Source organism: Zalophus californianus, chromosome 3 (assembly GCF_009762305.2).
Source record: "Zalophus californianus isolate mZalCal1 chromosome 3, mZalCal1.pri.v2, whole genome shotgun sequence".
NCBI lineage: Eukaryota > Metazoa > Chordata > Mammalia > Carnivora > Otariidae > Zalophus > Zalophus californianus.
This window is the reverse complement of record NC_045597.1, coordinates 166,686,865-166,758,953: the sequence shown is the minus strand read 5'-3', so window position 1 is coordinate 166,758,953 and position 72,089 is coordinate 166,686,865. Positions and strand designations below refer to the sequence as shown.

General features: G+C 41.5%; 1 long non-coding RNA gene across 4 annotated transcripts; it reads left to right on the top strand.

Moving 5' to 3' along the window:
• The first annotated feature begins 11,881 nt into the window (after positions 1 to 11,881).
• Positions 11,882 to 61,153, top strand: LOC113920908. Of its 4 annotated transcripts, none has more exons than XR_003519426.2 (7): positions 11,882 to 11,991; positions 12,318 to 12,407; positions 15,458 to 15,634; positions 24,450 to 24,517; positions 25,808 to 26,014; positions 36,225 to 36,345; positions 52,535 to 61,153. It is a non-coding gene; the product is annotated as an uncharacterized LOC113920908 (long non-coding RNA). The 4 variants fall into 4 exon arrangements; XR_003519425.2 differs by having other exon boundaries at positions 11,938 to 12,061; XR_003519427.2 differs by having other exon boundaries at positions 11,938 to 12,061; positions 24,450 to 24,594.
• The last annotated feature ends 10,936 nt before the right edge of the window (positions 61,154 to 72,089 follow it).

Genomic DNA, 72,089 nt, shown 5'->3' with positions numbered 1-72,089 from the left:
GGGCAAAATTATTAGAGGATGTTAAGAATGAGAACCCCCACGCTGTTGATGAGGAAGACAGACACAGATGTGCACATGCTCCTTGTCTGTAATAAAAGGGGGAATCAGAGATTAAGTTTCTGGCGGAGCTTGGATCAGTCTGCCTAGTCGCTTCTGATCAGACGAATGCGAGGATGGGGAAAGCACAGAACGGTGAATGAAATGTCACTTTGGCTAAGTCCACTCTGCTTGCTGGCTGGCGCTGTGTTTGAGAATGCTTCCCAGGAGTTTTTAATGTTTAGGTTTCTAACATAACACATATATGAACTACAAACAAAAGAAATTTAAAAATGGTTTTAGTAGAAATCAGTGATTATTCAAGTCCATTAAAATTAAAAGTGTGAGAAGTTTTAGTTTCTTTTTCCCAACCTCTTTTTTATTATTTGTTATATTTTTTATTACACAGCTACACAGGTTCATTATAAAGACAGTCAAAAGTCGTCATAAGCCAAAGGGGGGAAAACCATCCCAAATCCCAGTACTTAGAACGAGGATTAACATTTTGATGCATATTCTCCAAAGGTATGATTATATAGCTTCCTTTTTCATCAAGTCCACTCTGAATAACACTTTAATATTTACTTGCTACCTACTGCTGCATCATGGTAAAGCCATCTTGGTCTTTATAGGATACATTTCTTCTGTAGACTCAGATGTCTCCTGATTTATGGTTATTGTTGCAAAATCCCAGCGAGGTAGAAGGAACAAGGATTATTATCTCTTATTTATGAAGTATTAAGAGGTAAAGAGGGTTTAAGTGGATTACTTAATGCCACTGAGTTTATCAGGGGAAGAGGTTTGAGTAAGATCCCAGCTTTTCTGCTTCCTAATCCAATGTGCTTTCCATTAGCCTGTTTTAATGATTTTACATATAGATTTAGATAAAAACTTTCTTTACCAAAACTTTAGGTGCTTTAGGGATAACTTGTAACTCAAATAATGCCTAAAACCTTTACAGGAAGTTGTAATGATAAAGGGTGACAGTGGAGGAAGAGTGTAACTGAAATGGAAAGAGAGCAATCAGAATGAGGGCTCATAAGCTTTGCCCTCCCCTCCTGCAAGTTGGGGTGCCATTTAAATGTGCTGAGCTGTGTGGCTGCTGGAGGATAAATGTGTGCATTACAATTCTCTGAACTAGAGCAAAGAGGTGTATATAACCGAAAGGAGTGCAAAGCACAGACAAGTATTAAACATCAATAAAATGGGCTGGGTATGCATTCGGGAGTGGTGGGGACTGTGGCAAATCATGGGGCTCAGCCCCGTCTCAGCTCTAGTGGGAAAGTGGGCCCCATGGTGTCAGGCCTACTGATTTACTGAAAAACCCAAACTGGGTTTTTTATGGAAAATATCTTGATTAAAAACAAACACACTGCAGTCTTCACTATTATATTAGCAAGTAACGTGTGCCTTGCAGGCCTCAGTGTATTCTTGGCGTATTTGATATTTGGCCTCAAATAATTTTAGATTTATAGTTCCACCAGGAATAACAATTGATCTGGTGAGTGAAAATTTTCCTTTCAACTTGGAAATATTCCTCAAGCGGGAACCTGATGGTGGCCCGATTTCTTCCTCTTTACAAAATACATCCCAACTTTGTTTCCTTTAGAGACATTTTCTCTCCTAGGGCTGCTGTCTACCCACCGTCCACATCTTGGCTCCCACATAGGGGTGCCCTCACACGGAACGGGGGTTCATGGAACAGGCTTGGAGACAGCCAGCTTCTGGTCAATAGTTCTGGGGGTTGTTGCTCAGGTCTAAGAAAATTACCTTGCAGTGTCTACCCTTGGTATGGTAAATCTGATGGTCTCCTGGGCTGCAATTTCTCTGTAATTACAGGTGGTCTGTCCGTGCAGGAAACTAGAAGGTGATTTTCTATGCACAACCACGAACAGTTGTTTTTACCTAAAAATATATTCATGAACTGATTTGTTTTCTTCAAATATAACAAACCCTTCTCCTTGGAATAGATGGGGAGAGTCATTTCCATCAGATCGTGTTCAGATTAGAGACATTCAAAAAATTTTCTGTTCTGGAGTTCTTCTAAGTTTTCTGTTATGAGAAAAACATTTCTCCCTGAGGGACTGAATTCTGAAGGCCCAGGAGCCCAGGAGAACCATGATTTATTTTCCATTCATTTCCTCCAATACCCTGTAAAACACATGCAAAGATGGTACACACCCAATTCCAGATATAGATATAAAAATGTACAGAGGGCATTGTGTTACATAAATAGTATATTATATGCACATATACGATGCTAAATGAATGCAAAATTCTTCAAAGTACTTTGGGAAAATAAAGAAGAAAATGTCCCGATTTTATTCATAGAATCATGTTATTGAGAAGTTGGCCATGAGAGGGCAGCATTGCCCACACTAATCACATAATGGTGACTAAATTTGAACCTCCTAGATACTGTTTTGAGGGTCTTCCATCATTTGGTTTCAAACACAAGGAATAATAAGAGAAGCAGCATTATTTAGGCTGGAACAGTCACCATTTTTTCAATAAAACATCTTTATCTTCTGGTCTAGGCAGTCATTAGGACAGGCTGTTCTTCTCTTAAAAGGGCATATACCTTTTTTTCTTGTATTTCTTTCTTTTTTCCCTTTTCCAGCGTGTCTCTTTCACATTCTCTTCTGGTTCTGTAGTTTGATGATTTCTCTTCAAAAAATCACCCTGCTCTTTTATGATCCTGGCCACATTCTTTAACCCCAGGGAGCCTCAGCTTCTCTGTGAACGCACCCCCTCCAGCAGTCTGGGGTGGTGGATAAAACGGGGGGTCAGCTGCAGGCAGGTGTTGGTCCTGCCTCTTAGAGACCCACTTCTCCCCACCCTGGAACAGCGTCTACCTCACGGAGCTGTAGTGAGGATGTACTTCATCCTGGATTTTATAAATGCCTGGAACATACACAGTGCTCAGTAAACGTCAGAGGAATAGCAGTGTGTGTGTGTGTTTAATTGAATGAGTTGCTAACATTAAAAAATCTGGAGAGATCGCATACAATTTCTTACCGATCGGGTTTCATTCATGCATGTTACTTACTTGCCTGGCTTCGGTGGACACCGGGGTTCCTGCACCACCCTGCGTCCGTCGGTTTCCCACTGTCCATTCATTATCTCCAGATAATACACCTCGGCCATCGAGAAAAGCTGAAGGGAGGAAAACTTTATTTTTGTCCCTGGCTTCAGAAGATCATTGCACCCGGGCCTAACAACACTGCAGAGTCCTTAATCTGTACAACGCAAAAACCCTCAGCGCTGCAATTTATCTAATTTGTTTCTTTTGTCAGATTTCGTTTTGAGGATGAAGCTTTTGAGAGACTAGGAGAGGGCATTTCCTTTGGGAAATTTGGTTTCCTTCTTTACCCGGTGGCAGGTTTCGGCGGGGGGAGGTCAGGATTGTCCAGCTGGGGGAGGACATCTGGGGTCTGACGGGAGAACCCAAGGTCATTCGGGACCGACTCAGGAGAGGTACGCTGTTGACATCCTTTCTCTTTGCCCCTTTACTTTCCTCGGCCCCTCCCACCCTTACGGGTTAGGGTTTTCTTATTTTTAGTTTTAAACTTGAAAAAAATTGTGTAACTTATAAAATAAGGTATAAAGGTTATTTCCTGACAGCAGGAGACGGGGGAGAAAGCTTTGCCCGCCCCAGGAGCCCAGGGTGGGGAAGGATTTAGTGACCCTCTCAGCCGACTTGGAGAGCTGGGCTAAGTTACCAAGGGAAACCCCGGCGCGTTTATCTAAGCCTTGGGTGTTAAACGTGCAGAGACAAATGCGCTTGTCGGAACCGCTCTCGGGGTGGCAGCAGACCCTCAGAATGGTGTTTCGATTCGACCTCCTGCATTTCTGCTCATTGACAAACACAGCACATCGAGGGGCTGCTGCGAGAATACTTTTCAGCCTATAAATCGGGGCTGGAGGAGATGCTTAATTAAATCAGTGCGGAGGTTACAGGAAGGAAAAGCAAACCTCTCCTCCCAGAGTTGACCTGGTTCAAGTCATGTGGCAGTTGAGAGAGCTCGGAAATGTGTTAGTAGGACTGAGGCAAATACACCAGAATCGGGCACTTGCCTGCCAGCGTAACAAGCAAGAGATTGGATGGAGAGACGGACCACTCAGGCTTTGACCTTCCAACGTAATTCTGTGTGCACGAAACACACGTGTGAAGATGGCTGGAGAGGCTGAGTGGCTCTGTTTCAGTTTATAGTGCAGAGGACAGGCTTTCTTAAACGAACTTAAATTCTACAGCATCCTGTTATCTGCTGGCCAGGGCTTGGGAAGCCTAGAGTCAGTCCTATATCAGGACTTTATGTTTGAAAGGGCAAATCATGAACTCGAACCTACCAGTTCATGAATGGGCCCAGCTGGTTAGAATTTGGGACTGTAGACTGCTGAGCTGGCAACAAAGCAAAGCTTGGCTATGCAGAAGGGGAAAGGAGCAGGCTGCATTTAGGCTGGGGTACCCAGTCTGTCACCAACTCAGCTCCCCACGTGCAGGAAGGCTCCACACAACCCCGCTGGTTCCTCCTTTCCCCCGGAGCTCTCTCTGAGGCTCATGGGTGATCGTGCAGCACCTCTCAATAACCTTCTCTCTCCAGGCCTCCCCTAGTGTAAGGATAGGATCACGTGCCTGAAAAAAAAACAGCAGGACACAAATGTGGAATCTCAGCACTTGGTTTTAGCCAGAAGACAAGAAGGCCAATGAAGTAACTTGGATTCGGTCAAGCCAATCAGCGCAGGATGCTAGAACCCTGGTCAGGATGGCATGGCCTGGTCTAAAGTACACAGGTTCCGGTGATGAATGTCATGTAGGGAAGGAAAAATGGTTTCCTCCACTCTTTTAGGGCCCTTGGCTGGGTCTGAAAATTAAACTGATGAAGACAGATAAATAGGAGAAAAGCATACATATTTATTTAATACCAATTTTATGTGACATGGGAGCCTTCCTCAGGAAATGAAGGCCTGAAGCAATGTTCAAACTGAGTCTTTCTGTGCTAGGGTGGGAGCCACGGAAAGATATGATATGATAGGGCAAAGAGTAGGAGCTCAAAGCAGTAAACTGGGGGAAATGTAGCAAGGTCTGTTGGTTTGGATTCCTTTCAGCATCCCTTCATCTTGGGAGATAAAGATGCTCCTTTGTTTCACTTACAGGGAGGGCATGTCTCATGCGAGGCGCTTATGTATGACCTGCTTGGGCGGGGGCGGGTGGGGGGAGAGGACGTCAGAGAGTCCTTCCTACACCTGCGGTATCTCAAATGCCTGGAGCTTAAATATATTCAGTAGACCAAGGTGCATATTTTAGGATAGCATATCCAGAACTCCGTCAGTCATGATGTGAAAATAAAGGAGTCAGTGTCTTGGAATCATTACCCACCCCCTCACATCTATAGTCATATATTGATTATGCGTGTTTTTCATTCATAATTTTCCATGACTCATTATTTCCCATGATACATCCATATCAACCCCGTTAGCCCCTTTGGATCTATTTGTTAGCTGGATCAATTCTTGTTAGGACTTTAGGTTAAGTTAATAGTCAGAGTAGGAGGCAAGGAGAGCTTCGGGGCAGGCATTTTATTCACATCTGTGTCTGAGTAGATAGACAGGAACCACCCCCCTCACCTTTCCTACGTCGTCCCTTACCCTCTGGCACCGTCTTTGTTTCCCACCCGCTCCTCCCGTTTTCCTCTCCCTTACAAACTATAACGGGGATCTGAATGACACAGTTAGGGTTGAAGAAAGAGGGCAAGCGTTTGTCTCACGCTAAGCAGCTGCTCCTTCTCTCCATGTCCTCAGTAATGAACAGCAAAGAAATGAACAGATGAGGGATCAGAAGTAGAGAAGTAACGATGGCAAAGTCAAAAGGTGTGTGGGAGGCCTGCAGAGCAGCGTTACTGAAGGCAAGGAGTTAAGATCCAGTGCTGGGATGATGCAATGTTTGACTTGAGCAGTCACCCACCTGTCTGACCTCAGCTGTAAACTCAGGGGCCAGACTGGATGTGCTCTAGGGCTGGCTCCGGGGTGCCAGGGGCCCACGAACCAGGGAGCTGTAGCTTGCAACTTAGAACTCCTGTAGCATGCTTTTAAAGTTCATTTATTAAAAAAGAAACCTGCCTCTGATCTGTATATTTCTACCCCATTATCAATGCAGTTATATATGAATGACTTATTAGAACCAATCTAAAAAAAAAAAAAAAAAAAAGGAACCAAAAGGCAGAATAATGAAATAGGCAATGATACTACCAGACTCATTCTGATAAGTGAATAATTTGTTTATTCCCTCCGTACTTGGGGTTGCCACTAAATCTGGACTGGAGAAACCAGTAAATATTTTTAATGTGACAAGAAAATCAAAGCATTCTGTGCATGGCACACTTTGTTACTACAAGTTTTATTTCTTTTTTTTATGATTAGCCATAACCTTTTGGGCCCGATCTCATCCAAGAGCCGTGTGCAATCCCAAGAGTGAGAGGCCAGCTGAAGCCACCGCCCCGTGCTGGGCCATCTGCCAGGAATTCACGCAACAATGGCCGGGCCCTTCCAATATGTTGCATGGAGCCGGCTTGTGACACAATTCAAGAATATTTATTTTTCTTGTGGTGTTACCATATATATCTTCGGCTAATCATGGGGAGGGGTTCAAAACCCCTTTAGACCCATACCCCTTCTCCACCCAGCTAATACCATTTGCATTGTGCATTTTGATCCACCTTCTAGCAAGTTTATTCACTTCTCTCCAGTGCATTAAGTGAAGGAAACAACACACACAAAACCATCTGCCCATTCTTGTGAAAATCTAATAAAAATACTAGCAAAGAAAGAAGGGGTTTATTTAATTTGGGTTAGTCATGGGCAACATGAATTTCCTTGTCTCAGACAGCTCATAGCTTGGAGAGGTTCTATAAAACTCAGAGATGGCAAAGTAGAACTGGTGAGTTTTCCTTAGCAATTCCTATCTGGCACACAGAGAGTTAAACTTAAGGAAAAAAAATTGAAATGCAATCCTGGCTCGTGTTACCCATTAGCTGGGTATATTGACCAAACTTATAGTCAGATAATGCAAACAATAACAAAGTTATTGATTGAGGAGATGTCAGGCAAATAGGTACTTATCATGATGCTGCTGATAAGCTTGGGGTCTCCCTCACGTGGCAGTGACAGAGGCCTATTGATTTTGCAGTTGGTCATGCGTGGTTTCCAGCCCACATGGAATCTGCCGGCTGATTCCATATGCAGGAGCTAGATTCCCTAGCATAGCGGGGGTGGGGGGTGGGGTGCGCTGAAATCACCCAAGAGAATGCCACCAAACTCGGGCTGTGGGGAAAGGAAGGGTTGACTCCACTGTGAAAAGGAGCCTGGGAGCAAAAATCTTGCATGCCACTAAGGGTCACAGAACAGTGTGGGGCTGAGTGCTCCGTAGGGCGGGCTTCCTTCCCTGTGGTGGGAGAGTACACAGGAGAGCGGGTCCTTAAGCCGCCGACATTAGTGCTGAGCTCTGAGCTGACCAGTAGGGGTGCGGAAGACAGATGAGACCCACAGACCCTCCCCACTGAAAACCAAATGTATCACCTCCACAGCACATCTGCTCCCCAACCTGGGCCTTCCAGTTGGCAGGGAAATCTGGCCAGACGTATTATTATTGCTTCTCCCAGCATGTGATCAGCCTGAGGCATTCATGGTTGATTGTCTAAATTTTAGATGTGAACCAGCAAAACGCCATCTCTCTTAGCACTTTTAGTATTAGCCGATTATATGGCTGTGGAGGAGATGTAATAATACTCATTAGTTTTTTGGATGGCCTCGCAAGGAAAGGATGCCTGATGTCTGCCAAACAGAACTGGTGATTGTTTTGACACTTGAGGGTGTGAGGGAGAGAGGGAAGCTGGTGTGGGGGTGTAGTGTAGAGGATGAGATGAGTAGGGAGTTATTTATTTCTTACTTTCCCATAGATAATTCTGTAGATGATTTGCTGGTCTCATATGGAAGGGAACAAAGCACTTTGTGTTCATCATTATCACTTCTTCATACAGAATGACACCAAAGGGTGTGGGATGTTTACACAAAGGTTATGCTCTAGGAAGGAAGACGAATTCCATTCATTCATTCATTCATTGCATCATTCATTCAGTGGATATCTCCTGAGGGTCTACCACGTGCAGGCTCAGTGCACAGAGCTGGGTAGAGTTGTTGGACAAGGCAGCCAGTTCCTGCCCCTTGCTGGTTTTCCATCCGATGAAGGGCGGGGTGGGGCAGAGAGAGGTTGGGTGGTGCACGATTACGTTTAATTACTTGTTGCCCTATTTTGGGAGATTTAGGTTGTTTCCAATTTCCTTGCTCCTCTAAATAAGCTGTGGGCCCCTTTTGGAGGCCTAGGATTCCTCTGTGGGAAAACCGCTGCTGGTTTTAAAGGCATCGCTTTCTGAATTGGGATGTCCAGCTTTACAGATGTTGTTTTTGAGCCTCCTTTCTTGGAATTATTTTTCAAAGCTTACTTCTGTTATCCTCAGTCCTTTGAGGGTGAATCTAATTTGACTTTTAGGAGTAGTCAGGCATCATCTGGCCTTATATCTGGTGAACGTGGTGAGGATGAATCATCACCATGTTCTTTTGTTGTTAAAAATATGTGACTATAAAGTAAAGCAACTGATTTTGGGGTTGGGGGTAGGGCTTTTAAAAGCACTCTGAAAGCAACTCAGAGGAGGACTTCTAAAGTGTTTTGAGCCCTGGCAGCATGTTTGCTAGAGTTCCCTCTAGCAGACAGCCCGAGGGCTTGGACATCGGGGCGTCCTGGGTCTCTCCTGGACTCCTGTAATGCTTCCCTGTGAAGCCGGGTACTTGGCCCCCTGTCAGCCTCAAGAGGATCATTTGCAAAATGAACCTGATTTTATCCATCACACAGAGTTATGATGAGGGTTAAATAACATAAAATAACTAACAGTAAATCATCTGGTACAGTGCCTGGCATATGGCTGTTGTTATTATCAATAATACATGAAGCAGAAGGAATGTATTGTATCCCAGAAGGAATACATTGAAGGGAACGACTTTTTTTTTTTTTTCCTTAAAACTGTAACTTCCAACCTGTTTATAAAGGTATCAGCTCCATGTGTAGGGGAGTTGGATATTATCTGCTTGCTGCCCCAGATCTGCTCTCTACTTTTCTCCAACCTGCTCTGGCCCTGTGTGGACTCCATTGGGCAGACCTGGCTGGGTTCCCCGGCTTCTGGATGGATTCAGACAAAGGGTGGCATTGACAGGTAATTGGAAGGCAGAAGAGAGGGGTTGTGGTATTCATTTGCCCAGCCCTATCCCAGAAGGTGTCCGTCCTCTCCTGGAGCCAGCCCCCCTGGGCAGCTCCCCCCCCCCCCCCACCTAACGCTGGTAGCAGCCCTGGTGTTGATAGCCTCACCATCCCTGTAAGGTTCTTTTAACCCTACCCATACCCGCAAATAAACTCTTCATGAGCATCTCCTTAGGGACCCTCGCTGGAGTCCTGACTGATCCAGTTACCGAATACTTAATTAGGTTCTAGTTTTGATCTGTTGCCCTAGGGTTGAGATTAAAATGGTTTGCTTGTGTTGCCTGTGTCTGGAAAGAGAATGGGATCTTATGAATTTTGAGCTATGCAAAAAGCAGATTTTCACAGAAACACTGAGAGTAGCCTTCAGAAATGCATATGCCTGACACTCAGTTTGCTCTCTAGGCAAATCGTGGGATTCTGCTCCTCCCCCTCTCCTCCAGGGACGTTACACATGTCTTCATGTTAAGGGCTTGCATTGTCAGAGGAGACCTCTGAGTAAGTCATGCTCTCTGTGAGTCCCAAATGGAATCCACGTCAGCCAGTGTTGTGAAATGGGTCTATAAGTGGCTTTTCGTCCCTCAATTTGAGATGATCTAATTCAATTTCTGTGATTTCTAGCTTGAGAGAAGACACTTTCTGTCCCCCTCCCGAACTTTCATTCTGTTTCTCTGTTCCTCCCAAACTTCCTGGGATCTGAAGGGAATTCATTTCTGAAAGTGGACTTGAGCCTATTACCACAGCCTAATGCTAATGATCATCACATTGTTTTACTATCAGTGTTAACACCGGAGATACGAAGTATCACCAAAACCCATCTGCATCTTTGATATGGAGATGAGATTTCTTTTGTAGGAAAAACAAACAAGTTTCTGAGAAGTTGACTGTGCAGGTCCTGAGGACAGTATCATGGCTGGTCTAATAGGCAACCTGACCTGCTACTGTGAGGATGAGAGCAGGGCTCTGGTAGCTTCTGTAGTGGCCACTGCCCAGCCTACATCCTTCCACAGGTCTGGCACATTATCCCCAGCTTCCCTTTCTCCAAAAATTGCCCTGGGCCAACAGGAACCTCTTTATTGGAGGCTACTGTCTCTCCACCCATCCTGTAGTAAATGATTGACATGAGGGCTCAGAAGGCAAAACTCCTCCTCTAAAGGGCAGCACCTCGGCAGGTCCACCTGCCTTCCTCCCCTCTTGATGCCCTCCTTCCCCTGCCGGCTCCCTTCACCTTCTGACAGCTTTTTACTTTTGCGTATGTCCTCTGTAAATCATGCACCCCTCAATTCCCATCTCAAGCTGTGCTTCAGGAAGCCCAGCCTTTCTCCTGACTTTTTTGCTGAAGGATGGGAAGTGTGAGAGGTGGAGAGAGAAAGATGTTCTTCCTCTTCCATGCATGCAGTGGATTTGGCAGTGGCTGCTTCTCAGATGCTCTTGGAAGAAAGAGACGCCATTTTGATGACTGCATCTGAGATGTCTGTGGACTGAACAGTTGTTTGAGTTCTGACTTTCACCAGCGTGAGAAGACTTTAAATATTCTGACCCTAAACTGTCTCCGGATAGCTTATGTCACCCAAATTCTTGAGTCATAAAAACTGTTTGCCATTTGTTCTGCGGAGAGCGTTTGGCCAGATCTTTCATCCTTGAGCCTTTGGTTGTAGTCCTTGGTCTATAGTATTTGTGATGACTTGCAAACCTAGTAGTTAGTCTTGGACTATCTGGGAACTTCTTGTTATTCCTTTTGGGGAATGCCCTCTCCCTTCTTTTTTGCCGAATCAAGCCCCTCACCATACAGAAACCTAAAACAATATCTGAGGGACCCTGCCCCTCTCTGGCCACTCCAGTCACTCTTACGTCTCGCTGACATTCATGCATCCATTCCACAGAGCTAGACTCAAATTTAAGGCTCCCGTAGCCCTTCTTTATTTAAAAAATTAAAAAAAAATTATGTGGTATAACATACATAAAGGGCATACACAGCTTAAGTGTGCAGGTTGATGAATTCTTACATATGTATTTTCCCCAGAAACCACCACTTGGATCAAGATCTAGAACGTTTCCAGCACCCCATGCTCCTTCTCAGTCCATTAGCATCCACCCGCCAGTAGGAGGTAACCGCAATTCTGACCTCTAATTATAGACTAGTTGCATGCATTCTTGAACTTCATATAAAAGGGAACCGTGCAGTATGTAATCTGGCCTCCTTCCCTCTTCTTTACCCCTCTAAGAGCCATCCATATTGTTTGTTCTTTTGTTTATAGCATTTCTTGTTATATGTTTTATTATTCTGTATGTTTTCATCATTTTCCTTTTTACCTTGCATACTTCTTAAAGTACAGGCTGTATCTTTATATATTCCATATATGAGCATATTGTGGACATTTAAAAATATTACGCGGGTGGATGCTGACTAATTCCTGTTTATATGGTACTTAGTGAAAGCAAGCTTTTGTCTTCTCTTCCTGGTAGCATTGTGTGTATAGTTGAAATAGCCGTGTCTGGGGCTGCAGCATGTTTTACTGTGAAGTAACAACAGTAATAAATATTTATAGGACCTTTATCTAAAGGATCCAGGGTGACTTGCCGTTTCTAGTTCATCTTTTCATTTCTCCTGGAGCTTGGCAGGAAAGCCAGCGAGGTCCTTTGGCTGAAGGGTGAGCTAAGATGCGCTGAGGTTCAGCCTCTAAGCCCAAGTCCTAGAGAACATTAGTGGAGAAACTGAAGGTATAACCTAGTTTTAGCTTACTCTCTATCTTGGATCCAATCCTAGGTTTCTCTCATCCTTAGGAAGTACTTTAGGACCATTCCCAGGGAAAGAGATGCATTAGTACAACCACAAGTACCCGTGGAGGTTTTAAGTTTTGGAATCCTATTATTATAGGAGTTCTTGTTATGCTACTGTTTCATTCTGTATGTGTGAGGGTTGATGGCTTGTCTTAAATTTTATTTTGTCTTCTACCTTTTGTGATACTTTTAATAGGAGTTACTTTTAAATAAATCAGCTGTAGGAAGTTACAAATGTAGAGACCCGACAAGGGGAAGTGTTAACCGATGCTGTTCCACGGTAAAGGTACGTGATGTTTTCTGTTTTTGGGGAATTCAATACACTGGGGACCACAGTTCAGGAGAGGCCACAGTGCTGACCACCTTCTTACCATATCTGTTGTTTTTTTCTTTTTTTGCCATAATCTCTCTTCCTTTGTTTCCTGTGGGATCACATTTCCTATTTATAATAGAAATGAGTGGGAAATCGGATTCATTCGATAAGAAAAAAAGTGATGCCCAGCTTGGCTAGAAATTAAAGTCTTTTATAGCAAACAAATACTTGCTATTTGATCCACAAACACATGCAATCATAAGTAACACACAGTAGGCACATGCAACAGGGACTATAGGGATTTGAGCATTTTTGTAGAATTTTGGGAGAACTTGTAAAAACTTGTTTAAAATCAAATCTATCTTCTCCTTTCTTGTCTTAAATTTCGATTTTGCTTTTATTCCTGTTTTTTGATCTGTGGTTTGTTGTGTAGGGAAGAAAAATATTTTTTCCTTCTACCTTTCTAGGTTTTCAGCTGGGGCCCCTGTAACAGCAGAGAGAGGAACAAGGAAAAAACATGCACATTCATTTAATAGTTTAGTGTGAGTTTTATGTGACATGGGAGCCTTCATAAGGAAATGAAAGAGTTGGCCCTGAGTGTTTTTATATGAGGTTTGATAAAGATTTGAAAGCTTTGGGGAAATGTGATAGGACAAAGGGGTGTGAGCTAAAGGTAGCACCCTGAGGGAAACTTAGCAAGGCCCTTTTGTTCGGATTGCTCCTCTTTGGAGACAAGGCTGCTCCTTTCCTCTGGAGCCAGGGAGGGCCCCCTCTCAACTCGGGGTCTTACAACCTGCTGCAGGGAGAAGGGGAAGGTCAGAGAGTCCCTTCCTACACTTGCTGTTTCTCAGACTCCTTTAGCTTAAGATATTCAATATACAGAGGGGCCATATTTTGGGGTAGTATGCCTTGAATCCCATCACTTGGTATATTAAAATCTCTTGATATCATCAGTATTTCATTCCTTCTTTATGAAGGAACTGAAATGGGAATTTATCAATTTATCCCAATTTCTAGATTTTGTCTGTTTTTTCCTAGCCTAAGTTTTTTTTTCTTTTTTTTAATCCTAGCCTAAGTTATAATCGGGACTGGGATAATTGTAATTTTATTCTTAACTTCTAGGGTGATTTCACAAGAAGCTTTAAGAACATTGATGTATATTAATGGCAGTTGAGCCCCCAATTTTGAGATCTGTTTAAGTGTTTTTGATTCTTTAAGTTCAAATCATGAAAGTACTGAACTAATGAATAAATAACTGTTCCTGAAAAACAAAAACCCCTACATAATAGCAAATATTAACAAAGGATCTGGTCATGGCACATATTGGAAATTCAGATAATTATGTTCTTTGTTTTGAAAAAAAAAAAAAAAGTTCAAAATGCCACGTAGATGCTCAGTCCAGGAAGGAAAAGGCTTTACAATCTACTTTGTTCATGAGATGTTGTAACAATAAACAGAACTGCTATTCTGGAAGCATCTGTTAAACCAATTACATGGCAAATTTTCAAGTTCTACAATGAGTAGGGTAGGTTTGTAATTGGTGCAAACTTTGATAACCAAGAGAAGACAGGATCTAGAGGAGAGAGCAGGTGATAAACAGAGGATGTGTAAGCAGGGTTCTGATGGTGTCTATGTTTTATTGCAACCTGGAAATTAGACACTTTTACATGCAATATTTTTTTTTCACCTAACAGTTCCCAAATAAACAGTTAAAGTGGTTTTAGGTGATTAAAGCAATATAGAAGATTAGTTTTGTTATGTATAATCACCTTTGCTTCTCCTTTATTGATGAGAAGAGCTTTTCTCAGCGGGTTGTGTTATCTATTTTAGATGTTGCCTGATCTTGTTTTTTAAATGTAAATCAGCTTTTTAATCTTTTTTTATGTAAATTTGATAGCCCGTACCAGCAATTATTCTGCTTTGTTGCAGCTCCCTCTTTAGAACTGTCTCTGTTTTATGTTTAATTGTCCTAATTGTCCAAATTTGAATAAACCTGGAGAACAGCAATGGAGATCATTACTTGTTTTTAAATTTACAAAAAGGTTTAAGCACTCCTTCCTGAACTTCCCTTTAATTCTTTACACTGTTAATTATGATCTGGGAGATTGGAAAACCTTGTTATTGTCCCCAGAGCTGCTACTCCAAATTATAGGTTTGTTTATTCTTGTTTTACTACTTTATATCAGACTTCTTCTTCTGAACATGATAAAAAGCTCATCAGAGAAAATTTACATTCACTTTTTAATCAGTGCAGGATTTTAGCAAAGGGGTATCTATATGAATTCTGTACTTTTAGAGGTTGGAGCCCGTAACTAGAGTCCAGGGAGGGGAATTCATCCGTTTCATTTATCCATCTGTCATCCGTCCATCCATCCATGCATCCTCCCATCCACTCAACTATCTACCCAACTAGCCATCAGCTTATGGAGGGCCTGGACTGGATGACACATCAATACAATGAGATTATGTTTTGATTTAATAATTTTTTAGAAAATGAGTAGATTAGATTCTAGGTCAAAACTGACTGAATTTTAAAGTTGATTTATTGCATAAAATAATTGGAGAAAACAAAACGAAAGAAGAAAACCAAGGGGAGTCTTATCTCTGTTTATTGAGGTTCTTTCTTTGCAGCTTGGGGTTTTATGCTTTGGTTCAGATCAAAGCCTTGGTGAGGAGACAGGGCACTTGATTTAGCAGCTGAGTCTGAGACTCAGGTGTGTCTGATCCACTATGGCTGGCCCACCGATGTCCAGTATGTTTCTGTCCCATACACCTGTGTCCTGTACAACATCTCTAACTGGGACTCTTCCTTTCTACCACCATTCTAAAGAGAAGCCACCTTCTCAGGTTCCCTCAGCAGCTAGCGATACTGGGATAGAGCAAGGAGGTATGTTAATTTCTGGTCAGTCTGACACGCCAGTTTCCAGTTGGTGGGCTCAGATGTCAGTGACAGAGTCTTCTTATCATATAGGCAGTCACATATAGCTACACAGATAACTAACTTGACTGGTTTTTGTGGCCAGATCTCTTCCAGATTGCCTAAAGAGACAGTGTTGGCATGACTCGGACAAGTCTCTGACACCCTCTAAGGCTAATTTCCTGTCCTGGGAGGCCAGGGGTAGGAATAATTCTCCGGGGTGCAATCTAAGAAGAAAAGACAAGCATCAGTGTTTTAAAGGAGCTCCATTATCATACACAAGGTCAGATCAAATGAAAACGAAATGTTCTCTTGTAGCATTCCCGAGTTTCGGCAAGTGAATTCTAATCATGCTTTGTATTCACAGACAGGAGATGTCTATTCAGAAGGAATGAATAATAGATAACTACTTTCTTTGCTTTACACCTAGTTATAATTCTACAACTAACATAATATTAAATGAGTTCTCTTCCTCCCAGTGATGTTTCATATTCGAGTTACACGCTGTAACCTCAAAACTCAACAGCGTGAAAAATCCAACAGCTGGGGATAATGCATCTTTAATTTTCCCACCAATTTACCACCCCCTGCCCTCTTGCTCAGATTATCTGCCCAGTTCTTAGGCAAATGCTATGTTCTAAGTCCCTCTATTCTCATAAAGATGATGGACCCCAGCCAGTCTTAGCTCCAGCTTTTCAGATCCAGTTTTTATTTGCTGGGTTTTAAAACCAAGGTTTATTTGCACCGTGGCATGTCAAATACCTCATTCCCTGAATCGTACCTCAAATAAATTTAACAAAATTGTTTTTGAAATTGCATGTAGTGTTCATTTTTAGTGTTAGATAGCTCATGAATCCTAATTTATGTTTAGCAAAAAATAGTAATAAAAACTTAGGCGGGCACATTCTGCATGAAGTACTGAGTGTTATATGCAAACAATGAATCATGGAACACTACATCAAAAACTAATGATGTAGTGTATGGTGATTAACATAACATAATAATAAAAAAATAAAAATAAAAATAAAAGAAACTTAGGCGGGTGTATAAGAATTGTAGACGATGTTGTTATATACAGTGTATCAATAGTAAGAATAAAGAGAACCCGGGGGTGCCTGGGTGGCTCAGTCATTAAGCGTCTGCCTTCGGCTTAGGTCACGATCCCAGGGTCCTGGGAACGAGCCCCGTGTCGGGCTCCCTGCTCTGCGGGAAGCCTGCTTCTCCCTCTCCCACTCCCCCTGCTTGTGTTTCCTCTCTCGCTGTATCTCTCTCTGTCAAATAAATAAATAAAATCTTAAAAAAAAAAAAGAATAAAGAGAACCCGAATCAAAGAATGACATAACTTTGGGAAGAAATTATAGACGTAATTTCATTTGCTATTCATTGAAAAAGTGAGGGGACGACATTTCTGAGAGATGAAGTGACTTGTTCAAGGTCACACAGCTGGTTAGCTCTAGAATTGGCCCTAAACCTCACAGTTTTTGGCTCCTGGTCCAGCACACTTTCCATCACAACATGCAGCCTCTTAGTTTGTTGGTTTTGGGTCAGAAATATAATTAACACAGGGCAGGAAGCCTAGATTATGAAAAAGTTGGAGGGGAATCTAATGAAAATCAAGGTTTATGAAAGTCCTAGGCAGTCGACCTGTTTATGATATATTCATGGTGTCTGGCTGCATTTGGAGTTTGGCGAATGGCTCTTCTTTCCTCTTTCACCTGCTGGTTCTCTTCCTCATTTGGTGATTTAAGAGTCTGCAGAGAGTTCACAAATTCTTGCCGAGTGATAAAAGTAATACAGTAATAAATAACAATAAACACACAAGTACAGAAAAAGTAAAAAAAAATACTTAAGAGAATAACATAGTAATACAAGAAGTACTGTTGCAAGAATTCGGATGGGAGGTGATGAAGCAGTGGCTGGGGCACACTCGTCCTGTAAGTTGAGTTGTGATCAATAAGGAAAAGTAGTATTTGGCGTAGAAGGGGAGCAGAGTATGCTGCCCCGCAATGGACCACTTTAACATGTGGATTGCTTTGAGGTGAAGGCAGCCAAGAGTCAGCCGACTCAGGAAAACCTTTTACCCATCCCTTAACTGCCTTAAAGAATTTAGAGAGGAGGCCTGGCCCAGAAAGAGAGCTATGACCAGAGATAACTTTTTTTTTATCTGAAAGACTTGCTTGCATGGCAGGACAAACATCTGATTAGCAAACATCAGCTCTTGTTATCTCTCTGTGAATTGCCTCCCCCCCACCCCACCCAACACACCCTTGGAAGGCCCATGCCCCTATCCCATTGCCTAGCTTAGGATGGCATCTAAGCCTCAATTCTCTGACTACCATTGAGTCTCATATCTTTGGGGGTTCTCATATGTATGAAATTAAATTTATTTTTCTCCTGTTAATTTGTCTTATGTCAGTTTAGTTATTAGACCAGCCAAAGAGAAGAAGGGAAAATCTTTCTGCCACTATAGTGTCAAATGATAATGTAAAAACATGGCTGCTTGAAAACCAAGACGATATGGATAAAAAGGGGGCAGGGTTTAGGACTCTGATGCAGACCCATTGGCCACACAAATAGCATGAGAGGTAACAGAGACCTGAGGGATTGTAAATTAACACCAAGTCCACATAGAGTCCTATTTAAATATATAAAAAATATACAAGTATATGCATATGCATATACACGTATAAGCATGTATGTATGTACGTGGGTTTGGTTTCCATTCTGCTGTGTGGAATTCTTTAGTTATATTTGTAAAGCCATTGATAAAGAACATCTCCAGAAATTTGAGATGCCAGGTGAATCTCTTTAACAATTACAGTCAAGATACTAAGAGAAGCAGGCTAGGAAAGTAGCACCTCTTACAGAATGGCTCATTCCTCCCTGGTTGAGACATCCATTACTCCTCTCTTCATCCCTGCCTACTCTTTTTTTCCCCCCAGATATTTACTTATTTGAAAGAGAGAGAGAGAGAGAGAGAGAGAGAGAGAGAGAATGGGGGAGGGGCAGAGGGAGAGGGAGAGAGAGAATCTCAAGCAGACTCTGCATTGAGCACGGAGCCCCACACGGGACTCGATCTCATGACCCTAAGATCATGACCTCAGCTGAAATCAAGAGTCGGACGCTTAACCAACTGAGCCACTCAGGCGCCCCCATCCCTACTTGCTCTTGAAGAAGCTTCTATGCTTATGTCAGTCAGCATTTGTGTAAAAATTATCTTCCAATATCTTTCTTCAATGGTGATTTGGTAAAGAGATAATGGGGCTCCTGTATGGCTCTGGTGACACATCTCTCACAGGAGCGCCTCAGTGAGGCCATTGTAGCAGAGTGAGAATGCTGAAAGTTTTAAGTCCTCTTAGACACGACCATTCTTTTAGTTGTTGATGGATATTACCAATTCCAGTTGATATCAGAGTGTCGTCATTTTATTTTATGTATTTCTAATTTACATTTACATATCATTTTGTACTTATATTCATTTATTTGAATTTCTATTGACTTAATTATTTGCATTCTCTATCCTGAGAAGTTCCTTCATGATATCTAGGGTTACCTGAGAGGTGAATTATAATCAGAATGCTGATTGGTGAGCATAGAGTAAAAACTGGCTTGGGAAGATATTTCATGTAAACTCTGAAAAGTCAGATGAACTATCCCTACCTCACAACTGAATACACCACTCTGATGACTAGATAATGGAATCCCCAAATTCAGTACCCTCTTACATCAAAGGTATGAGTTCCTTTGGAGTGGAGAAAGTGATACAGAACAAAATTGATAAGCTATATGTGATAGGCAGAATGGCCCCCAAAGATATCCAGGCCCCGCTCCCTGGAGCCTGTGAATACGTTTCTTTGCATGGCAAGAGGGACTTTGCATCTGCAGTTAAGATTATGGATGTGGATAATCCAGGTGGGTCCTTCGAAGCAGAGAACTCTGCTTGGAGTCAAAGACATGCAGTGGAATAGGATGTAACGGGAGAAGGAATCCAAGGGAGAGACTCCAAGTGTGAGGAGGGCTGGAAGTGCTGTTACCTGCTCTGAGCACAGGGACCCACCTGCAGGGACCGAAGAGAGATCTTGAAGAGCTAGGGGCAGTCCCTGGGTGACAGCCAGCAAGCAAACAAGGACCTCAATCCTACAACCGCAGGAAATGAAATTCTGACAACTGAAAAAGCTTGGAAGTAGATTCTTCCCCAGAGCCTCCAGAAAGGAATGCAACTCTTGATTTGGTCTTATGAGACCTGGAACAGAGAAAAACCCTTGAGCCCTGCTCTGCCCAGACTTCTGACCCACAGAAGTTACAAAATCATAAATGAGTGTTGTTTTAAGCCTGTAAATGTATGGCAATTTGTTACTGTAGCAATAGAAAACGAAAAGACCATGTTAGTATGTTCCAGTTCAATCTAAGAAAATAATCTGAGAAAAATAACATGGTTGTGTGGGAACACACAACCCAAAACAGAATTAATTCAAAGGACAAGGACAGTGAAAGACCCCGTAAGCTCCTTCAAACACCGACTGTTACCTGTAAGATAATGAAAAGCAAACATCTGGTTCTTTGCGTAATTTTGATCAAAGGAATATAGTATGTTTGGCACACATTTGGAGGAAAATCGGCCGCATCAGGATTTTCATCAGGGAAGAACTGGTGTCAAACTGGGGCCCAGGACGTGGAGCCACTCCCTATGTTATGGTGACAAGGAAATGGATGTACAAATTTAATTTGGGCGAGTAAGCCAGCGAGCAGTCATGGAGTGCCCAGCAGAAGGTAGAGGGCACCTCAGTTGACATACTGGGTTGAAACTGGGATGAAGTCAAAGGAAAAAGGAAAGAAGGACTTTTTATGTTCATCCATCACTTTCAGTTGGCTTACTTCTGCTAGCCCCTTCCGTTGGCTCCAGGCTTGGACATACGATCCGGCGCTGGCCCATCCGTGTATTTTTTCCTCTCTTGCCATAGAGATTGTTTCCAGATGTGACAAAAAGGTAGTCCAAAGAGCACCAGGCCCTTCTCTGGGACTATTGTGAGGGCAGTGCTCTCCACAGGTGTTGCTCACTGGGTGGAAGAATGCTCAGACTGCCTGCGGGAAGGGCATATCTGGGAATGACGTCAGCACAGACAAAGTAGAACTGAGAAGAGGGAGCAAGACAGACACCTGTCACCATCTAGATCCCGTGAAGCCTCTGCATTTTGCCCTAGACTTTTTCAGTTGCTTGGTTTAAAGTAATTTGAGGTAGATCTTTGTCCCTCAATGTAGAAAGAGTCTTCACAAAACTGTTCGCATCAGTGGTGGTGACTTGGAAATCTCGTTACTTCTTTAGTGACCCATTTCCAGTTGCCTTTAGAACGTCTACACTGGAGACTGACATGAAGACTTGAATGTGTTTAAAACTGAGCTTATCGTGACCTTTACTCCTCTACCTACTGTTCGTTAGGACCTCCCCCCATGCACCTGACCTTGCCTCTTTTTCTGTTAGGTTTGGGGACACTGTTTGAAGAGTAAGCACTTCTTTACTCCCTCTTCTTTGTGTGTCTTTCTTTCCCACACTCCATGTGAATTTGGTGCTCTTCCCCCCAGAGTTGGTGCACCATGCTCTAGAAACTATAATTGGTCCAGGGATGGGCACATGACCCAGTCTGGTTTCTGTCACTTGCAACCTAAATAGTCCTGACAAATAAAGGTTCTGACATGTCCTGTGCCTCCCTCTGACTAGCCTGTTCATTATCAGGTGTTTTAGTTTGGGAAGATATTTTCTATCTCCCTTTCTTTTCTTTTCATTTGAATTCGCAAAACTTTCCCTAATTATGTAAGAAATAAATGTTCAGCAGAGATGTGGAAAATATAAATGGGTGTGTGATAGAAAATACAATTCACTTCTTCTAAGAGTTTATGTGATTAGATTGGGCCCACCTGGATAATCCCTGTCCTTGACCTTAATTACATCTGCGAAGCCCCTCTTGCCGTGTTAGGAAACATATTCCCAGGTTCTAGGGAGGAGGGCTTGGACAACTTTGGGGGCCATTCTGCCTATCACGTATAGCTTATCAGTTTTGTTCCATACCACTTTCTCCACTCCAAAGGAACTCATACTTTTGATGTAAAAGGGTACCGAATTTGGGATTTTCATTATCTGGTCATCAGAGTGGTGTATTTGGTTATGGAATAGGGATATTTCATCAGGCTTGTCTAGAGTTTGCATAAAACATCCTCCCAAAGCAATTTTTACTCTATGCTCACCAATCAAAATTCTGATTAAAATTCACCTCCCGGGTAGCTTGATATCAGGAAGGGACTTCCCAGGATAGGCAATGCAAATAATTGGGTCAGTAGAAATTAAAATATATGTTAAATATAAATGTTAAATAATAAAGAAATTAAATTATAAATATAAATCTATTATCTATAACTATAATTATATAGCATATAATTATAATCTATAATTAGGCCATTGGCATCATATGCTGACATTTTGGTTTATCTCCCTTAAATTAGTTTGCTTATGTATTCACTTATTTATTCGATTTTATTTTGGTTTATTCTTATCTGATGCAATCAGACCTGGTAGTTGGTCAGCTCATTAAAATATTCAGTTAACTTGATGTAATGGAAAGTAAATTAGGTTTATAGTAGGAAGACCTCAGTTACTTTGAGCAAATCACTTAATTGTGATATGGTAGGAAGACGCTGGGATTTGGAGCCAGAGGATCTTGGGTTTATATCCAGCTCTGGCCCTTTCTGTGTAGCCTTGAGGCAAGTAAAAACTTAACTGAAGCAACTGAGTGTTACATTCTTTGTCTATAAAATGGGACTAAGGCTACTACTACCTGGCAGGGTTGCCACCCACATATAATGTGAATAGAGCAGGTATTACTATGCCCAGCACATAGTAGGTACTCAATAAATGGTAACAATAAGTGACAAACAAAAAAAACTCAGTTAAAGTAGAAATTACAAAAAAATAATAAATACATTGTGCAGACATATGGCATATACGTTACAGTCTTCACCTGTCTTTTGATATAGGGCTGAGAGCTTTTCTTCGAGCATGAGTCTGCTGCATGACATCTGCATGGTGTTTCTTGAATTAAGCACATCCATAATAGGCTACAGTTTCCCGTTTCCATCTGTTTAAAGTAGAGTGAGAGTGTAGAGGCCCTTGCAAAGCAACCTGAGTCAAGAATTATAGCATTTTATGTATTTCCCCCTCTTTTTTCATGGTTGTGTTTTCCACATCTAACTGATACAATTTCCCCTAACAACCAGCCTTTACCGAGTCTTTCTAAGGATTCAAAAACTTTGTTTTTGTAAAAACAACTCTTCACATACACACTTCATTGCTTTCCGTAATTGATTAAATCACATGATTACGATAGCAAATACAAATGACATGAACAGGTTTGGGAAAGTAATTGTCTTTACATAAGGATATAGGAGATCAATTTATAGTAGAATCACAGTGTTTTAGAGAAGCATCTACTAACACGGGTTCATTCATTCATTCGTTCAACATTTGTTTAGTGACTGCTATATACCAGGCACTGACTATTATATGTCACGTACCTGGGAATATAGGAATGAACAAAACTGACAAAAACCTTTGCCCTTCTGGAGCTTCCATCTCGTGCTAGCATGCAGTGTGCTGGGACATAGGTGAGCACATTTTACAGAGGGAGTAACACCATTGGTTAATGAAATGAGTTGGTCAGTTAAAAAAGCACGCCTACCATATTTTCCCTTGTTCTAATCCTCCTACTTAACTTGAGGTGATTTCAACCTCAACCTCTCTTTGTCCTTTATGCCTTACCTCTTTTTGTTGTCAACTTCTCCTAAATTTTTCTCCGCAATGCCTCTTGGCAAATTACAGTAAAGAGTCACTTTGTGGGTATTTCTACCTCAAATATTTTCCTTTTCCAATGCATCTCATGAGCAGATGCTAGAATCATAGTCTTTGGGAAGTATTTGCACTATCACACCCTGAATGATAAGGCAGGTTTCACAGGCACGTGACCTGTGCGTACACAAAGGGCTCTGGGCTCAGAAGGGTTCCATACTTGGTTTAATACTCCTCTGTCATGGTCTTGAAATTCTTCTTCTTCTTCTTCTTTTTTTTTTTTTAAGATTTATTTATTTGAGAGACAGAGAGAGAGGTGAGGTAAGAGGCAGAGGGAGATGGAGAGAGAATCCTCAAGCAGACCCCCTACTGAGTGTGGAGCCTGACACAGAGCTCAATTCCAGGACCCAGAGACCATGAGCTGAGCCATAATCAAGAGATGCTTACCTGACTGAGCCACCCAGGTGTCCCCACCGTCTTGAAATTCTTAATAATTTTGAACAAGAGGCCCCAAAGTTTTGTTTTGCACCAGGCCCTGAAAATTACGTGGCTGGTCTGCTTACAAAGTCAATGGTAGATTGTTATTTTTTGACTCTATTAAATCTAAACTTTCTGCCTAGTCACTGACGAGAATGCCCACCCACTAAAGAGAATGCTAATCTCCTATTTTAACCTCTCCTTGTTGGAATATTTGAGGTAAGCCAGACCTGCTACCCCTTGTACAAATTTGACCCAGTTCCACAAACGTGTTGTGGTTTAAGCAGCTCTCTCTGGTGGGAATGGGCCTCATGTTTTCTCTACTCCAGCCTGACTCCCAGTCCTTCATAATCTGACTCAGAACTCATTCCCCTTCAACGTGAGTTTGTTCCCTCTCAGTATTAATGGAATTAAGCTTTCTCATAAAATAATAATAACAGCTACTCCTCACTTGGTCTTTACTGTAGGCTTCCTTAGCATGGAACTAAGTTCTTTGCATTCATGATCTCATCTTTACATATAGTTCTGTATTTTCCCTCCAGTTATGGGTGTGCTTAGTCAGTATGGTCTGACTCTCTGTGTAGACTTTGCATTTTCTGAGCCCATAGGTCATGTCTTCCTCATTCATTTGTACTCTCCTGGCACTATACACATGATGTTTGGTGTAATGCCAGGGCTCTGTGCCTGTTGCCAATTGACTGACAAAATATTAATAAAAGCTGAAAGTGTAAAGTATTGCACTTCTTTCATCCACTGATTTTTTTTTTTTTTTTTTTTTTTTTTGCAGCTAGCTGCATCCTGGGAAGACTTTGCTGGCCTGAGGACTTTTAAAACTGGTCTGCACCATAACTTGAAGTAATTGTTCTTGTGATTGAAGCTAACAACTATATAATGCCTGCTAGGCATAATGCCAAGACATGATTTGATTTCAGGTTAAATTTGCAGCTAAGTTGATTTTGCAAAATGTGCCCACATGTGCTCAGGCAGTATGAATGCCCTCCCTACCTCCATTCACCCTCAAAAGTGCACTTGTCCACAGAGTTGGATATCCTTCACTTGTTGGAATATTTGACCCTGTGCATTTAAGGCTGAGGCTTCCAAGACTAATTAGAAAAAATTGTTGTTGATCAGCGTCTGCCAAATGTAAAATGCCATATTCAGATGCCTTTAGGATGTCCATAAAAACAGCCAAAAATGGGGCCATAGTATTTATCAAGTCAAGGGAGACTCATGCCTAATAACAGTGAGCTGTTTTTTGCTGTTAAGAAATGAGCAGACCTGTCAGGAGAATGTTCAACATAAGCTAATGTCAAACTTGCTGGAATAACTTACTCACTGCAGGGTTCCCATCTGTGAAGTTGCTGGGGAGGTGGCTGCCTCCACGTGATTCTTCAGATTTGTCAGTTAAATTAGATACCCAAGGGCAAAACCAGCTGACAGGGGCATTATGGACACTCCTGGAGGATTCAGAATCCATAATCCCATGAGTAGGTCCCATTCACAATTTTGTTCATGCTGATACTAGGGGTCATATCAATTTTATAAGAAAGCAAGGGATAACAAAGAAAGCCAGCAGGTCAACCCTCTCAAGACTGTTGATGGCAATATGCCTAATGCCTATTTTGTATGATTGGAGAGAAGGGAATGGCTTTACTTTGTTTTCCAGTAGGAAAGTCCCAGAATGTTATCTTGAGGGAAGAGTTTGCAGGTTTTTAGGAATTGGATGTCTTGGCTGCACCAAGGCTGGCTGTTGTCAGGGAAGTTATATTTATGGGATGCTGATCAAAGTTTTACGAATGCTTCCCCGTGACATACTGATCTGAGGGGAAAAATAGGATACGATAACAAAAAACAGAGCAAGTTTCTGTTTTGATCTCCTTTGGAAACTGTAAGGAAAGCAACCATTTCATTTATTCTAGCTTCATTTACTTCTTTTTCATTACTCTCCCCCCTTGCCCCTACCATTTTCCACTAGAGGGCCTTTAGAAGATCGTAGGTCTGGAGCAAGGATATCCTGAGTAGGAGAATGTAGGAGGTTTATTCACATGCTGCTCAAAACTGGCCACCCCACATCGTGTCCTTCCACCAACACCGATCTCAAGCCTTGGGGCCAGTTTGTTAGGTCTCATTTCTCTCTTCTTTTAGGCTAAGTTATTTTCCAGGAAGTTTCTTGAACCTTAATGAAGACAGGCTCCTGGACAGTTTACCCACCAAGATATGTCTGGATTATTTGGTGAACACAAAGTCAACTGAGAAAGCTCTGCCCCTACCACAGCAGGAAAGCTGTTTCAATGACCTCAAGTTTTAAATGTCAGATGGTGAAAGTCGAAGACTTTCAAAGACTGGACCATGGTAAGTATTTTCCTTTCGGTTCTTCAGAAACAGACCCTGAGGCAAGGAGTCAAGTGGAAGTGAAATTTTGGGGAGATGATCCCAGGAAACCCTTACAGTGGAGTGACGAAGTGAGACAGGGAAGGAAAGAGGCCAATAAAGGGTAGTGTTCTTAGGCCAGTCATCACTTTAGGCAACTGGAGCTTATTCTGCCCAGGAAGCTGGGATTATTTATTCACCAATACCCTCTGTCATTGGTTGATTCCAGGGGCACCAACACCCTAACACATTGGTTTGCTCCATAGAAGTGCTGACCCATCCCTTGAAGCCAGAAAATGTAAGCAGAGAATTGAAGGTATTCACAGTTAGCACTGGTGTAGAGGTGAATGGCTATGGACACGGCACTGACTGAGCCTGTTACAGTGAGAGCAGGAGGCAGAGCAAGAAGAGCCATCTTTCAGTGGTTTTCCTACCAGTGCATTAACAACGTTCATCTCAGACAACAGAAAACTGGAAGACTGGCCAGTGAAAACTTTAAAATCCTTAGGGTTGACGTAATTTCTGCAAGGTAACTAACATTCACTTGCTATTGGGTAGGTGTGCAAGAGATTTTATCAAGAGAAGAGAAATTTGATCGGACAGATAAAGCTCAAAGAAATCTGATTGTAGAACACACTTTGAAATGATCCATTGTGGACTTAATCTCTTTGCACAAACCCAAGAGTCCTTTAGCTAATTCCTTTCCCAATGAAGGAGCCAATCAATGTTCTTTCAGGGGAGAAAATTACTAGAGAGCCTAGTATGTGTTTTGATGCCCTAATGAGGCACTATGAATTACCCAACCCAAACCAATTAAGTCTTAGCCCGGATAGAGGGCTACTGAGGAGATGAGGACACAGCATGCATTTAGGGCAGAATTAACTGCTTCCATAGCCTGGAAATATGCTTGGGGGGAAGCCAAACCTTGTAGCTCTCTGCTGTCCTTAAAGCTGGCAGTCAAAATGTGATCGAGCCCAATGTTAGCTTTTGTCACTTTTGCTTCTTTGGCCTTAAATTTAAAACATGTCTGCAAAACATAAAATATGTTTTGAACATTACATAAGGCTTTTAAGTGAGGGTGAATCATGAAAACATGATATGTCAGAGACAATAAAGTAAGTGAAATGAACTGCTGCTGACTAGCTGCTTGACCTTGGGCCAGTTGCTCAGTCCTTTCTTGTCAATCAAATAGGAAATTATAGCCCAATAATGTGGTTTTGGATTGCAGCTCAATAAGCAAGCTCTAATCTCTTGGTTACGCCTTACTGTACCATGGGAAACCAAGCACTTATTTTCATTTTAATGTGATCTCTTCCAGTGGACTGTGACTTCCTAAACACCCAGCACAATGCCTGGCTTAGCTTAGGAACTTAGGAGCTATGTGTTGAATAAATGTGAAATGAATAGTGGAAGAAGATATTTCAAATGTTATGGTGCACATAGAAATATGTGAATAAACATACCATCAACACAAATAGCTGTTTTAAAGAAAATGATGAAAATAGAATTTTTATATGATTTATGTATATTAGTGGGACAGAGGAGGCATAGCAGGAGGGTTGCCATTACTGTATTCTGTGTGGTGACTAAGACATAGCTTTTGGTGTCAGGAAGCCCTGGGCTGGAATCCTAGCTCTGCTACTTGCTAGCTTTGTGTCTTTGTGCAAATTACACAGCTTTTCTTGGTTTTAATTTCTTCTCCTGGACCTTGTATGTTGTAATAAGGATCTTATAACCCTACAGCATCTAGGAGGGCTTGAGAAACAGTATATTACTTAAAAGAGCTCAGTCTAAGATGATCATCATGAGTATGCACAAAGTCCAAAGTGAGGTATAAAACTTCCTCCAACGGGTTGCCTTTTAGGCCTGCTGAATCAGTCTTTGGTGGGTGTCACAGCAGTCTTGTCTTGTCTTTTCTTCCTCCCTTCCTTCCTCTCTCTCTCCCTCCCTTTCCCTCTCTCATTCTTTCCTATCATCTCCCCCTATTCCATCACTGTTCTAGCTCCATTTTCCTGGCAGTAGGTTGGCCAAGGCTGGTGAAACTCTTGCTCCTGTCTCCACCTTTAGAGGGCGATGAGGGAGGATCATTGGAATGGTGGGTTCTCAAGGTCCTACAGGGTATAGGCATAGCTGTTCCCCATGCCATAATTCCTCAGAGTAGAACATCCTTTTGCCCATAGTGACCACATTGCAAGAAGTGATATCACTTTGAGTAACTATGCTGAAGTCACCTCCTGGGGTGCAGGTGGGAAGGGGCAAGGGTCATGGAGAGAACAGAGAACCATTTTTGGCCACACTGGACTAAGGCCATACATGCATCTTTCCAGTTCCTGCCACATAGATGCTCAAAGCATAGTGGTTTATGTTCGGTCTTCATGGTATTAAATAGTGATCAAGGGATACTTTTTACCTCTACTTACTTCACTTCTTTTAAACTTGTGTTTTAAGCAAAGAACTCCCGAATTATGAGCAGTTCTCCAAATCTGGCTAGGACAGAAAAGGGGATGGTTGAAAATTAGAATATTTGGGTCAGTACCAACCCTTGAGCAAAGATCCCTGATCAATGGGTTTGATCTACCTTCACCAATCTCCAAGTGGGGTTTAATATCTTGTCTACCTTTCTGAAATGGATGCCCATTACAGGGCCTTTGGTGTGTGAACACCTTCCTCTGAGGGAATTCGGCTCCCACCCCTCTCCCACCCATGACCTAGGAAATAATCAACAACCACTTGTCCCAGAAATTCTGGGAGTCTTTCTGCTCTTAGGTCACTTTAAATCAAGGCTATCCATGGAAAAGCTTTTGAAAAATATCTATTTTATCTTCTCCTGTGCAATAATTAACTATTCAGTTTGCTTTTTTTAATGTATTTCAAGAATTTAAGCAGTACAAGGATCTTAAAGTAAATGTAGTCTAACTCCCTTTCACTTTAAGGAAAAGAAAATGTAAACTTTGGTTTGCTATAAATCCTCCACATCGTTTTTTGTCTCCTTCCAGTATTTCTGGATGCCAAGAGCTTTGTCTGGGGCGGGGGGAAATCTAAAAATTCTATGCTTGTAGACGACTTTGCACAGACTGATGTTTAAAAAAATTCCTTAAAACAAAATCACAGTTGAAGTTATGTAGCTGCTTGGTAAGGTGGCGACATGGCATAATGCTTAATATAGCTTATTTTTATTTATTTTTTCACACCCGTGTAATAGCAAAAAGACACAATGACAGGGAGAGCCATAAAGCCAAACAACTCTCTCGTTTCATTTTACAGCACGAGGCGGGGAAAGGCACAATTTGGTATCTTGACCATTTTTATAGGGGTTTCGAGACAGGTTGGACATGTCTGAAATATGTCCTTCAATTCCTAGAACTCTTTCAGGCATTCCTGCTGAAGGATGTTCCTTGGAGAAATACTCCTATAAATACAGGATGTTTTCATTACTGCATGTGGTTGATTCAGCCTGTTGGCGACATGACGGTGAGAAGTGTCTGAGAAGCTGACTTCATATAGACCGTGTTCAAACAGTCCCAGAGCTGCCCGGATCAGAACGACTCTAGTGGGAGAGCTTTGAAATGAATGTTCATATATCACTGGGGTCTTTAAAGAAAGGTTTAGGGTTCTGTAGGCTGTCCCCCTCGGTGCAGTGAAGTGATGGAATGACAGCGTGTATGGAGATGAATTTCTGCCTATGAAAATTTTCACTTCCTTTATGGAGGAAAGCTACAAAATCAATAACTCAGATGGCAACACAGCAAAACAAAACAAAACAAGACAAAACAAACCCCAAACCACAGAGAACTGAAGCCAAAAAACAAACAAACAAACAAACAAAAACAAAAACCAAAAAACCAAAAATCAACCCACACAAGGAGATGGCAGGAAGATTTGTTTGGGGCCAAATAGTAAAAATGGGGGCACATATGGTAGGTAGATTCAGTCTGGGCATTTTCTTCAGGAATGTAGAGCCACAGGCCAATGGCATAGAAGCTAAGCCTTTAAAAAGTTATGTGTTATTTTAAATAATAATAATCATATTCCATGTTTACATAACTCTTTAATATTTTCAAATATTTTTACTTCTTTTATTTGAGCCCCAAAATAACCTTAGAAGATGGGTGATATTTTTATAGATGACGAACCTGAACCTCAGAAAGATAAAGGGACCTGCCCAAGGTCGCACAGCTAACAGGTCTCTAGATTCTCTGGCTCCCAATCTGGTGCTTTTTCTACCATCCCACACTGACAAATAAAATATTGCTTCTCTGTTTCTGTAATATTGCCAGTGTTGTGAAAATATTACAACCCCCACTTCCCTGATCAAAAATTAACCACTCTTTATTGAATAGAGATTTTATGGTGTGGAAGACTGAGGAATATAGCACTCTTGATGCAGGGTGGGGAAGAAATTGACTTCGGGATGCATCATTTTTAGAGAGACGTTGAGTTGGTAATGAAACATGCAATTTTTGTACTAGCTTATTGCTGAAATATAGAAAATAATGGGCAGGTTGGAGAAAAGCAGAATGGTGAATTGATGAAATTATTTGCTATAATTAGATTGGTCTGTGGGTGGGATAAAATTTATGAAGAAGGGTAACCTTTGCCTGCCAAGACAAGGGTAACACAATCTCATGTGCAGAATAAAGCTAATTATCATTAGGGAGGACTTTTTCTCTCTCTCTCTCTCTGTTTGTTGTCGCCCTGGGTATTGTAAAAATTTCTATCTATCCATCTATCTTTGTTTTTTTCTAGAAACACCCTAGATCATTTAGAAACCATTGTCAGAGAAGTTTAAGGAGGCACAAATACAAATAAGGCTATGGAAGAATTGGATTCTAGCTTGATATAGAAAGCTCATCATTTATGAGCATGTCTGTCCTTTTAAAGAGAATGGATATAAGACTGTGACTTGAAGGGTGATTTCTGGGTACCTAACAGATATAAAAACCAACCAACCATTAACAAAACAAAACAACACACTGGTCCACAAATGAAACACACCGTCAGCTTACTATGACATGTAGTGAAAAGATGAGTCCAACACTGGCCTTTGCCACTCTAGAGCTCTCATCCGCATCTTACACTGACTTTCTTTCTGTACGTTTGACCCGCTTGTCCTTGGCTTTCTTGCCTCCTGCCAGATCATCCTAACTGCCGGGTGCAGAACAGCTTCCCACTCAACAGCCTTCAAGGCAACTTCCAAATGTTTCGTCCTCCTTTTTCAATTTTTAAAAATTTAAAAAAGTGCAGGAAATACAAAAGATATTCTAACAAACACCTGTGTACTCTCCACCCCAAGTAAGTGCAACATTAGTCTTAATGCCAATATACCCAAAAGCTTATTTACATTTACTTCCAACTCCTGACCTTTCTTGGATCATCATGACCAATTCTGTGGTGAATTTATGGGAGATGAGAAGTCTGCATTTAGGAATGCGTATATTTAAAACCAAAATTGAAAACATAAATGCTGGTTTAGCACAGTGAAACTTCACTAGTTCAGTTTAATTTTTGGAAAGGACTGAATTAGTGAAAAATCTAAATTATACCACATTTTGTAAAGAAGTGCAGATGTAAAGTTTAACAACTTACAGAAACATAAGTAGGAGAAAGTTAACAAACATTTCCCTAATAAAGTTATTTTTAAAAAACAAATCAGAGAAACAATTTTTGAAGTGCATACTAGTTGCTTTAGGTAAATGGATTCAGAAGCATTCAGAGTACCACACTTTGAAACAGTGAGCCTTTGATAAATATTTATTGAATAAATGCATACTATTTGCAAGCCACTGCATTAGGCACTGGAAATATAAAAATAAGGAAGCTCTGGGCTCTTTATGACAGGACTTTGGTCTAGGAAAAGAGCATCGTAGTTAGGCAGTTACAATGCAACCTGGTAAATAAAACTATAGAGGCAGAGAAATGCAGCATTTTAAAAAAGTACAATGAATTTCCTTAAGCATGTTTCATAAAATCTTGTTTACATAAAATTACATAAAAACATAAGATGTTTATTCATTTATGTGATAAAACTTTTGTGTCAGTTAATGTCTTGCTGAATTTATTACAAATGAGTAGAATGTGACTTAAAGATGGTTTACCATAGAACAATAAGAGAGAATGTGTTTGTCCATCTTCCCATTTTGTAAAGTGTACAATTCAATGGTTTTTAGTGTCCTAGCACTGTTTTCTAAATCTTTCTCCATTGAATGATGTTGGTGCCTTTGTTGAAAATCAATTGACTGAGACATGTGGGTTTATTTCTGGACTCTGAAATTTATTCCATTGATTTATCCTTATGCTAATACTGCACTGTCTTATTCACTGTAGCTTTGTACTAAGTTTTTGAAATCAGGCAATATAAGTCCTCCTACTTTGTTTTTCTTTTTTTTTTTTTTTAAGACTTATTTATTTGAGAGGGAGAGAGCGTGTGGGTGGGGGGAGGAGAAAGGCAGAGGGAGAGGGAGAGAGAGAATCTCAAGAAGACTCCCCACTGAACTCGGACCTTGATGCAGAGCTCAATCCCACGACCCTGAGATCATGAGCTGAGTCAAAACCAAGTGCTGAGCTACCAACTGAGCTACCCAGGCAACCCTACTCTGTTTTTCTTTAATAAGATCTTTTGGCTATTCTGGGTTTCTTGAATGTCCATGTGAATTTTAGGATAAGTTTGTCAATATTTCTAAAGCAGCCAGCTGGAATTTTGAGAAACTAAAATTTTTAAAATTTAATTAAAAAATTTATTATTTTAAGAAACTGAAAAACACTAAATACCAAAGGAAATATTTAGAAATGTCCTGTGGTTTTATAGCGCTAAATGACCTCGTTCATCCATTAATGAACTTCGGTAATGTAGCACAAGGTTGAGGCTTCTGCTCTAATTAGATGCACATCCTGGAGAAGTCACTGGGCTTCTTGAACCTATCTAGTAATATATTAGAAAATGAGATAAATTATGGGGTGCTTAGGTGGCTCAGTCAGTTAAGCATCCAACTGTTGATTTTGGCTCAGGTTTGTGGGATTGAGCCCCATGTTGGGCTCCACACTGGGCATGGAGCCCATTTGGGATTCTCTCTCTTCTTCTCCCTCTGTTCCTCCCTTTTCCCCCTCCCCCAGCCCCAGCTTGCACACACTCACTCTCTCTCTCTAAAAAAAAAAATGAGGTGAACTGGACCACATTAAAGTAAGAACTAGACACTATTAGAAGGGTCAAAAGGCAAGTCACAACATGGCTCTCTGACTAAGGATTTGTATTCAGAATAATAAAGAAGTCAGTAAGAACAGGGCAGACCACCCACTAGAAAAGTGACTAAAGGTGCAGGTGCTTCACAAAAGAGGACATAGAAATTGAAAGATGTCCACCTGGAAGCCCCCAAAAGATATATTTTACATTGTAAGCCCCAGAACCTGTGGACATTACCTTGCATGGCAAAAGATAGCTGGATGAGTCCTACTTGCAATCACACATGTCCTTATAAGAGGGACACAGGGGGAGTTTTGACACAGATACACACACAGAAAATGTGACATGTAGACACAGGCAGAGGTTGGAGTGATGTAGCCACAAGCCAAGGAATGCCAACAGACACCAGAAGCTGGAAGAATCAAGGAACAGGTTTTCCCTAGAGCCTCCAGAGTGAGTATAGCTGTGCTGATCCTTGATTTCAGACTTCTGGCCTACAGAACTGTCATTGAAGAAATTTATGTTGTTTTAAGCCACCAAGACTGTGGCAATATGTTACAACTGCCATAGCAAATGAATAAACTACCTTTATTCATTGCCAGGGATAAGTACATTAAAAGCACAATGCGATACCTCTACTTGTCCCCAGAAAGCTAAGATGAACAAGAAAGATAATTTTCAGTGTTGGTGAGAATGCAGAATCCCTTGAACACCCATATATTGAGGGTGGAGTGTACATTACAACCCTTCGGCTAAACTGTGGGAGAGTATCTTCTAACGTTGAATAGATGTTTATCCTACGATTCAGCCCTTCCACTTACTGATAACATACCCAGGAGAATTGCATACTTTCACCCCAAATCATGAACATAAATATTCATAACACTGTTTATAATTCCTTCAACTTGGAAGCAATTCAACGTCCATTAACAGTAAGGTGGGTAGATACATGATGTGGTATTCAGACTACAGAATACTAAATCACGAGAATGAACATCTACAGCTTCACAGAACAACAAGGATTAATCTCACAAACAATGGTGATGAAAGAGGCCAGACACAAAAGAATATATACTGTGTTATTCCATTTATATAATATTTCAGAAACAGGCAAAACTAATTCATAGTGTTAAAAGTCAGGTTAATAGTTAAACTTTAAGAGGGATAATGACTGGGAGGAGGCATAAAGGGTTAGACCAATGAAAGTTTGTTTTAATAAAAGGAGATAAAATTTTAAAAAGGAGAAAAAATTAATAAAATCCATCCTAATTTATAGGGTTTGTCTCATCCATTTATTCAATTACTTAACAAGCATTTGTATTTCGCAAGCATCTGTTATTTGCTAGGAACCATTCAAATGCTAGGGTTATAGCAGTAGACATGACAAAGTATCCACCCTCATAGAGTTGACATTCTAGTAGTTTCCTCTCAAAATACCAGAGTGCACTGTTACATTGTTGGCCCCCAATGATTCACACCTCATGACATTCACATCCTTGGGTAGTCCTTTCCCACAGTCTGGATTTGATCATGTGATCTGCTTTAGTCAATGAGACGGGAGCAGGATGCAGGCAGAAGGTTTGAGAGGTGCTTGCACTTTAAGGCTTCAGCTCTTGGACTGTTCCTTTGTGGGAGCCAGCTGTTCTGCTGTAGAGAAGTTTGGACTCCATGGCTAAATACTGAAAAGCCACATGGAGGAAGTGCCTGGAAGATGAGAGTCTGTCTTGGACATTTCAGCCCCAACCAAGCTTGCAGCTCATCGAAACCACATAAGTGAACTCAGCTACATCATTCTGGCAGAGAAACCACCCAACTAAGCCCAGTCAGCCACAGACTTGTGAGAAATAATAAATTGTTTTTTTTTTAAGATTTTATTTATTTATTTGCGAGAGAGAGAATGAGAGATAGAGAGCACGAGAGGGAAGAGGGTCAGAGGGAGAAGCAGACTCCCCGCTGAGCAGGGAGCCCGATGCGGGACTCGATCCCGGGACTCCAGGATCATGACCTGAGCTGAAGGCAATCGCTTAACCAACTGAGCCACCCAGGCGCCCTAAATTGTTGTTTTAAACCACTAAGTTTGGGGGTGGTTTGTTACACAGCATTTGATAACTGAAACAGATAAATGGGTGAATAAATAAATAAGGAATATAATTTCAAAGTGTACTTTGAGCTATAAAAAATTAAACAGGATAATGGTATGAAGAATGACAGGGAAAATTCAGAGAGGCTATTGTGTTCACCTGTAAGGTATTACTAGGGGGGCTCTATCCAGAAACCGAGGAATTCATTGTTTCTTGTTGAGAGTGTCAACTAGTGTGGAGATCAACAACAGAGAAAAAACACTGGGATTTAGAAGAGCTGGATTGGAGTTTAGGCTGTTTTGACCTTGGGCAGAAAGAACATTGGTCTTTTGTGAGTTCCAGTTTCCTGATCTCTAATATGGGGATAATAACACTCATCTTGTCTACCTTCCAGGATTGCTGGGGAAGTTATACTCAGTAATGTTTGTGAAAGCACCCCGGTATTTTTAAATGTTATTTAAGTGAAAACATTTGTATATAAAAAAAGACATGTTAATCACCCATTTGCTCTCTGAGGCTTCTGCTCTGTCCACAAGCTGATACATGCAAAGTCAGTGAAATAAGTTTTATCACCATAACCACAGCCCGTCTGCACATTTACTGGATGGTCTGTGTTACACATTAGCTTTTTGAATTTATTTAGCATCCATTTGGAGCATAGTTCTGCAGTTTTGAATAATCCACAAAGTTGTCACTGTTAATTTCTCTATCACAGTCTCTTTGCTGATAACGAAGAAAAACACCAATGAATAGCCTTATTAGTGCAAAGAGTCACACAATCCAAAGCCTCTACCCCATTTGGACAAAACTTGACGTATGTCATGTCACATTAATAAATACTGCATATGCAAAGTATACCTTGTATTAACAGTAAATTCCCCATGGAAAGTTGATTTGCTTTAAAATTTTAATCTACTTCTTTTTTCTTCTATAGATCCAGTGAGGGGTTCCCCCCCACTTCCCTTTTCTGCCACAAAGAATGGAAGTTTGTATAAGAAGTGCATCATTCTCTAAACCAAACAGCAAAAAGAGAAACAAAATGCAGAAGAAAAGAGGTAAGGAGAAATGAAAGGAAAAAATAACAAATTGGTCATTAAAAGGAAAAAGATGCACAAGATAAAAGAGAGGGAGGCAAGCTGAGCATCCACTATATTGGACTTTGGTGCAGATGTAAGTATAAAATGCTCCACAAGTCCTGTAATTGAGAAAATCTATCAAATGTCCTGACAGCTGCTCGGGCATTTCCAGAAGCGATAAAACTTGAATTTATTTCACTCCTAGAAAAGGGGCAGTATCACCTTCTGGTGGCTTTAATGAAATGCCATAAAATTCGAGGAAAAACTGTGTTGTAAAGTCATAAAAAGGTAGTCGGAAGTGGATTGTTGGAAATGCTGCGGGAGGGGCTGCTTTGTCTGAAGAGTGACCGAAGGGGATCAGACGAGCAGGGGATCAGGGCTCCCGGACGTGAGAGGATGTGCCGGAATGTGCTGTGCAGTTTGCGGACTGTCCCTCCCGACACCTGCTCTCAGAACTTGGCTGTGGCTGCATGCTCACTGGCTTGGCCGGGGACACCGGGACTAATAAGCCCCTTTGGAGGTTCGCCTACTCCATTTGTATTGTGTGGAGGTGACCAGTAGGAGCACACTCACCTGCATTTCTTCAGATAGAAATAGTATAGCCAACTGTAATGGGTCCTCCCCAACCCTAAGCTTACGTCTCCTGGCTGCAGATCTGCTGGGACAGGAGGCTCCAAAACCTACTGGTTCTGGGGGCAGGATTTAGAGCAAACACAACTGGACACTCACATTCTGCTCTAGAATCTGCTTCTTCAGGACTTGCCTGGTACTTAACCTCCCAATTTCCCCTGGTACTGGTTCTACTATTGGGATATCCATGGGTCTGCTTTTTCTCTCAGATGACGAGCAATTGAGAGGGCAAGGATTGTCTTGAAGTTTCTCTTTCATCCCTTTGGCACCTTGCCTCACAATTTGCACATAGTAGGAGCTCATGAAATTTTTTTTAAAAAAGATTTTATTTATTCATTTGACAGAGAGAGACAGCGAGAGAGGGAACACAAGCAAGGGGAGTGGGAGAGGGAGAAGCAGGCTTCCTGCTGAGCAGGGAGCCCGATGCGGAGCTTGATCCCAGGACCCTGGGATCATGACCTGAGCCGAAGGCAGACGCTTAATGACTGAGCGACCCAGGGGCCCCTCATGAGATGTTTCCAAGGGGAATAAGATTTCTTGAGAGCCTCCGGTTGTCCGGGAATGTCTTCTGTTATCCAGCTACTTCTATGATTGAATGATCACCCTTGGTGTCCTCCATAGAAGCATAGCTAAATTCATTTATTTAAGATTATAGTACACAGAGAAGTTACAAAGTATTTTACTTTATATTTTCAAAATCGGGTATGTTAATACAGTCACATTAGATCTCTATAAGGAATCCTATCTCAAAGATAAATAAACAGAGGCCCCAAGTCTCACAGTGAATTTCTTTGGTCCATCAAGCTCTGTGCAAAGATTGTGAAGTTAAATTGTAAACTCTGAGAATAAGAGTCTTAAAGTGAGGGGTTTCTTTTTTTTTTTAATTAATTAATTATTTATTTTTTAAATTTTATTTTATTATGTTATGTTAGTCACCATACGTTACATCATTAGTTTTTGATGTAGTGATCCATGATTCATTGTTTGCATGTAACACCCAGTGCTCCATTCAGTACGTGCCCTCCTTAATAATACCCATCCCCCCACCCCCTCCCCTCTAGAACCCTCAGTTTGTTTCTCAGAGTCCATAGTCTCTCATGGTTCGTCTCCCGATTGAGGGGTTTCTATGTGAAGAAGATAAAGATAAGCCTCAGAGAGAATGTTACTCAGAAATGAGATGGTCAAGAGAAAGGTATTCCGACTAGCAGCGGCTCTAAGGAAAATTTTAGCAGAGACCACTTAAGATGGTCCTAATAAAAAAATTATAAAAACACAAATTAACTCACTAAATGAAAAACATTTAAAAAAATGATGATCTCGGGACAGCGCAGGGAAGTGAGGGGATCCATAAGGCGAATGAAGACAAAGAAAATAAAACTGAATCGTGAAGTTTGAAAGTGGGAATGGATATTGTTTTCCTTGGCGAGCTGATGACCTTGGGCCTGTGGCATAAAGCGGAAATTTCTGCAGTACAGGTTTGATCAAAACCGTAGGTTAAAGGAATATCAGTAAGAATGTCAATCTGTGGAATATCTTGTGAGCCCCATTATTGAGTTATGACTGTCACTTGAGCAGTGTCTTCAATGGAACAGGATATAAATTTCCCCAAGGTGAGAGCGAGTGCTTGGAAGCCAACAAAGTTTAGTGATCATCCTTTCATTTTTCTACGCTCAAGTCCTTTGTCAGCTTCAGAACGAGGAAGTCAGCTATTAAATTAGAGATGAAATAACGCCAGACTCCAGATGTGGCTTCCTCACACTTCTGACTTTAGCCAGATGTGCCCAAGCCATGGCATTCATCATGATTAGTGTGAAGGTGTGGAAAGTGTCATACAACACACCGCCAGAATCCTGATCCCAGCGCGTTCACACAGGGAGTCACCCCTCCCAAGTGGAGAGTCACTGCTTAAGGGGCAAGGGGTAATAGTGAAGCCTCTTTAAAAATCCTGTAAAAGGTAGTATCAATTTTATTTTTATGGATAATTGATCCTAGCTCTCAGTTCCAATGATCTCCATTAGGTCATTTAAAAATCTCTTTACCCAGCCATATTTAAGCAGACATGCCGGGTCCTGCGATTGTCCTGCCTCCTTGGTATACAATCTCTCCTTAGTTATTTGCTTTCTGTTTTGGGGTAAAGCTCTCCACTTTCCTCTACTCTCCTTTCACCCACCTTTGGTTGCTGGAAAGCTTGAATCGGCACCATTTCGGAACTATGCTGAGGGCAACGTGGAAGGACCTCAAATCTCAACTAGGTTTTAGAGGACATTGAGGTTAGGTTAACTGAGGCTCACGATGGTGGTTGGGGGCTGTTGGGCAGGCTGGACTAAATTCTGATTACAGGTAGAGAGGCACAAATGCACAGTTATCCTGGTCTAGGTGTGAGCTGGTCTCCAGGGTGATCCTAAGAAGTCACAGATTGTCACGGTCCCACCGATTAGAATCTGCAAATCACCCACCTCTCACACCTGGAGATGAGACTGGGGAAAACTGTAGGGTGTGAGAGCCCGGAAGCTGCTGTCTGGACCTGTGTGAAAATGAGGGTGTGCTTTCAGTGATCTCCCTGGAGCCTGTGGCCCACACAGCTGGAACAGGTCTGTCAGGTACGAGGCAAGTCATAGTCAGAATATGATTGATAAGGACTGAGCTGGGTCCTGGATGCAGTTTAAGGGTTATATTTATCAGGAAGTTTTACTTAAAGCCATAAATTATCCTCTGCAAAATCTTTGCTCGAAGAGAGACTTCTTTGTTGAATGAAATGATAATAAGTACCTGGATTGAATGGTCCCTTTTCACATTAACTAAAACAAAATGGGCAAGGACAGTAAAAAAGGTCACATGCAGGTTCTAAGTATTTTGTGCTGCTGACCAAGCATGGTAGGTCACTTCTAAAATTCCCCAGACGGGATGATGCATTTTATTTGGGCAAGGATATTAGGATTATTTGGAAAGAATCTTTAGACTATCCTAACATTTCTAATTAGCATTCTACTGCTAATAAAAACCACACATTATTCTCTGAAATGTTTTCTGTTACTATTCTTCACCTTGACAGTGTAGAAAAACTTCAGTCTCCTTTCATTCCTTCTAAAAGGTAGAGAGGGAAGGAGCGAAGGAGAGACAGAAAGAGGGAGAGAGAGGGAATGGCAATGAGAATCATGAACAATTTTAGTTCCTTCGGAAGTCGAGGAGACATATTTTTCAAATGTATTCTCTCAAATCCAGATTCCTGTAACAGATGCTCTCATCTCTCAAGCTCTTTTCATCTGTAATTCAATTTCCTTCTAAACGTGATGCTGACATCTGTTGCAATGCAGATACGTACGTACTCAAGTACCTGCAATTTCTCTGTCAAGCTCAGTGTCATGTTAAAGAACTGTGAACTTTGCAGGGCTGGCGGCAGACACTGGCATCCACAGGGCTGCAGGCAGAAAGAAATTTAATGTCTCTTTTATAGTTCTGATGCTTCAGCATCTTTTCCTCTGACACAGGCTCTCGTTAAAGGTTTTCAAGGGAACATAAAGTGTTTATTTAATAGCGCAATTGATTGTTTTAGTTTCACTTCTGGAGCGACCTGAAATCAGCACATGCTAAGACTTAGCAGGGAGGCAGAGACTGTGTCTTCAGATTCTCCCTGACAGGGTGGATTAGATAAATTACCGCACAATTCTCTAAAGTATTTTAAAAACAAAGACGAAGCACTGCATGTTGCATTTAAAGACGCTGATCTTTGTCCTCTTTTTTTTTTTTTTATGCCTTTCCCACAGCATTACTATAAAGCAAGCCTGTTTGAGGCATGGATTGAGCTCCATCATTCCATCATCAATTAATTCATTAAATAAATATTTGTCAAGTCTCTGTTCTGGGACTGGCATTGTGCCAGGTGCTGGGGAGAGAAAAGTTGATATGACACCGGATGCATTTTCAGGGAATTCCGGTAGTATTTTGTTTTAGAAAAAGTACAGAGCCTTACCTAGCCTCCAAGGGGTGAGTGAAGACAGAGTTTTGTGCCACAGGAAAATTTATCCGTGCTGCTAAGAATAACAAGCTCATTGCTGGGTTAAGCATTCTTCTTTTTGCAGGGACATGTTTTTGAGCTTCATAGGAAAGTGGGAATCTTTGCTCAATGCCAGCAAATTTGGAGCTGATGGAGATGGGGAAGAGTGGAATATGCCTTCCCACCCTTTCTGCCTCTCTCACTGCAGACAGTCAGCTGAGATCTGAAGCATGACACTTGATTCCCTATGTCATTTCTTTAGGTGGCTTTGCTGGGGCTATGTTAGAATCATGAAATCATTCAGGCCTTTAAAAATGTTTGTCACAACATTTAACCTGGACATCTTGTCTACGAATTACCATCATTTCAGTTTTTGTAGGACACCATCAAAGGGCTCAGTGGGCTGTGTGAATGTGTGGTTTGTGTCCTTCCATACTGACTTAGGGATGAGTCTTGCCATGAGAGCCAGCCCAGCTGTGATTGGCAACAGGAAGAGACAGACGATAGGACTGCAGGTTGCGGTCACACAGCTGACTGAAGGTTGGTCTGGTGTAAAGGATAGATGAAGGGGAGTCTGAATTATTCATCATAATTTCTCAGGAATTTCCTTTAACTAAGATATTGCACACTGTTGGTCCTGGGCTGAACCTGGCCCACAGATGGCTTATACTGGGCCTGTACTGTATTAAAATTGTGATTTTTAGAATTGTTTGCCAGCATGTAAAAGCTGGGAGCTTTCATATTAAAAATCTATCCTCCTTCTAAAAATTGGAACATTTAGCAACGCGTAAGCAACCCTTACAAGACTACGTGGCTAGGAATGAGCAGGAGTTGAGTTTCAGCTGTCCCCTTAGACGAGACATCATATGGCCTCAGGTTCTACTCCTCCCTATTGTCTCACACCAGCCAGCTTTCTTATTCAGCTACCTGTCTCGTCCCCTGTTCTGCAGGGATTAATTCAGAAAAAAGTCTTTTCATTCAATCGAAGAGTTTGTACTGGGTCACTTCTCCACTTCTATGAACTTGCTAGGAACTGTAGGAGAAGCGCAAGATATTCCTGCCCAAATGAAGAGGAAGAGAGTAACAGGTGCAGCACTGAGAGACCAGGCCTGGAAGAGACCACAAGTCAATGTAAGAATTCAGAAAGAAGGATGCCCCTGATATTCGTAGTCATTAAGCTTCTGTATTTTATTACTTCTATTTTCCAGAAAAGGGGAAAAACCATTTCTCTTTCATGCAAAGGAAATTCTTAGGAAGTTTAGAATGTAGCCATTTAACACATCTAAGTGCACAAGGCATTTGTATTCGAATCACATTATCAAGAAAATCTCTTTGTTATGCAGAATACGAACCCAATCCCAGGCAACCAGTATTACTCACACCTGAGAGAATATAAAAAGAAATGACGCTGAATAGACTATAGAAATTTGGAAGAAGGATTAACAATACTAGTTCTATTCTGCAACTCTTTGAGAGCCCATACAGAAAATCTCATGCTTAAAAAGGATTGTAATTGTTGAGAAAGACCTGGACAATGTTTTTAAAATTCTAAGTTTAATTTAATATCGACTCTCTGGCTAGACTTGTGGTCTGGGTTTGCTTTATGAGAGGAAGGCTGACATAGAAAGCAAGAAAGGTCAAGGTCTTATTGGCATTAAAATAGGGAACAGTTGGCGACTTTCCCTAGGAGCAAACTCATAGTCCATTATGCCACCACTTTGCTCATATTTGAAAGCAAGAACCAGTCAGCACAGCTGGACAATTTAAAGCCACCGCTGATGGCTGGGAGATTCTAGTCTCTCGCATGATTTAGTGCATACATGTATATGCATGAGACGCCATGCTTCTAGGAGTGAATGCTGATCCGTGAGGACCCTGAGAATCTGCAGCTATCAGTGAAGTCCTTGTTGGAGCCTTAATAAAAGTTAACATTTATTGACCACTTAGGATGTCTTAGACTTTGTCCCAAGTGTTTTATATTATTTAATCCTCACAACAACCTTACAAAGTGATACTCCTTTTTTGTTTTTACAGATTAAGGAAAGGAGGTAGAGAGAAGTTAAGGGAGTGACGCAGGGTCACCAGCTGCTGAGAGCGCCAATGGGAGCTTGACGCTGGTGTGTACACTATTAGCCACCCGGCTAGTCAGTGTGCCTTGGTCTTTCACTACGTGGATTATCAGCCTTCAAACTTTCCCTTTTTAGAAGAAATTGGGTGATTTTAACCGTCTGGGCATTCATGAGTTTGCAAGCAGCCCTTCAAACTGAGGAAAAGACCCCTGCCCCTTTCTTGAATTCTACTCCTGTACTTCTAGCCACTGTAGGAGAAAATCACAAAATCAGAGCACATGTTTCACATAAGGACACCATCAGCTCAGAAAGAGCCCCCCGAGCTGCTGAGCATTGCTTGCATTCACTGGCAGGGGTCCAGCACAACAGTTCTTTCAGTTCTTAAGCTGTAGCTCCAACCCTCTAGGGTTAGAGACCTTGGCAGCTGACCTTTGCTCCAGTTCGCTGAGAAAATGAGACCTACACGACGAGGGCTAGCCTCTCCTTCCTTGCTAGAATGCCCCATGTGCCACTCTGTCTTTACTTTTCCCCTGTTACCTCCGAGGGGAAAAAGCTCCAATCTTCCTTTGAGAGACTAACCCCACTGGTGTGCTCTGCAGCCCCTCCTTGCCCTCCCAAGTGCTGCTTCTGCATTAACTCTGCTGTTCCTTGTATCTGGAGTCTTTCTACCCTCTACCCATCCTCCCTGGGGGTGAAGGGATGGGTTGGGGTGGGGTGGGGTGAAGGCAATGGCCTAGTGACTAGGAGGAGCTCAGCCTCTGGATCAGGCTGCCTGGCTACGTGCCCATTCATTAGGCACTGCCACTAAGGAGCTCACTGACCTTGGGCTATTTTCGCAATTCCCCTAAGACTCAACTCCATCTTGAAAACATAAATGATTTGGAAGCCTACGATGGTCGTGACGATTGAGTGAGCTAATTCATGTTGAGGAACACCCACGTCCTTGATCTCTCCGCTTTCTTTTTGGGCCAACTCTCTTCACTTCATCCCTCAACCAGCTTCATGATCATCACTTCAACCACTCTTGATGGCATCACTACTTGCCCAGTGTTCTTTGGTTTTAACAAACTGTCTTTTCCACACCTTGAAGTGGGCTGGTGGATCCATGAGTAAATATTCATTTCCACCTCTCCACTGAATCATTCTCACTGCCCCATATTCCTTTCAGGAAGATCCAGTGGCTTCTGCTCCCCCTTTGGAGATTATCATCTTCCATTGTCTTATGTATATATATATGTATGTATTTATATCACTTCCTTGTAAGCTCTTGTTATGCTCCCAATTTTCTTTTTATTTTCCTCCCAATTTTTTATAAGGCAGAAACTTCAATAACAGCAAGGAGTCTAAAGGTGACCTCGGGCCCTGAGATCTGACTACCCAGTGTTACCTCTTGCTCTCTGTGACCTCAGGCAAGTTCCTTAACCTCTCTGTGCCTCAATTTCTCATCCCCTGTAGAGCTGTTAAGTTTGAAATGAGTTATTCTGAATGGAGTGCTCAGAAGTGTGCCTGTTACGAGCAGGCACTGAGGGGAAAGGGTACTTATTATTATAAGAATTGGTACTTAGAGACCTTTCTCTTGTCTTGTATCAGGAAATCAGGCAAACACACAGAAGTGCATGGATCTTAACATCACAATCAGAGGCAAAGGATCAGAGTTTATCACCAAGAAGCCTGTTTAATAGATAAGGAAGTATGGGGTGAAAGTAGGTTAAATTCAGAATAATAAAGGGTTGGAACACAGACTCATTCGCAGCAGCTATGGCCCAGGAGGCTTGATAAAGTCCAAAATTCTTCCCAGTGTGATTGGAAGTCCTCCTGCCATAGCGACTCAGTTGGTTCTGATATAACTCTGATTAGGGTATTCTGCCTCTTAAAGGAAGTCGGGGACATGAGCATAGAGCATACTGAAGCTGAAGGGACCCTTTGGGATCCTAGCCTAACTTCCGGCTTCCACAGGTGAGCAGAGGGTGCTGTGATGGTTGCAGGCTGGCTCCTCACTCAGAAAACAGCGGGGTTCTAGACCTGGGGAGTCCCTCTTCCAGACAGTGAGAAGCGGAGGTTCAGAGAGCCATGTGCTGCCTGTTGACTCATTTTGTGCATTTCCTGTGTGGTTCGTGTGTCTTCCATCCGAGTTACTGACTCAGCTTAACCCTGCTTAGCTTGCAAGACCTTTCAGGGAAATCAGAGTGTGAGATGCAGGCACTGCAAGTTGTCACCCATGATTAAGGAGCCAGAGGGAGTGATTTATGTGGAAAGATTAGAATCCCTAAATATGGATGGCTGGTGCTGCCCTGATTGAGTGGGGCTTCAGGCATTTGCAAACTGTCCTGTGGGAGTGCCACAGACTTCAGTACTGGTGGGACTGCTTTCATAGTGGTGGGACAGTTGAAGGGTGATGCAGGTGGCAGAAACGTGATAATATTAAAACAGTGTACTACTTCCTTATGAGCCAAGAAGACCAGACTGAGACAGGAAATTTTCCTGTGACTTTTAATTTGTGAGGTCACTGGATATCTCTGGAAATTTCTGTGTGTAGAACTTGAAGCTCTGGGCCATCAGATAGATAGTTCTCAGTAGCTCTTACCTCTTTCCCCTGCAGGGTCCCTCATTCCTTGGGCTCCCTTTGCTTCCTCCCACTGTCCCTCTACTAAGGACCCTCCCCCCTAGTCTTCCCTGCTAGCTTGTTGCTCCCCACCTCCCCAACGCCCCTCTTCTACCACTCCAAATAGAGTTCCTCTGTGCCCTCGTTTTAAGTGAAGTCTGTGAAGCCAGAGTTAATTGGATAAATTCTTTCCTATTAAACTGTAAGCCAGATAATTAACTGAGTCTCCCAGATAACACTGACCAAGCCCTTAGGAAGTGTTGAGAATTTCAACACTTTATGTGTATGTATGCGTGTGAACGTTTTCACTTAAGTGTATAAAGAGTGGAGGAAAGGTAAGGGTACTTTTCAGCAGGTACTTTTACATTGTCCATGCGGGCAACATTGTACTCTCAACGTGGCTAGGTCACAGATGTAGGGTCATTGACTAATTGGAGTGGTCAAGGAGTACTTCTGAAGGAAGTTATGCTAAAGTTGAAGACTAAAGGATGAGCAAGATGAGGGGGTGAGAGGGAAGGGAGAATTTCCTGAATTTCTAAGAAGAATCTTATTTTTCAATAGTCTGCCCCATGTCATAATTTGGACAACATGGTCACTATATGGTTAACTGTAATAGATGAAATACACAAATGGCGTCTTAGCGGCATAGATTCTCTTTTCCTAAAGAGCAAGTCAAAGATAATCTATCTACACTTCTTCCCTGCTCCAGTGGCCTCAGTGTGGCACACTAAGCCCTTTGCAGTCTTCTCCTGACCCTTCCCTAATGGGCCTTGAGCTCTAGCCTTTATAACCCCCATATCACACCGTTCCCTTTTGGACCTCTGTATCCTTGGACAGTCTTTTCTTCTGTTCTTGGATTATCACTCTACTGTTTGAATTTATCTGCAAAACTCTTGACTTTTCTAAGACCTGCCTTAAAAATTGCCTCCTCTGGGAGGCCCTCCATGATCAAGTTAAGAACATCTTGATAGTGTTACAGTGCCTTGTTCTGGTCTCTATTTGGCACCTATGTCAATATCATACATATTTGAATATAAGTTGCCCCTTCTGGTCTGTGAAAGTATGTTCTATTCTTTTCTTGGATGCTAAGTGCCTAGCATAGTGTTGGGCATAAGGTAGGTGCTTAATAAATGTTTGTTGAATGAATGAATAAATGGCAGTATACTGTGCATATTCCATAATTGTAGTGTGTGTGTATAAACACTCACAGATTAGCGATAAACTGAAGCTCAGGTAGCAGAACATTTGGACTTCCTGTTTTGTTGAGTAATTAAAAAAACACACATACATTTAATCACTTAGCTCCAAGTAGTATAACTCTTATTTTTTTATGGGTAAAATGCAGGTGTCGTTCTTTAAAAATAATTTCCTTAAATGTGGTAAGATTTATTTTTTGGCTCATATCTGTTAGGTTATTATAGTGTTTTAAAATATCTGGCTTAGATCACTTGAAATTCTTAAATTATACTTTAAGCAGCTATTAGCATAATGATATTATCTATTAATAGAGATTCCTACAGGAGTAAAGGTACCTGCAATTTACATGAAATCAGAAAACTTGGTGTGATTAGTAGCATCACAACAAACCCAGCATGACTATTGTAATGACTACATTTCCCATCACTGTAATTATCTCCTAAAACTTTTATTGGGAACATTGATTGCCGTTTGCTCACTCATTTGCTTTGAGAAAGTGGAATGGTGAACACGCGCCAGGACTGAAACTGTAGCTGTGTAGGGCTGGTGGAAAGGACCCGCAGGAGGAATACGAAAGGATTTGCTATTGGCCTGGAGAGTTGTGTGACTGCTCTGTGTTCAAAGTAAAGACAGAGTCCATAGTTCTTCCAATTGCCAAGAATTTCCATGAAGAAGATGAGTGAGACATGGCAATTTTCTAAGAGAAAATATGACATGATAATTTGTATTTGAAGAATATTTGGCCAAATGTCTTGCCTCCCCTCCCCCCCCCCACAGCGCATAGTAAGTATTCACCTCTTTGAAGGAAGGTAGGGACTCAGCTTGCTCCTTATTTCTGTTTCTTCGTAAATTATTTCTTTAAATTATTAAAAAAATAAAAAAAATTGTAATGGAAGTAGAGTTGACTCTTGAATCTGTCCACTTGTCTCGGGCTTCTCGGCCTGGTCTGTAAGGCAGGCCACTGTCAAGCCTCCCTTGGGCAGCTGCCCCTGCTTCCAATGGCTCTCCCCACTTCTGACTGTTGGGCTCTCCAGTGCATTCTCTCCACAGCAGCCAAAGTGCTCCTTCTAAGCAGCAAATCTGATCATGGGGCTCCCCTGCTTCAAGTACCACTCGGCCTCCCCCTGGAGCCTTTATCATGGCTTAGAAGGCCTCCCTGATCTGATCAGCCCTATAGGTCAGCAGGCCCCTGTGGCATTCATACGCCCCGGGCCCAGAGACCACTGGAACTCCTGCTGGGCTCTCCCTCCTGACCGTGGTCTCCCTTTCCGGTCCTTCCTCAGGCTGACTCCTAATCGCCTCCCGGGGCAGATGGTCCCCTTTGCACTCCAGCCGCATCCTTTACTTATTCTTCTTTCAGTGCTTATCACACTGTCCTGAAATTGCCTTTTGACTTGTTTGTTTCCGCTCCTTAAATTCAATGAGAGCAAGCCTGGGTCTGTCTGGTTTGTCTTGTATCCTTAGCAGTAAACACGGAGAGATGACAACCAGACATGGTTAAAAGAGGGAGCCACTCTGTTTCCCCATTTTGCTTGTTGCTGCCTTTAATCAGGTCAAAGACAAAGTATTCATTGAGCCGCAGTATCTATTTCTAGACGTTGCTCGACACTTGCCTGTACAAGTGGATTTTCTTTTTGGAAGATGGCTCCAAGAACAGAATGAAGAGTGAGACTGGTTCTAATCAGGTTTGTACAGAAAATGTAAATGTGGGTGAACATGTTTAGTCTGTTTCTCCCACACCCAGGCAGGAAAGACTACAGGCTAGTAGAGCAGAATTGTAGGGTGTGAGTGTGTGTGTGTGTGTGTGCGTGCACGCACATACCTCTGTGGGTGTCTGGGCATATTGTGTTGCCACACTCGACGATAGGTTAGCTTTGTTAGAAATTAATGCCTGCGAGTTCTTCAGATAAAGCAGTTGCTGATCTCGGCTTTCTTTGCCAGAGAATGGCCTATGTGTGTTAAATGGTATGTGTCAGAAAGAGAAAAGCTGCAAATCTTAGAAGGTTACCCTGAGATGTCAGATATCTACTGTCGCCCAGATTTTATGACTGAAAAGGTTATTTAGTCTCTTTGAATATGGCTATATATGTGTTGTATATGTTGATTGGCATTGGACAAAACCAATTTAGAAGAATGTAGCTAATATCAAGAAAATGAAATTGCAGAAGAGGACAAAAGGTAACCAGGACATACAGTTGCTGGTAGGTCGGAGGGATCTCCATTTCTTGACATATATTAAAATTATTTTGCATATCACATCTTTTCTTCTTTCTTTCTTTTTTTTTTTTTTAAACTTTTTTCAAAGTCACCCTGACAGTTCCCACTGAGACTTCTTTGGAGGTGTGCTCTACAAACTGCTGGCTCCCTTCTTTCTGTTACAGACTAACAGATAATTGCGAACATGTTTTCCGGCCATCGCTTAACCCTGCGCCATGCCACAGACACTTGGGCCCCATGGCTCCCTTTGTCTGACAAATGGTACAAATTGGGTAATGCGTTTGAACAAGTCTGGCAGATTCCTGCCAGGGTGAAGACAGAATAAGAAGTAAAGGAAGTCTACCAAATACCTGTTTCACTTCCTCCCGGCCCTTCTCCCTCTCTTCCTTCCTCCCTCGGTCCACGTCGTCCAGTGGGAGCATGTCGGCCTACCGATAAATCACAAAGCAAAGAGATGTGTCATTTGCATTTTTTCTTGGAAAACAACCAGGTGGTGAAAGCCTGCCTCGGGTTGCTGGCAAGAATGTCAGTGACTGTTTAGGCACCCAAACTATTTCTTCTTTCTCGAATTTTCTGTTTGGTGCTTTAAGTTGTGTCTTGCTCCTTTAAGCAAAACAGCTGACTTGACTTGTCTCTGACTTCTGGGAATAACTGAATTCTTATGGCAGGGGCTAAGTAACCCGAGAGCAGCAAAAGAAAATTTTGCTCTACAACATATCCACACTCATCCACATGCAGACATGTGGGCTCGTCCACGGCGCTCTCTGTGGTTCGGAGAGATGTTTGGGGAATATTTGTCTTCTTTGCCTTTTTAATTTTCCAGCCCGTCTTGGGGGGTGGTCAATCTAGAAAACTCAACAGGGAGACTGGGAAAGATCAACTTTGTATGATCGAGGGGCATGTGGAATTTTAGAAGTTAAGAAATACAGTGATGGGGGGGGGTCCTTTAGTGATTTAGCCAACCTGTGCTTTTATGGGAAAACTGCCTTGGGAGAGAAGGAGTCAGAAAGACAAAGAAACTCACGTTAATTGAAGGTTCATTTCATGTCAGCTCGCTTTGAGTGAATGAGCATATTTAATCCTCACAACAAAGCTGTTGTCCCACCTATTTTACAGATGAGAGAGATTTAGTTAACTTGCTCAAGTACACCCATCTGGTAAGAGACAGAATTAGTCTTTGCACCCAGATTTCTCTGGTGCCCAATATAGCTGCAATTCTATCACTTTAAATCCTTGAGTGGAAACCTCCAACGTACACCAATGTGGCTCATAGGGTTGCTATTCCAGCTTTGCACAGAATTAGGAAGGAGCACTTGGAAAAAAAAAAAAAAAAAGCCAGGTGCGCCTGGGTGGCTCAGTCGGTGAAGTGTGTGCCTTAGGCTCAGGTCATGATCTCAGGGTCCTGGGATTGAGCCGTGCATTGGGCTCCCTGCTCAGTGGGGAGCCTGCTTCTCCCTCTCCCCTGCTTGTGCTTATGCTCTCCAATAAATAAATAAATAAGTAAATACATACATACATACATACCAGTCTTTAAAAAAAATAAAAGGCCATTTTTAAAAAGAGTGGGGGCGCCTGGGTGGCTCAGTTGGTTAAGCGACTGCCTTCGGCTCAGGTCATGATATTAGAGTCCCAGGATTGAGTCCCACATCAGCCTCCCTGCTCAGCAGGGAGTCTGCTTCTCCTTCTGACCCTCCCCCATCTCATGCTCTCTCTCTCTCTCTCAAATAAATAAATAAATAAAATCTTTTAAAAAAAAGAGTGGTTTTAGGCTCATAGCAAAATCGAGAGGAAGGTACAGAGAATTTCCATGTACCCCCTAGCCCCACACGTACATGGTCTCCTCCATGATCAGCATTCCCCACCAGAGTGGTGCATTTGTTAGAGTTAAGGAACATACATTGACACGTCATTGTCACCCAGAGTCCATAGTTTACACATGGTTCACTCTTGGTGTTGTATATTCTGTGGTATCCATCATTATGCATTTTACCCTTGAACAACACCGGTTTGAACTGCACAGGTCCAGTTATACACGGACTTTTCTTTTGATACAGTACCGTAAATATTTTTTCCTTGTGATTTTCGTAATAACATTTTCTTCTCTCTAGCTTACTATATTGTGAGAATACAATATATAATACACAGAACATACAAAATATGTGTTAATTGTTTAGATTATCGATAAAGTTTCTGGTCAACAGTAGGCTATTGGTAGTTAAGTTTTTGGGGAGTCAAAAGTTATACATGGGTTTTCATCTGTGTGGGAGGTTTGCACCCCTAATCCCTGCATTGGTCAAACATCACCTGTAGTATCATACAGAGTATGTTTTATCACCCTAAACATCCTCTGCGCTCCACCTGTGTGTACTCCCACACCCCTCCCTCCTCACTGTACCCTCTTCCCCTGGAAATCACAGCTCTTTTTACTATTTCTAAAATTTGGAGCACTGTTTTTTGTTGTTGTTGTTGTTGTTGTCTTTTACAATTGGAAGGGTAATGATGTGGGATGATTTCTTGAGCTCACCATTACTTTTCCATCCATTTAGAATTAGCTTGGATATCTACACTGAGTCATCAGTCAACATGCGTTTTTGAAGTCCTCTCCATGAGCAAACCATAGTAATTATCTACCTGGGAGATACAGGAAGACACTCTCACTCCAGTTAGGATTCATGAGCAGCTAGCAATCTAGTTAGGGAGATAGACAAGATACATATCTATCTCTAGATCTCTTTTGATCTCTATATATCTGTATATATGCCATTGGCTATAAAATTAGAACAGTGAGAACATTTCTCAGGGCTTCAAACACCTGCTAATCGAGAAAATGAGTAAATATGACCAGGAGGTTTGGAGAAGACTTGAAATTGAACATGTTCTTTTTAGAACCTGACAATGCCTGCTTATTAGCTTTTCATGAGGACCGGAAAGGGTTATTCTTTTTTTAAAAAAACCTCCTCTTTTGTACAACAGTAGCCTGAATAGTCAGGAGTTGGCAAGGCCTTTTCTGATGTTTATTGGAGCAGCTGTGGAAATAATTTTGTACCTTGGATTCTGTGATTTATTTCTATTATGAATAAATTTGGGATTTATTTTAAGGCTTTCAAAAACTGGGAGTGCTGTGGTCTCGGAATTATTTTTTATTAAACACCGTCTCCCTGGCTGCATTTCAGGTGCTGGCTGAATTCTGCACAGTGAGCTATATTAGCATCAGAAATGCCTTTGAATGATAATAATTATAATAATTATATATATAAAAAGGATGGAATTGGGTTCCAATTCTATTCGGCTGAACTTGATATTTGACTTTATTGACTCAGTTTTGGCATCTTTAAAATGAAGATAATTGATAAGTACCTTGTTATCTCTGAAGAGTGGGCATTGCAAAGAGATTTGAACCCTTGAATAAATGTGCTTTGAATGCAAATTGTTATTTATTTCAATCAACGTGTTTTACAGGTTGACATCTTGGACAGGAAGGAAATCTTCCCTGTACTCCCATTCAAGACAGACTCCCAGATGAGAACTAAATAAACATGGTAGACAAGGAGGCCAGGAAGATCTGACTCTCTCCAGAAGCAGCATTGCCACCTTGTTGCCACTGTGAACTAGAATTGCCATCATGCTCACAGAATCTTATTCTTTTTTTTAATTTTTTTTAAAGATTTTATTTATTTATTTGAGAGAGAGAATGAGATAGAGAGAGAGCATGAGAGGGGGGAGGGTCCGAGGGAGAAGCAGACTCCCTAACTCCCAGGGAGTCCGATGCGGGACTCGATCCTGGGACTCCAGGATCATGACTTGAGCCAAAGGCAGTCGCTTAACCGACTGAGCCACTCAGGCGCCCCACAGAATCTTATTCTTGAAAGACAAGTCACACTTTTTGCTCTCAGGGCAGAGCCACATCCGCAGCCTCTTTCTTGCTTCCTTCGCCCTCTCTCCTTGCTTTGAGCTCACTAATTCTCTGTTTCAGTGGGGGCTTCCAAGAGAAATGGAGTGAATCATTCAGCAAGGGGAAAACATCAGCCATCTAGAACCTTCCACATTGATTTAGAATCCACTTTAATATGGTTTAAGCCACGAATAAACAATAAACAAGGGATGGGACACTAAGGGAGGAGAAAAGTGGTTCATCTAATGAGGCCCTGGGAAGCAAACTGGAATCTATTACTCTGGGCCAGGCCCTGAGGAAAATATAAAAAAAAAAATGTAAAGCAAGTTTTTGGTCCCTAGGAGCTGAGAGTCTAGTTGGGGAGAAAAGGCATACTCATCGTTTATGAGACACGATGAGAAAATTTATAGCTGCTACCAGAGCATCACTTCTATTCCATCTACAGAATATGGAGCCCTCTTTTCTGACTCCCAAGGGACCTGGAAATCCATACACAGCCTCTCTCACTGTCCAGAGAGTATACTGTTGGCAGAAGCATACCTGGCCTGGGTGAGGGGAGCCAGAATTGGGCTTATCTCTTATGGATCCTGCATCTGGCAGCCTGAGTCACTGCAGTGAACTCTCTTCCTGGTCAATTTGCAGCCACTTCCAGTACCACAAGTGTCCTCCAATGCTTGGACATGATGGGTCCAGATTCTTGGTCTCAGAGTTCTGACCTCTCTACCTTCTCTGCTCTCCCGACAGTTTCCTTCCCAGGGTCTGGAAATGTCTTCTCAGATTTCTTTAAAACACACAGTTTACGACATCCATGTTCCTGGAAAAATGGAACCATCTTCCTATTCTCCTAAGGATGCCTACTTTGATGATGATTACTATCTTAAAGACAACCTGGTGACATTCTATCACATCTTTTGTTAAAGGGCAGAAAGACACACACACACAAAATGAAAATGTAAGAATGGTCAATGATCAAGTAAGCCAAGAATAGGAGCGAATGAGATACATTTTCATATACTTTATTCTATTTAATTTTCATGAGAAAACCCACCAAGTACCTGTTACTCTTCCTCTTTTATTGAGCAGAAGGCATAGGGTCACAAGAGTTAAACAAATTGCTCAAAGCTATACATGTAATGGAGCCCATAGGGCATATATTTTCTGTTGCCCAGGACACTGTCCCTTCTACTGTACCACAGCTGCTCCTAGGTCAAGAGAGGAAGCACTTCCTATGGGTTAGAATGTCCTAAGGGCAGGTATCTGAACTGGCTCTCGGCTGAATTATAAGCTCTGGGTAGACAGTGGAAGAAGGCAAGGCTGTTCCGGGTCTTGGAAGGATTAGCATGACTGAAACCACAGTGTGAAAAAGTGGAAGGTGTATTTGGAAGGCTGTGTGTAGACTGTTTTGGCTGAAGAGGAGGGCTCATTCACACAATGAAATGGCACCCAGCCAAAGAGAGGGGAACGATGAAGACTGCTCTGCCATTGTTGTGATTCGGGAGTTTCAGGCACCTCTGTTAAATGAGGATAAACAGGGCTGACCTTCCCTTACAGGCAGTCTGGGATTCTGAATCGTCAGTGACTGGGAAGTGGCATGCTCCATTACCTAAGGCATGGTATTATATCCACTAGCTATTTTGTGCAGTTGAATTTTTGTTCCATAGAAACGATTCTCTCAGTGTGAGCTCAATAGTAACGGGCATGATGGTGGTTCTTCTATGTTGCCAGAAACTAGGTCTGAATTTCTTCCAGCGCCTCCTGCTCTAAAGCACCTCTTATGATTAATTAACCTTTTGTGGAGTAACTAGGACATCTGTGTGGGATGAGATGTACTTTGGTCAGACTTCAGTTTTCAGTTGTTCAGCAAGAGGATAATTAATTATAAGAGCTGAATCTGAACAGAAGACTTTGGAGGAAATCCAAATGAAGCAAAACATCTAATTATCAATGAGCAGGAAGTATTTTTTTTATTGTTGTTGTTGTGGGAGTGAAAGAAATAATATAAATAAGAGGTAGTAGCAACTTAAGATGCCTGCTTAGAGTGTACACATAATTCGAAAATGTGAGATATTTGTGTTTTTGGAGATAAAGTACAATGAACTAGCCATAACTAGACAAATACGAAACAGGGGCCAAGTTCATGTCCGAAATAAGTATGTATTCCCCTTGGAGATAATTGTGTTGACTTTAACAAGGATATATCTAGAATCACCCGGCTGTTATTGCTACTGACAAATAACCATAAACATCTCTTTTCTAGAGAAGAGTGTTGGATTAAGATAAAAGTAAGATAAAATGCAGGATGCTAAAAACAGTGCAAAATCCATCTCTTTAACAGAAATGGTCACTGTGATAGAGATGGTTTTCCAGAGCTTAACTTTCTGAGGTGAATCACCTGCAGTATTTAGCCCACATCTACATGACACAATCTCTCACAAAACCCACAATCCCCACAGAGCCAGGGATTCTAGGTTGACTTACTGAACTATGGTGAGGGGTACCTTATTGGACCATGTGAGAAATTTCCATTCTCAAACAAAATGATCCTCAAAGTTGGTTGTTGCCTACATTCACTGGTAACGTCTATACAAATACTGCATGATTCTACTTCGATGAGGGAATATGATTCTGTTCATATTTATAAATATCACAAGGCTTCCAGTCCATGAAGATGCTATATCCTTTCTTACTTATTTCTCCTGTTGCTATGAAATAGTTTTCATTCCTCTTTTCTTTCTACCTGTGGCTTCTGCTGCCTCATGTTAGTACTTAGTGTCCATGCTTTGTGCATCTCTCAGTTTCTACAATTTTCTATTGTATGTTGTTATTGGGAGACAATTCTCCATGGTCTCTTGCATTTCTGCATTCGGCTATTCGGTATAGTCATGTCTCTTTCCGGGACAAAGGTAGGCCAGTTTCATTAGTAACCCAGTATAAAAGACTTAAGTTTCCCAAGTCTGATTTCCTCAGCTGTGACGCAAACCTACTGCATCATGTGGCTGCTCTGTGTCACCCTTTTGGGACTCAAAGGGGTGGGATGGACAGGAGAACCAGGGCAGACATGAAGCTCATGTGCTTGCTGTGCTGTGGGTAATAAGTCTTTGTCTCTGACTCAGGGGTTTCGTGTCTTCTGCCATATCTGCAAAAGTGTACCAGGCTAAATTGTTAGCTTGCAAGGAAGGTCATATTTCTTTACACTTCTTGACATCTGGGTCTTACATCCATACTCCCTGTGAAGATCTGACTGGGTCAGTTAGTCACCATCTACTATAGGGAATGCCTGTCACACTGAGCTGTTATGCTAGACCTTCTTATAGGACAGTCAATAGATTGCAGCTTTTGGATCAGGTTTGAACTCTTGTTCAAACAGCCATCTGTGGCCAACTTTTCAAGGTCACTTTGTTCAAATATTGAGGCCTGTGAATGAGGGACAGGATCTCATGAAGAGGGGGCCATGAGCTTGACAAACCCTTTAAGGTTCTCAGAAGCAGACATTATAACTTTCACGTTTCACAGACTGCCTAGGGAAATTTTATTGAGAAATAGTTAATTCACCTCAACTCTCCTGCATATTCTGAGATTTTTGTGAGCAGAGATTAGTGTATGACTTATCTGCAATGTACCGGTTCTCTGCCTAAAGAGGAAGCATTTGGCAAATCTTGTGTCCCGAATACTGGCAACTGGAGATGAATGCTCAGGTTCACTTTAGAGGTTCTCTCTTAGCGTGTATTTCCACTCTTGGGAGAGTGGCTGTGTGGTTGGCTGGTATTCCTTCCACTGCCAGGTTTAGGCATGGATCCTGATTGGCCTAAATCAATCAGCCTTTTGTCTATTGTGATTGATTCAGAGGAGGGCCTATGACTTTAGAGCATTGCTTGGAAAGCTCTCTGTCTTTTTATGGAGGACCTGGTATGGAAATGTGAACCTGAAACTCTAGTTTTCATTTTGTCAGAGTTCTCCAGAGAAACATTACCAATAGGAGATGTATATAGCTATATAATAATGTTACTATAAAACATATAATATATACAGAGAATATATGTATGTAAAATCTATGCATAATTAATTAATTAATTAATAGGAATTGGCTCATGAGATTTTTGGAGGCTGAGAAGTCGCCAAGCTATAGACCCAGAAAAGCTGATGATGTAATTCAGTCTAAGCCCAAAGGCCTGAGAACTGAGAACCACAGAGGAGCCAATGGTACCACAGGGCAGGAGAAGATGAGATGAAATATCCCACCTCAAGTAATGAGGTAGAAAGAAAGAGTTAAATTTCTCCTTCCTTGGCCTATTGCTCTATTCAGACCCTCAGTGGATTGGTTGATGCCCACACATGTAGGAGAGGGAAATCTGCTTTATCAAGTCCACTGATTCAAATGCTAAATCTTAATGAGGGACAGGCCTCCTCACAGACACACTCAGGAATAATGTTTCATCTGGGCACTCTGTGGCCAGTTAGGCTGACACATAAAATTAAACATCATGTCACCACGCTTGAAAATAAAGTAGACACTTGGAGGAAGGAAGGGTCAAGAGAATAGCTAAAGTTGGAGTCAGAGCCCTAATGAAACTATCCCCAAAATCCATATAATTTCTGAGCTTTTCATTTATGTGAGCCAATAAATTAATTTTATTGTTAATGGGAGTATGAATTGGGTTTTCTATTACTTACAACAAAAACATCCTAAGCAATTCATTTATTAGTTTTCATCACAGGTGAGGTGCAGATGTGTAGACTTCTTTCTAAAGTTGGGACAGTGCACATTAGTTCTGGACACATCAGATACAAGTCTTGTGTGTGTAATTCACTGGTCTTTTCCCAGTGCCTGGCCCATGGTACATGCTCATAAATATTTGTGGGAGGAATCCATGAACACTGCTTATTGCTCTCCGGAACTTATCTGTTATTTCCTGACTCTGGTCACACCTCCTTGATTGCTTTGATTGGGCTTTTGCTGCAGAATTTGGAGGATGAATTTGGTCACTAAAGAGTTAAATAAAAAGATTTAAAAAAAAATCACAGTGTCTCCACGAACAAAGGCGACCAATGTCATCTTGGTTCCACATTCTTCAGGGATGGGTTTCCACATTGGTGATTCAGCAGACCAGGCGATACTACTTAATCAGAAGTTATAATTTTGGTTTGAACTGTTCAGAGAGGTCCATTATAATCTACAGCTTACATCTTGTGGTAAAAAGGGCAGACTAACTTGTTTTGCCGAAGTACAGCGTTATTTTCTTCAGAAAATAATCGGACTCGGAGCTATGCTTTAGATCTCAACACTGCCCCTTTATGTGCAAGACAGTATCACTTTTCTCACTGAAAACTGCCAAATAAAAAAAGATGAAGGCAGAGTTGGTCTTACCCACCCCATGTGTAGGTATCATTTCCATCTGCTATAAGGGGAAGTGCCAACAAGGATCACACCCAAAGTGGACAGCCTTACTAACTATGGCTGAACCATGTTAAAGTGATGAAGAACCCTGATGGGACCTCAGGTTCATATCCCCAGCCTGCCAAGCCACATGCTTGCTGATATCAGGATTTTCTAGTGGATGTGGAAAACAGTTGAAGTCAAAATATCTGGGTCAGCATAACTTAATGTGCACTAACTGTCAAAAATCTAACCTGAACAGCCTTCCCTAATGTTCAGAGTGTTCTCTTCCTCTCTTTCATATGATTTGTCATACCCAAAGAATGGGAGAATTTCTTGGAATGTGTCCTGACTATGGACAGCATGTCCAAAATGCAACAAGTAGGCAGTAGGGTAATTATGTGATGACCGGCACTTTTGGGAATAAGACAGAAAGACTTCTCCCCAAAGGTGCATCATTTATGCCACTAAACCCACACATACACCCTGAAATGTCTTCCTGGATTCGCAAAGGTAGTTTAAAAAGAAACCCAGACCAAGGCATTATCTTAGAGGTAGACCTAAATCCAAGACTCTATGTCATTGTGGAAAGCAAAGTGCCTGCTGGAGTTTCAGAGACAAAGGGCTCCTTGTCCTCGTCAAACTTGAATTCAAAGAAATCCATTTGTCAGCTAAATTCTCCATAGTTTCTCTGATTGGGTTGCACTTAAGTCTTATTTCATGAATGCAGCCTTAGGCACACTTATTTTCTTAAAGTCCAGGCTCCCTCCATTTATTTCCTTTAGTATTTAGAAGTCTAAAATACCATCATACCATTGCCACTTTCCCTAAGCAGCTTGACAGGTTTAGATTGCCAACTGACTTTCCTTTTGGATCAGCAAAAAAAAAAAAAAAAAAAAAAAAAAAAAAATACCTGCTAACCATTTCCCCATGGTATCCTTCCCAGCAGTAAAATTCTCAGCAAGGCTACTTAACTATTTCTTATGTGCTCATCTTTTTTTCCATAATGAGACTGACAACAGATGCCCGTATAATGGAGCTCTCCATTGACTACCTTAGATCTGAGTTTTGTGGCTGAGCTTTCTGTAATCTGCTTCAGGAAAGCATTTTCAAAACCCTCTATCTGTGTGGATGGTCTGCTTCTCCTCTTGTCATGCAAATCCTCTTCACTAGGCTTCTACCTTCATGTGTGTGCTTTTCTGTCTGGGAGTATAGCCTCTCTTATTACAGCACTTGATTATACTTAAACTTTGCTCTATTATTCTCTTCTCTAGTGTTTGATTTCAGCCAGCTGATTCCAAGAATAGGAACCATATCTCCTAATTCTTCGTATGCCTCTAACTACCACTTATCACATTGACGATGGCTAGTAAAGATGCCTCCCTGGTAACATCAGTTGCCTGGTCTAAGCTTCATTTGCAGTAGTTTGCTCTCCCATAAAAACTTCCTTCAAATTTATTTTTTATAATTAATATTTGAAAGGTTTATAAGCCATTCTTAGGCCTCTTATAAGCTCATTTCACCCTGTTGCAGGTATGTGGAAACTGGATTTGACTGGAAAGGAATCTTAGATGAATGGACTGCAGCTGGATACATTCCTTATATTTAACTCAGCATCTCGTTTGTGGTTTTCTCATTACTACTTTTAACTGGTTTATTAAATGTGCTAAACTTGGTAGAGTTTAACAAAGAGACAACATTTATTTTTTTGCCATGACTGTCCTTAATTGTATTTGGTCAGATTTCCCTTCTTGGCCTCCTTGGTGACAACTTGGGCTGATCTTACTGCTTTTCAGTCAAAGTTTTAACCAATAGGCTCATCTTCAAGTATTAAATAGCACAGCCCAATCTAATATAAAAACTTCAGTCCCTCATCTAATTGAAGCTCCTTCCCCAACACTCCCTGTCAGCACCCTCCACTCCCTATCCCCACCTCATTGCTCAGAGAATATATGATCCCTCAGTGCAGTAGATGGGCAGTAAGGCATGACTGGGTCTCCCTCTTATTCTCTACTTTTCTCCTTCATTCTCAATCTCCACTCAGAAGGCTGTTGCTTCTGGACTCTTACAGAGTTCGGGTGCTAAGTAGGGAGGAGAGATAGATGGTGACAATTTCCAACTTAGCTGCTACTGGTATAATTGGTGTCATTGTTCTCTGTGTGGCAGATGACCCAATACTGGGTTTCACCCAGGAATGTTTGTGGGATCTTTGTCCTGCATGGGGAATGTATTCTTTGGCTGACCTCTTATGACATCCTCTCAATCCTTTGCTCTGGCTCTATACCCTACCAAGCTTTCTTTTGTTGGGTCTCCAGTGCCCTGTAGGCAGAGTCCTGTGAAGATGGTGCCATTCTGGCTCCCCTCTGTGGTATTCACATGGTCCAGGATATCTTTATCTTGCTGCCGGCTGGTCAAAGTGCAACTTGCTTCTCAGTTTGCTTATTCTCCAGGGATAGATGCTTTCTTGAAGGATAGTTTAAGTTCTCTCAAAAACCCTTTTTTTGTCCCATTCCCTAAGATCATCCAGCCATGGACTAAGATGTCTGTCTTCTGTATGCAAGTGGTTGTGTTGAAGCCCCTTCTGGTAAGCAGGGTGTTTTGTGTGGCAGGGGGTAGGGGGAGAGGCAAAGCACCCCTATTTCCTTTTCCATGGGAGAGGGATGGGAAAATCCACTTCCACGAAGTTCTATAAAAAATCTCTCTCTTTTTGGTGCCTGGGTGGCTCATTTGGTTGAGCATCTGATTCTTGGTTTCTGCTCAAGTCATGATCTCAGGGTTGTGGGGTTGAGCCCCATGTTGGGCTCCATGCTCAGTGCAGAGTCTGCTAGAGACTCCCTTTCCCTCTCCCTCTCCCTGCCTCTTCTCCTGCTCTCTCTTTCTCTCTCTAAATAAATAAAATCTTTAAAAAAGAGAATCTTTCTTTTTTATGCCAATAGGCTGTGGGTGATGGGCCAAAGGGTTTTGACCACCTCTTAGACAGTCCTTAGATAGTCTTAGATAGGGAAGGTCTTTGGAATATGGGGTGAAGTTCCAATTAACACCATGTCATGACACAAAAAGCAATTTTTGACACTAGAAGTCTTATGTTTCTCTAATGAAAAATAAAGCACGAGTATACGTTCTCTCAGTGTTTATTCCAGATCCTATATGGTTCTGATAGATAAAACAAGGCACTTTGAAAGCTCAGATATTTGTTTTCTTAGTGTAATATCACACTTATTATTACCAAATTCAAAGCATTTGATTAAAGAAACAGGAATTAGATAGATAAAAAAATAGAGTCTAAATTTGTTGACTGATACTTGAATTCAGTATCTTTCTGCTATTCTTTATGTTGATTCCTCTTTCAGTTGAACAGTTATTTTCTGTGAAATATTATTTGGTTGAGAAAACCTACTACACAGTGAGACATATGGACAGTGATTTTTGGCTTTAGAGATATTAGTTTCTAACAGGATTCAAGATGTCCTAATGATGAGTTTGGATATGTAGTCTCATCACCTGGGACAAGGCATTTTTATGGGACTAAGTGGTTTTATTTTTAACTTGAGAAGGTTTTACTCAGTAAGTTTTAAAATCCTTCAGGCCTCCAATAGTTTGCAACATTTGCATAATATACACTCACGTTGGTGAGAATTGACAAAGACCAGATTAAAAAATGTAATGCTTTTTATCTATTTTTATTCATTTATTTTTAAGTAGGCTCCACATCTAGTGTGGAGCCCAGTGCAGGACTTGAACTCACTACCCTGAGATCAAGACCTGAGCTGAGATCAAGAGTTGGAAGCTTAACTGACTGAGCCACCCAGGCACCCCTGTAACTACTTTAAAAAAAAATTTCCAAGTCAACATTTGTACTAACACTCGTGCTGTTAGTCAGAATTTCATCGTTCACTATATAATTCATAGCCTTTAATTTTATTATTTAATTTTGCTATACTTTCAATAATGGTAAGTTTAATAATCAGTGCCTTTAATTCCACACTTAATAGAGTTCTGGCCTTTTCCCCCTTACTGGTAAAACACGTTACTGAAAATTTCCTTTAGACTGTATGCTATAAATAAATAAGTACTTGATTTTTTAATTTTTTATAACTACTAAATATGAAATCTAGTTTTCTTATCTGGACAATGAATATAATAACACAGCCCAAACAAAGCCCAGCATGTCTCCCACAAACGTGCTCCTTGGGCTATCCTAATAGAGGATATGACCAAGCCACAAGCCAGGAGTTTCCTATGACTCTTCCCTCACTCTTGACATCCAATCAGCTAGAAAATCCTTGGCTCAACCTCCAAAGTGAATCTCAGGTTTGTCCATTCTTCTCCATCTCTGCTGTGACTGCCAATTCTGTTAATTCTTGCCTACATTAAGGTAGAAACCTCCATGTTTTCTCAGTTTCTCTTGCCATTAGGCTCCACACAGCGGCCACAGTGGTCTTTAAATACATAAACCAGGTCACTTTCATTCTCTAAAACCTTCCAGTAGCATTTGTTTGCAGTTAGAGTAAAACCCAAACTCCTTATCATGGTATATTAGTTAAAGTGATTCTAGCTGTGGTAATAAATGAAACTCAAAATTTCGGTGGGCTTAACATAGAATCACTTTAATTTACTCCTGGTTAACAGTTCAGTGCAGGTGATCCTGGTTTTGAGCATTTTTCCTCCACATTATGATTCAAGCACCTAGCTTCTTATCTTGTGGTCCTGCCATTTGCTAGCTGCTTCAGTCCTCTGCATCCAGCAGGCAGATGGGTGGGGTGAGGGTGGGTGCGGGGGAGGGGGCGTGAGTGGGTGGAGAAGGCACCCACTTCTTGACTGCTGTGGCACTAGTAAGACCACATTCCAATGCTCCTCACATTCCACTGGTGAGAATTGATCATATGGCCCCACCTGGAAGCTAGGGAGGCTGGGAATTGTAGTCTCCGGCAGGGAGCTACTTCCAGGGGAGACACTTCCAGGTACAACCCTTCACTCTGGAAAGGGCAGCATGCATCCTTGGGGGACAGCCAGCCAGCCCCCCATACACAGGGTTTAAATCACCCCCATGAGTTGCCCCTGCCCACTCCTCCAGCCACCTCTTACACACTTTCTGTGACTATGTTCCAGCCACACTGGTCTTCTTTCTCTTCTAATCTCAAGCTCCTCCTTGTCTTAGGACTTTTGTGTTCTCTTCCTTCTGCCTGGAAACTTTTATCCCCTGGCTTTTTCCCAGGTAGTTCTCTTTAATTCCCAAGTCTCAGTTCAAGTACCATCCTCTCATGGGTCCCTGCCCGCCAACCCAATTCACCATGCACCAGTTTTAGTTGTCCTTACAGCATGAATCAACTATCTGGAATTATCTATGCTTGTTTACATAGTTATTGTCCATTTTCCTCCCCACTCTTCATCATCCTGTCCATTCCATCAGATGGAAATATTCCATCCACAGATGGAAATATATATTTCCAGCACACAAAACATGACTGGCACATATAAGTCAGTCGATAGATATTTATGGAATGAATGGAGAGAATCTTTTAGTCCTGGGGGTTTGTAATCCATAAAGGAGAGTTGATATGGGAAGGTTGGTACCACTCTCTAATCACTAGGATTCAGTTGTGCTGATTAATCTTTTAGCCAGTAAAATCAACCATCTCTGCTGCATTAAATCCTCCTTGTACCTTCCTGAAAGAACCTGGTGGGATATATTAACCCAACAAAAACCCAAATCTATATCCTATTAGAAATCCATTTCTGCAAGCTTTTAAAAAATTACCTATGTTGCTTGGAATTTTTTAAAATAGTCCTTTTCTGACAAAATGTGAATATGCATCACAAGTGGTGCATTTTGTTTGTGAGTAATTTTTATTGCTATTAATAATACTACTGGGGAATACAAATGAACCAACACAAAACAATTCTAATGGCTGCACCACCAGCCAGTTTTAAAGCTGCTAATGGAACCTGAGGAGTTCGAGGTTTGTGTGTACTCAGAATTTTAGAATGACTATTTAATTTCTTTCCCTATTATTTCCAGGGTGGAAATTCAAAGCCCTTTTGAATTCTCTTTGATGAAATTACTCACACGAATGTAGTTTTATGAAGACATATTTTATTTTACTGAGAAGCAACATTAGAGGGTGGAAAAAATATTTCTTTCAAACATCAAAACCCTGAATTTGAACTTTTGGGGTCTGCCATTTACTAGCTGTGTGACCTTGCGCAGGTTATTAATTTTCTCTGTCATCAGTTTCTCAATCTGTAAAAAGAGGGTAATAATAATATGTGCCTCTGTAGGGTTTTTGTGAAGATAAGTGGGAATGTTTAACCTAAAGCCAGCACTTAGTAGGTGCTCAAAGAGTTCTTTTTTTCTTCTTCTGTGATACATGTTTTTCTTTACTCAATTTAGCCCCAGGTTCTTTAGAAGATAAAGCCTGGTGGGGCAGCTGTTCATAAAAATGGACTGAGTTCATACAAAAATTTTCACACACACTTAGGGTCAGATTGGGAATGTTGGGGTCACCTTTTTCTCTCTTGATCACATACTTAGTAAATTCTAAGTGATGTTGGTTTTACTCCAGAATTATCCCTGGATCCATCCACTCCTTCCTGGACACTTCATCTCTGACTTTCTCACTAGGATAACTCCCAACTAGTCTCTGCAGCATCTTTCCCTTTCAGCTCTACCCACCACATTGTGCCAGCACCATTTTTCTTAAAGTGCAGATACAGTCATATTCCTTTTCTTCGTGAGCCTCTGTGATGGTTAATGTTATGTGTCAACGTGACTGGGCCCTGGCATGCCCAGATATTTGGTTAAACATTATTTCTGGGCTTGTCTGTGAGGGTGTTTCTGGGTGAGATTAGCATGTGAACTGGTAGCCTGAGTAAAGGAGGTTGTAATCCTGAGTGGGTTGGACTCACCCAATCCACGGAGAGACTGAACAAAACAAAAAGGTGGAAGAAGGGAGAAGGGAGAATTCTTTCTCTCTGCCTGACTGCTGAGCTGGGACATTGATCTCCTGCCCTGGGACTGGGACTTACACCATATGTGCTCCAGTTCTCTGGCCTATGTATAGGATATGTATATCCTATTGGTTCTGTTTCTCTGGAGAATCCTGACAAATAACAGGCTCGGAGCCTCCAGACACCGATAGGATAAAATTCGTCCGTGCAAATAGTTAGCATGGCTTAGTTCTAAACAACCTTTCCAGCTAATTTTTCTTCCTTTCTACCCTCACATACCATACACTCTTGCTACCAGGACCTTTCCATCATTGCCTAAGTGCTCTGTCTCTTGTAAGCCTTTCTGCCTTGAAAAGTAGTTTTCAGTATCTAGGATATCCTGCCCCTCTTCTCTGCCTGGTTTATTTCTACTCACCCTTCAGGACCCAGGTCACACATGACTTCTTCAGATCTATAGAGCATGCAGCATTGGTGAGAGTCCAGTGTTGTGTCCACTGGTGGAGTACAGGCTTATCTAGTGGATCTTAAGCATCGGGGTGGGCATTGGGGGGTTCCCCTCTGCTGACAGCCCAGTGAGGACACATAAACACATAATATTCAAAATATTACTAAATTTATTTTACCTGATGTTCCTTAATAAAGCAATTCATATGTTTGTAATCTGAAAATAGGATCCAAACCAAATTAGTTTAATATTTGTATATCATATATTTATACATTAAGTATTATATATCTAATGTTGGTATAATATTAAAAGATGCCATAAAAAAACCACAATTTGCAATAAGAGGTCTACAGATTCAGTCTAGAGAAAATAACATAAACCAACCTCAAAAGCAACTTCCTCAACAATAAAATTTGATCACAGGTACAACATTAAAATCAGATACTGCTGTGTGTGCTAATTATGGAGTATATGAAAAATTCTAGCCTGCAGTGGAAACCCCTAGTGAAAGGGAAATAAAAGAATAATGCTTAAGTTGATGATACTGCATTTCCTGATAATAAAAAGATAGCATCTTTTTACAAATGTGGTCTGCAAACTTTTAAAAAAGTGGTTATTAATTGATTTGCAGACAGAGAATTTTGCTCCTCACTGCTTTAGTCAATGCATTAAAAATCAGTCAACAAACATTTTCAGAGGGTTTTCTGTGCTTTGGATATTGCGCTAGGCATTGTGGAGACTATAAAGAAGTGGTTCCTGTCCTCAAAGGGCTTTTAGTCTAGTCTGTCGCTCAGGTTAGCATCATCTCTGGTTCTTTGCCTACACTTGCACTCAAGACGGATCAACGAATGCCATGTTTATTCGTACTTTTGTGCGTCGCAACATCAGCATGAGTTCTCCCAACAGCTCATCAAGTCTCATACTTGGTCTATCCTGACTAGAGACCACCCTGGTCTGCATCTGTCCCTCTTCCAAAAGGGGCATGTTTAACTGCTTAATATCACCCTCATCCTGCCCCAGATGGCTCACTACTATTTATTAGAATTAGCACTCCTCATTTACATTTAATTATATCCACTTCTGTTACACTGACTTTCTCTGCACGCTCATTTTTTTTGCAAAGGAATGGATCTTAATCCCTTCTTTAGTTTTTTGCATCTAGAAAGCTTTTTGCTTTCTTCTTCCTTTTTTTCCCCCGGAAGACTTCTGAACTCCAGAATAATTCAGTGAAAGTGCTTGTGTTACAACTTAGTTGCTTTGCCTGAGTTTTTGTGAATGTCTTATCAGGAGATGGCAGATTAAAACTAAAAGCAAGTGGATGGAATGACTTGAAGGACCTGGAGGGTGCAAAGACTACTGAAAGAAGGAAAGAGAAGTTCACAGGAGAGGTGGGAGAGAAGCCCACAATTCCCTCGAATGGCTAGTCCTGGGTAATTAAAATGGCTCTTCTGTTCAGGGTCTACTTTCATGAACTCTGCTGCTAGACATTTTTTTCTAGTGAATATTTATTACCCCAATGGTAATCCTTCATTTAACATAATATAAAAATTGTAGAAAAAGAGAGTAATTAGTAATAAATCATCATTTCATCCATTAGCAGTAAATAATGCCACTTTGTCAAAGTCATAATCATCAAGCAGTCAGCTAGAGGTGATTATGTGTGTTACCCAACTGGAATCAGTCCAAAAACAAACCACAGCTTCCGTTTATTATCCTAATTATGCCTTAATATGATGCCATCTTTTTCTCCCATAAACTTGATAACAATAAAAGAGTAACAATGAAAATTGACAGGATAAATGAGCAAGGAAGGGAGCCTGAGAAACTTCCTGGCTTTGACACCCACCAATCTCTCTAATTTCTGATGCTGAAAAGACTGTAAATCTTGAGGAGGGAGCTGAACAGAATGGGGGAACTCTTGGAGTGTTGGATGTATGACTACTTGGGATAATTTTTTGTCTACTAGTCCATTAATCAAGTTAGAACACAAGTAGTTCTTACTTTGCAAGATACTACGTTAACTGAAATGTGTGTATAGGAACTGTGTTATCATTTTACATGGTTCAGTGTAACCAAGATTGTTACCATGGAATTGTGCAAAAGAGAGGACACGGTTTTGATATGCACTCAGTTGAGTTAGCCTGAGACCATACAAAGCGAGAACTGCCTAGTCTATTTGAAATAACTGCTTTCTCTGAGATTTATCAGATAGTTTGAGAGCAGTGAAGTTGATGGAAAAAGGAATACAAAAGATTTAAATGAGGCTTTCTGTGACCACCTAACCTATTATCTAGAATGAAAGCTATGCATTTTCTTGATTGGGTGGATTCATGATAGGAGGGTGCGACTTCTGTGTTGGAGCAGGTGGGGGAAAATAGGATGGGGCTCAAAGACCTAGTTTAAAGATCAGAGGTTGTGTGGACAAAACAGGCTGAAGACTAGAGAAATATTGTTGGTTATGGTGATTGATATGGGAGGCCCAGCTCATGAATATTAGGGTATTCCTTGGAACCAGGAGAAGGCCAGGCAAAGATCTGTGTGGGGGAAAGGCTGAGGAGTCTTCTCTGAACTAGTTTTACAAGTGACTGTGATGTTAGGATTTCTGACCTGTATGGACACCACCTTAGAGGATTTACCCAACTGGCCACAGTGACAGGCCCCATAATACATTTTTAACAAGGTGACCCAGCTCTCTGGTCACATGGATTGGTCCGAGGGTATGCCCCTAGCATGGACTGGACCTGAGTCCCTTCTCTGAGGATTTGTAGTTGAGAATGATGGAGAGCCAGATTCTTACTGGGGAGCTGGGTCATTAAAAGCTTCCTTGCTGTGTGGTGGGCGTTTCTTTCATGCCACAAGCACCCAAGAGGCAGAGTGTGCCTGTTTAGCTTCACTTTTTGGTTTACAACATACAGATGGAAGTGGAGTTAGAGATGGAGAGATTCTTCTGGATGTGTCTCTGGTTCCTGGATCCACTCTCTTTTAAGGCCAAGACACATTTCTGTTTTGAATTTCTGAAAACTATTCTTACACCTTTATGAGATAAGCTCAATTTTTTGCTTTAAACTAGTCTGACATGGTTTCTGTCACATGCAGTTAAATAATCCTAATAATATGATAGGAGTCTAAAGGGTATAGGATAGAATAAGAACCAATGAACTCTTGATTGGGAGGGAAAACAGATTAGATCATCAAGAAAATCACAGTGACCCCTATTCCATGCCCTGAATCTGGGGCAGTGGCTTGTGGCCAGAAGGTTCACAAAAATCTTCAATAATTATAAATAGTCTTTAGGGCTCCAAGATTGAGTGATGTGAGATTTACTTGTGATAGACCTCAACTGTATATAGTTGGTGCCCTACAGTTAAAAAATATCACCAAACAAGGTTTACCACTTCTGGTCCTTATTCGCAAGTCTCACCTCCAGCCATTAGCTGGTTCACATCGTATGTGCCAGTCAATCAGCAATGGAGTCTCTTTCATTTCTTTCTTTTTTTTTTTTTAAAGATTTTATTTATTTATTTGAGAGAGAGAGAATGAGAGAGAGCATGAGAGGGAAGAGGGTCAGAGGGAGAAGCAGACTCCCTACCGAGCAGGGAGCCCGATGTGGGACTCGATCCTGGGACTCCAGGATCATGACCCGAGCCGAAGGCAGTCGCTTAACCAACTGAGCCACCCAGGCGCCCTCTTTCATTTCTTTTAATGGACCATGCGGCTCACAGTCTCCATACCTCCCACGTAGTCTTCTTGCCTGGAAAGCCCTGCTTCTTCTCACTTTCTGGTAGTCTTCTAGGTGCCCTCCTAGGCACCTCTTTTTAAATAGGCCTTCCCTAAACTCTTATAAGCAGAGTAAACCTCTTCCTTTATCCCACATACTGTCCTTCCCTACTTGTTTGTGTGTCTTCCTAACAGACTCGTAATTCCTTCAGGGCATAGAGTAGGTCTTAATCATCTTTCTTTCCTCAGTATGAACATAGTTCCTGAACCATCTTATATACTCTATAAATATTTATTGATCCAACTTAATGAACCTCCTTAAACTAGAATACAGATGGAGATTGTGAATGAATGGTGTAAGCGTGCTGATGTAGTGCCAAGGAAGGTGTACCTCTAGTGAACAGGAGATGAAAAATAGTGGTAAATGAGGAGGCATGGTGGTTTTGAAGATGATGGTATCTACTCTTTCCCTGAATTTTTACCTATTACTGGTTATGAAAGTAGGAAGTGACTCAAGTAAAAGTCAGAAGAATCTAGGCTGAAGGACCTTCTGTTTGTGCGATGCTTTGGAGATGACCCATTTAATCACATGGACTCATAGCTCAGGATTTGGAAGAAATTGGATTTTGCCGATGCCCATCATGCTGCAATGTCCAAATCTGAATCTCTAGTCAACTTCCGAATGTCATTACTGCATTTTCAACTACCTAGTGGACATTGCTGACTTGGATGTTTCTGTAACTTCAAAGTTAATGAGTATAAAGCGAACTCATCAAAATACCTCCCACCCCAGCTCCTTCTCCAGACTCATTAAAGTGTCATCATTCTCTCTTTCATGCCATTTCAAACATTGGTATTTTCTCTCCATAGCAATTGATTAACCCAAATTTTCTCTGCTCTTCCCTTGCCCCATCTTTTTAATTCATTCTCTCTTTCCAATTTCACTGTCACCATCCTCCCTCAGCTCTGGACTATTACAATAATCCTAAAGTCTGGCCTGAAGGCCTTTCACTCTACAATCTATCCTATATGCTATCACACCTGAATTAGTCTTTCCTTCTCATCATGTTAGTCTCTTGATAGAACATTAGAACACCTAGCACAGTGCCATGCAAAAAAAATCTGTAAGTTAATTAAAATTACAAGTTGTATTGCAAGGGAGAATTCTGACCATAATATTGAGTATATGAATTGCTATAATACTGATATTATTATACACAGAAAAATTATTTTATAGCTTGCTAGATGCTTTGCATTGTCCAAATTTTTTCTTTACTATTTTACTCAATGTAGTAGAAGCTACATAAAGAGAAAAAGAACAATCATTCATATTCAACGGAACAAGTGAGAAACTTAAAATGTAATTTGTTTATTTATCTGTTCCATACATATTTATTGAGCTCTTGGGTGTGTCAGGGAGACAAGAATTGAATGAGGGGAAGCAAAAGAGAATGTGATCCTGTTATGGATTGAAAGTGTGTGTCCCCCCCACCCCCAATTCATATGTTGAATTCTAACCCTCAATGTGATAGTATTAGGAGGTGGGGTCTTTGGCAGGTAATTAGGTCATGAGGCAGGAGCCCTCACAAGTGGGATTAGTGCCTTTATAAGATGAGACCCAAAAGAGCTTGCTTGCTCTGCCTTCTGTCTGCCATGTGAAGTCTCCAGGAAGTGAGCCTTCCCCAGATTCGGAAATGTACGTATGTATACCTGTGTACATGCTTATGTGCATTTGTACACACACATGCACAGATGCCCATACACACACATATATAATCTCCATATATCCTGTTGGGTCTTTGTCTTTGTTAGAACCCTAACTGACCCTTGTTATTAGGAACCCTTCAGTAGAAATGTTTGGAGGGTACTAGGGAATGCTTTTCCTTTTTTTGAAACACTGCAAGGAGCAGAGACATAGGATCTGGCTCTGGTTTTGGTCTGCCCAGCATGCTTTCCTTTTCTCCCTTTTTATGGTAATAGAATTCCTCCATTTTCTGGGGGAATCCTGTCCCTGTACTTTGAATGGGGCTCACCTATTTTCACTCCAGGGGTTGGCACTTGATGCAGCGGCCTAACCAATCAGAATAACGCATCTCGGGAGAAAGGGGAACACTCTTGCACTGATGGTGGGAATGGGAACTGGGGCAGCCACTCTGGAGAACAGGATGGAGGGTCCTCAAAAGGTTAAATATAGAGCTACCCTACGATCCAGCAATTGCACTACTAGGTATTTACCTAAAGGATACAAAAAATACAGATTCGAAGGGATGCATGCACCCTGGTGTTTATAGCAGCTTTATCAACAATAGCCAAACTATGGAGAGAACCTAAATATCCATTGACTGATGAATGGATAAAGATGTGGTATGAAGAGAGAATGGAATATTACTCAGCCATCAAAAAGAATGAAATCTTGCCATTTACAATGATGTGGATGGAGCTAGAGTGTATTATGCTAAGGGAAATAAGTGAGTCAGAGAAAGACAAATACCATATAATTTCACTCATATGCGGAATATAAGAAACAAAACAGATGAACATATGGGAGGGGGGAAAAAGAAATAAGAGAGAGAGAAACAGAATAATGCATCCCATTGGTCACTGTGATTGGTTTAGGAAAGAGCATGTGACTTAGACT